Source organism: Momordica charantia (assembly GCF_013281855.1).
Source record: "Momordica charantia cultivar OHB3-1 chromosome 9 unlocalized genomic scaffold, Mcharantia_2.0 BLBB01000009.1, whole genome shotgun sequence".
NCBI classification, from domain to species: Eukaryota; Viridiplantae; Streptophyta; class Magnoliopsida; order Cucurbitales; family Cucurbitaceae; genus Momordica; species Momordica charantia.
Window position 1 is genome coordinate 16,634,598 of NW_028275167.1, and position 72,089 is coordinate 16,706,686.

General features: G+C 38.5%; 1 long non-coding RNA gene, 2 other non-coding genes and 2 pseudogenes across 3 annotated transcripts in view; all 5 read left to right on the plus strand.

Annotated features, from left to right (window-relative positions):
• The first annotated feature begins 15,306 nt into the window (after positions 1–15,306).
• LOC148209091 (small nucleolar RNA R71) lies at positions 15,307–15,413 on the plus strand. The gene has a single exon (XR_015787494.1). It is a non-coding gene; the product is annotated as a small nucleolar RNA R71 (small nucleolar RNA).
• An 8,320-nt stretch (positions 15,414–23,733) lies between these two features.
• Positions 23,734–23,840, plus strand: LOC148209092 (small nucleolar RNA R71). The gene has a single exon (XR_015787458.1). It is a non-coding gene; the product is annotated as a small nucleolar RNA R71 (small nucleolar RNA).
• Positions 23,841–31,762: 7,922 nt separating this feature from the next.
• On the plus strand, positions 31,763–34,769 carry LOC148209093 (uncharacterized; annotated as a pseudogene).
• Positions 34,770–34,812: 43 nt separating this feature from the next.
• Positions 34,813–37,735, plus strand: LOC148209094 (uncharacterized; annotated as a pseudogene).
• A 34,038-nt stretch (positions 37,736–71,773) lies between these two features.
• The window catches only part of LOC111025349 (uncharacterized), a 1,098-nt gene continuing 782 nt past the window's right edge, over positions 71,774–72,089 (plus strand). The window contains exon 1 of the long non-coding RNA XR_002603511.2: positions 71,774–72,052. This is a non-coding gene — a long non-coding RNA (uncharacterized LOC111025349). The remainder of the gene's footprint in view (positions 72,053–72,089) is intronic.

A 72,089-nucleotide genomic window follows, 5' to 3' on the forward strand; every position in this document is an offset into this window, starting at 1 on the left:
ATAGGTAGCTTGAGGTTTTGTCAAGAGATTTAGCAAAAACATGAACAACCATAGATTTCTAATTCCATTATGAACTATATATGCTAAAACATCATCCTCCTTGCATGTGTGACCCGTGGGGCTGAGGGGAAGGTGTCAAAACAGACCAAAATTCGCGTTTCATTAATAGTAGTTTCAGAAGTCCAGGCAAGCACCTGCTGCCTAGGTGTATCTTCATGCAAAACAATGTAGTTTTCATCATGTTTTAATTTTAATTGCTTAGGCATGTTTAGACTCTGACAAAGCAAATTGGATGAATCAGACATAAAGCAATGTTCTTGGTCATGCTTTTACTTTTAAGTAAAATAAAGCTCAAAAGTACATAATCGAACCTATTTTTATCCTTGTAAATAATCAAAATAAAATAGTGGTGTAATAAAGATCCAAAGTCAAGTTTCACTTTCTTTTCCAATAGGTACGTGTAAAGATGAAATTGTTTGTGATTGTACTTGTGCATGCCTGTGCCTTTCATTTAGGAGATTGTGGCAACATGATAGGAAGGTGAAGGGTAATGATTGCCTTAATATATATATTTTTTATAATAATAGAAGGAATGTCGCTTTTATTCTACTACCTCAAAAAGAAATTCAAATTGACGAAACAAAGTTTGAGGAAAGAAAAAAAGAGACAACAATCAAAGAGGCTACCAAGATCCAAGAGAAAAAGGTAAGTGCCTCTAATAAAGATAATAATGCCGAGAACCTCACAATAAGTTTGAATGAGACTAAAGATAAAATGTTTTGAATGATATACATGTTGACTCTATTTTATTTGATTGCAAGGAATTATATCTTTGTACTGAAGAGGAAAGTAGGGATCTTGACAATTGCAAAACTTTGCATGAAAGTTCTATTGATTGCAAGTTATTGTATGATATCATGTCCATTGATGAGATAAAGAGTAGTAACTTGGAAAAGGAGATTATTTCAGATATGCATGCTAAACCAAGTCTATTAGATAGCAAAGTTTTCTCATGATGATAAAATTTCTAATATTGTATCATCAATGCATGGAAGGTCAAATAATGATCCATGAGAGTTGGGAGGAAGAAGAGGGAAAGAAGAGCAAAATAGAATGGTCCAAACTATTTTGCGTTACAAGTAAAATCTTAAATGACTATTGGAGGATGATTCTTACTTTAACTACAATCATGGCCAAAAGAAAGTATAGTTGAAAACTACGAAGAGTCATTACAAGATGGATAAAAAAAATACTCGTTCTACCATGTTCGCATGGTCTCGAATCACTTTACAAGGTACGTAACTAACTTGTTTCTTTTGTGTGTAGGTGGTCATGAATAAGTAAAGCTATGGTAGAGAATCATGGAGAATAACATGTCAAGAAAGTTCTCTAGACAACGTCATGGCATATTTAACATATTGAAATCAAGAACTTTTTTTCCTTAACACATTTCGTATTGTCCGTTTCGAATCTTGTTTTAAGTTTAATGTTAAACCGACTCATTGGATTAGTCTCGTCAAGCTAATTATGGAGTGAGTTATCTTAGGATCTAGGAGTGACCATCATAGATTATAGGGTTGGTCTTAGAGTGATTTATCTTATAAGCGTACTCTTGGTTGGAATTATTAGGTAAGTTAGTCACGTTTGTGAATGTTTGCAAGGATCATAGAAAGACCTCTAGTTTTGTAAACGCGAGCAACCTTGGCGCTTATCATTTTCTTATCTTATTTAGGAAAAAAAATATTTTCTTAACTGATAATGCTCCGAAAGAGAGTTATTTGTGTCTGAATTTCATATAAGATAGCTAAAGGTAGCCTCATCTAGCCCCATATTCACTGAGTTGCGCATATATTAGAGAAGAAATTACGGTTCTCCTCTATAATGCTAGCGCTTATATAAATGATCTAATTTTGACCATTTTGATGCAGCTTTGATGATGCTACAACATCGGGTCCAGAAAGAGACAAAAAGCAGCAAGTTAGCTGTGAAAAGACTTCTCAATGAAAATTACCACAGTAACTGGAGGTTTCACCTGGGAGTGGGAGTTAGGTCCCACAGGACTTGTTTTTGTTGCCCTAAAATTGGAGGGAAGTATAAAGGCCACAAGAAGAGAAGCCTCCACACACACAAGACAATTCCCTTTATTCTTGAAATCAGTTAACCCTTACTTCAAAAAAACCTCTCCAATGGTTCGAGGAAGTCAAGAGGAGAAGAAGACTCAGGCAACTGTTGTCGAACAGAGACCAAGAACTCTTGATTCTTTTAAACTGTCTGTATTATTTTCATTCCTATATTTTTTGATTTCCCATATGACATTGTGTAGCTAATCATCTTGTGTAAGGGGGCAATGTTATGAACTCATTTCAGGGGCTGTAACTTTGTTGTTCTGTATCAATGGTAGTGTGTTTTGATTTGAAGTTGTTTTATTATTCTATTTTCAATGTGTTTGATCACCATGTTAAAATACCTTATTGTTATCTTTTGGAAAATGTAATAAGGAGCGAAAAACTTTATTTCAAGCTAGATTCTAGATGAGTTAGAGCGTGGTAACTTAGGAATAAGCTCCACCTAGATTGGTTATAAATTGTACATATATGTTGTTATCGTTTGTCTAAGAACCCTAATGGTAGAAAATCTGGGAGGTTTGGAATAGCATATTGTCTGTTTGACCACTGCTTTACTTAATTAATGTTGCAACATTGTTAGAGTAACCCAGGAAGAGTCACGGTTCTCTCCCCCTTGCATCCTTATTTTCATACACGGTTAATTGTGTGTTGTTCATGTTTGATAGTTTTAGCGAATCTTAAGCGTGTTTACAAGTATATTTAAACCTCCTATATCGCTGTTTATTTTAGCATATATTCAGAAGAAAAATCATTTAATAGAATACACTGATTTCTTAGATAAATATTGAGTGTTTGGGCACTTAGTCTCTGTGGATTCGAATTTTTTATTACTTGCTGCGACGATTGTGTAACGCCCCTGAATTTCCACAGTACACTCGGTGTAACTTTACCCCGCTACATGCATCGACCCTCCCCTTAACACACAATGAAAGCCAACATGGTCTAAAAAGTTTAAAAGTTCTCCAATATCAAAGAAGTCAACTCGCCCTCCGTGGGCTAACAAAACATAAAATCCTATTTATTCCATAGCCAATACTCGTAAATTGCTAAATAATCAAAAGAAAAACATTGACTCAAAAGTAATAAAATATCCAGACACATCGGACCACGCCACCAAGACCACTGTAACGCCCCGAGTCCCTCAGGTTAGTTAGTCTCGAATCAGGAGATTTTTCATTTAATATTAAATTGATTGTTAATTAAATTTATCTATATTTATCGGCTCTAAAAAAAATCCAATTAAATTAATAGTTACCGAACTCTGTATGTTGGGTCTTGTTTTAAGGGGAATGGACTCCTTTTTCTTGGGCTTGGATGGTTAGGCCTCCATTGAGGGAAATTGGTTTTAAAACAAAACAAAAGAAAAAAAATAAAAACCCTAGCCCAAGCCCCCCCCCCCCCGATTTTTCTTCTTCTTCTTTTTTTTCCAACCCAGCCGCCCCCTTTGTTTTTCGTTTTCCGACAACTCAGAACGGCGGCGCGACATTGACGTGAGCGACCCGACGGCGACCCGGCGTACCGACGGCGTCGTTTTCATCCCAGCAGACCGCGCGACCCGTTTTTGCGTGCAGGGCCGCAGCGCTCCTCTGCGAACGGCAAGTCCCACGGCGGCGCTTCTCTGAGTTCTGCAGTAAGTTCGGGTACCTAGTGACGGCGGCGCGTTTCCCCGGCGATTTGCAAACGAACCAGCGCGGCCTCCCCCTCGCGGTGGCGCACGGGGGACGGGCGGTACAGCAGCGGAACAGCGGCGACTTGCTGCTACGACCCGACGAACAACGATTCCAGCGACGGGATTTGTACGTTACAGCGGTGTTTAGGACGTTTACCGGTGACCCACTTCCGTTCGAAGCTCGATTTAGGCTACCCACACCTTGGCGAGTTAGATCTTGGTACCCACATCTATACGAAGTCGGTCTTGGGGGTAATGCGTCATTCGAACCCTTTTAGAGTTAATTTCGAAGGATAAATAGCGTACGTAACGTGCTGTATTTTTCTGTTTTGCTGTGCTTAGGGTGAGGTCAACGCAAAACTTAAGGGCGAGCTTGTGGGTAAGTAGACAAGGGGCGTGTGCGTGTGTTAATGTATGCTCGGTGGTCTCTAACGTGCTGATTTTGTGACGTTTAATGCAAATTTTGTGATGTCATTGTGCTAAATAATTTCCGTTGTGGTAGTCGATATACATGGAATGGTGTTGGGTATTTGTCGATGAAAAATGGTGAGTTTTCTGCTTTGCTAAATTGTGAGTATTGCTGTGGTAATGTTTGTTGCCTGGATATGTATGTTTTGTTCGGCGTGCTTAGCGAGCTATTATTCTTAGTAATACTTGTTAAATAATGATGTTGGATATTGAGCATGATTGAGTTGTTATTTCGTTATTAGAAAGTTGATAAAGTTATGAAAGCATGCTGAACTGTACTTGTGAGTTGAAAGATGCAGGGTTAGTGGTAAAAGAAAGTATATAGTAAGACTCGGGTGAAGGTTGGATTTTTGGAAGGAATGAAAGAGTGGGTGTCAGGGCCTCCGGTATAAATGGTCGGAGGCTGATACGTCACTAACGGAGTATCGAGGCCTCGGGTATAAATGGTCAAGGGCCAATAGATGGTGAAGTCATCGGGGCCTCATAAATGGTCGAGGGCCGATGCAGCAGGGTCAGGGCTCTGGGTATAAATGGTCAGGGGCCGACTCTACTCGAAGGAGATAGCTGTGGAAGAGTAGGATGACTATGATAAACGTAGAGGTACATGTGATGTTAGGGAGTCTAGGGGTTGGTTGTTAACGTGCTTCCTGGCTGTGGTTGTCACCAAAATGTTATGAAATGTGTTTATGTTTGAATGCATAGTGTATTGAAAAGCATGACTATGAATGTTCTAGATATAGTTGAGCATGATGTGTGTGTGTGTTGGTGAGGGCTACTTACGGAGTATATTTTTATACTCACCCCCCCTCTACAATGATTGTTTCAGGTGAAGGACTCGCGGGCGACCATGGTGATGGGACGGAGGAGACATGACGAGCGAGGACCATAGGCTGTTTAGTCACTCTTGCTTAGCTTAAGTGATTAGTCAAACATTATGCTAGAGTCAATAAATTATTTGTTTGCATTTGAATAATTGGGATATTTCCCCTTGTTGTTAGTTTCATTTCGAGATGGGTGCCTATTTTAGTTTTATTCCATGCTTCGAGTTCTGCCTAGTTTGAATAATAAACTTGCCCCGTGAGGTGGTCCACGAACGTTGTTGAATGATGTACTATGAGATTGATTTGTAGTTAATTTGATGAGAATTGGAACTTGTTTTTTTATATATTTGTTTGTATAGGGAGTGTCATGACATATTTTGGGGGTTAAGTTTAATTAGTTTGGTAGTTAACGTGACTGAGAATTGTGTGGGAAATCCTGGGTCGTTATAGCCACACCTAAACATCGCTCTACTAGAATGTCCAAAACAAAAGGAAAACTTCCATTATCCTAACAGTATAAGGAAAAATAACAAATAAAAAAATGGGGATTTGTAATGGGTAGCATATAAGTTTTCTATATTTAACAAAATAGCATGCCTTTTTTATATTTTCAGATATAGCATTTTTTTTGAAAATCCTAATTTTAAAATTTTTAGTATTCTCAAATTACCCTTTTCAGTTATCGCTTCGTTATTATATATCAAAAATTTATCACATATATATCATGAGTATATCTGACAACATTAGTATATCAGAAGTAAATCAATAGTATATCAAAAGTCAATCAGTTCTATATCAGTTGTATAATAGTAAATCATTATTTTACCTGCTTTAACCCTTTGTCTTATATTTTTTTGATCAATTAGAAATTAGTAGGTATTGGCATGCATAGAAAATGAGAAAAAAATTTGATACTTACTGAAAATGAGAATGAAAACTTGAAAGAAACGTGAATATGAACGTCAGTGGTGATTTTCGAAATTACTGTGAATGAGAAATCAATTAGAAATTAGAGGTAAATAGAAACTTAGGGTTTTTCTATATATCAATGATATATCAAGTATATATTGTACATATATCAATAGTACAGTTAAGTTTTATTTAAAGTTTTAAAGATCAAAATGAAAGCAGCAACAATGTCATTCTTAAAAGGTTTAAATATCATTCTTGGGTATCAACATGAACATCAAATCAGCAGCAAAGTCCTTCAACCAAAAACTTAAAGGTTTAAACATCAAAACGAACCAGTTGCATAAACCAAAAGTAGACTAACAATGTCATTCGTAAAATTATATAAAAGAAGAAGCATAAGTTCCAGAAGCATAAGTTCCGACAGTCTAGAAAAGCGTAAGTTTCATTCTTGTATAATCTTTAGGTAAAAGCTTGGGACATCAATCTTCGTTCTTGTTGATTGTCGTGTTTTCGGAGATACTATCTTTGAAGCTTTCCGTTTTTCCATAGACAACACTTTTGGCGTTGGTTTATGTTGCCTTTTGGGACGAACGACATCAACATTTTCGACGATGTTTTTTTTATTTCATTTTTCTTGTTTGTACCATTGCTTTTATCTAAAAAAAATTATTTTATATATTAGTATATCATAAAACATATATTAGAGGTAATATGTTCGAAATAATTGGTAGATATCATAGTTATATAAGAAGTAAATCAATTTCATATCATATGTATATCAAACATATATCACATATATATGAAGAGTATATATGTTAATCATAGTTATATAAGAAGTAAATCAATAGTACCTAAGAAGTCAATCAGTTCTATATCACATATAGTAGTAGATATCATAGTTATATTTAAAAGTAAATCAATATGTATATCAAACATATATCACATATATATGAGGTGTATATCTATCAATCATAGTTATGTCATAAGTAAATCAATAGTATATCAAAAGTCAATCAGTTCTATATCACCTATAGTAGTATATATCATAGTTATATCAGAAGTAAATCAATTTCATATCATATGTATATCAAACATATATCACATATATATCAGGAGTATATCTGTCAATCATTAGTATATCAGAAGTAATTTATTGTTGGTTTGGGCCTACAGGGTATATTTGTAATTTAGAACGTGGGCCTCCGTTTTTTTGTCAAAAAAATGTTATATTTGAAAAACTCAAATCTTGTTGCTATTTTGCTTATTTTCCTAACTTTTTTTGTCATATCTCAAGTTGCCCCTAAAAAAATCGCAGCCTAATGGTCCTTCCTCAATCGAGCCGTCTACACGTCACCACCATGGTCATAACCCGGATCCTTACCTGAAAACAATGATTGAAGATGAAGGGGGGGGGGGTTGAGTATATAAAATACTCCGTAAGTAACCCTCACTAACTACACAGCACCAGCATACTATCACACGATATTCAAAACGACATATTGACTGGAATTTCAAGAAATCAACAAGTGGTCAAGGTTGGCAACATAGAGAAGGGATGTGAATCCCGGAGTGGAAGCGGATCGTTGTTCGTGATATTTGGGAAACAAAATCAATATGCAAAGAAGAGAAATACAGAGGAAAACCAATACCTTTGAAGAACTTTTCTTCAACGGTTTCCACCTGAACAACACCACCGAGTCTTCCTTGCTATCCTCTTGGGTTTCGAGAACACGCTTGTGGGAGCGTTTCGTTTGCAATGTGAGGGAGAGTTGAAGGACAGAGCTTGATTGAGATAAAAAAACACACTGTTCTCCGTTGGGGGCCTTTTTCCTGTTGCAGAACACTTCTGCAAAAAAACTGATATAACGTGGGGATAACTCCCCACGTCATAACTGCCCCCACTCCCCTGCAATTAAGTAGGAGAGTGTTAATATTAATAATATTATTAATATTAATATTAATAATTAATATATATATATATATAATTAATTAATTAATCATATTAATTAATAAATGTTAATTAATTATTAATCTAATTAATATGTATATATATATCAAATAAATAATTAACCCTTAATTATTTATCACATAAATAGAATCATATTCTATTGCATTTCTCTCGTATAACCTATAGTTCTAATGTACATCTTATGCACATTATTTTTAACCTATAGTCTTAATATGAATCTTATTCATATTAATTTTATTTGAATCTCATTCAAATAATTTCTCTCGTAATATATAGTTTTTATTTAGAATCAACTATATATTATAATGTATCAATATACATATAATCCCTTAAGAAATTTGAACAGTTCAAATTCTTCCAAAAACTTGATCCTCATTTTACCCGTTATGAGCTAGCAAGGGGACCTAATGGACCTACATATCCGAAGCTCCAATGATACGAGATTAATCGGTCAAACTCATTGACTGAGTTAAGCAACATTCGTTAACCACGGGTCACTCCATTAAAGACCCGCAGTTGCACTCTTCTCACTGCAGAATGTTTTTGTGTCCATAGATATACGACCATTAATGACGAGTCAATCTTTCACGGGTGCTCGTAACTCAAGTTGGGTCAAATTACCGTTTTACCCTTGCGTTACATCTTACTCCTTAAATACCACTGCTCCTCTAATGAACAACCTGGTTATGGTCCGACCAATAACCGGAAGTTCCTCTCGGGCCAATGAGAGGGTGGGGCCCCTTGTTCAAGTCCCAGAGTCAGCATTTAAGGGAACACTCATCTACTCCCCTGATATATTTGATATCAGAGGTATATCAAATATATACCCAGTACATATACTGTCCCGGTTACACTAAAATAACCTCGGATGTTTAGTTTATTGGATTTTGGACAATGCAATGCTATGAATTCAACAACAAATTTATTGAATAAAACTTTATTGAATATACATTTGTTTTTACAAAATACAAACTATGAGTTTAGGGCAACACACCAAACACACACAACGAGCGTTAAACTATCACGACCCACATTTCTTAGCCCGTAGGTGTTTGACTATTCTCGTAACCCACATCTCTTAGCCCGTAGGTGTTTGACTATTCTCAAACACCTTCTAACTTCATCACCACATTTCGTTAGTATCGAGCCTTGACTTTTGTACCCAAGGTCCCGATACTTATTTACATAACTTGGTGTTCGACCCTTGACCTTTGTACCCAAGGCTTCGACGCTCATGTTCACATATCGATCTCCGACCTGTGTACCCGGAGCCTTGAAACCCATTCAAACCAAGTTGGCGTGTCAACCCCCGACCTTTGTACTTGGAACCCATCACCCAACTAGCAGTGTTGATCCAATGATTTGTTTCTTCATGCCGACCCCGACCTTCGTACCTACGGCCTCGACATTCGTCCATACTAAGACTGGCGTATCGGCCCATAACCTTTGTACCTAGAGCCTCCACCCCTAGTAGTACCATATCAGTCCCCGACCTTTGCACCCGAGGCCCTGACACTCGCGGTGTTTTCTTTCATAACATCCCACTCCACTTCTCGTCTCCAACCAAGATTTCCAGTACTAGCCTCCTAATTACACTTATTACAATGTCCTAGCACAACCCATTGTCCTACATGATTTTAACGCATAAGGATCGCATAACACAACATTTAACAACCAACATCATGCTCACATCATAAGGAAACACACACGTAATGGCTCTTGTAAGATAAATAGCAACACTCGCATACATTTTCAACATGCTTTACACAAAGTGATAAGAATAGATACAACTCGCACAGCCTTTGAACAGACCCTTTCAACAGGTAACTATAATACACATCTGACAAAAGAAAGCTAAACAATTTCATCCAACCTACTCCAACAACGTAACGCTAGCACGAATGGCAAATTTCAGAGCATTCATTCAAGTTTCCTAACTAACACATCCAGTAATCATAACGACATAAAAATATGCATTTTAGATAATCCAATAACGAAAAGACATTTCCAACAGTTCATAAACTCACACACCCGCCCCTATTACTACCAAATGGGAAAACTAATTATAACCATTTTGTTATTTCATACTAACATAAATAACAACCGTCCACATGGAAATAACAAAGCCCACTTAATGACTAATCTTAACAGCCACCCTCAAGCCAATGGTAGGCATACGAACGTTGAGCTTGCTTTTTCAGTTCTTGAAATTGAGAAGGAGACAAGGGCTTTGTGAGCATGTTAGCGATTTGAGCAGTCGAAGGTAAGTGTTATACTCGAATTTGCCCTGAAATTACCAAATCACGGACAAAATATATATCAATTTCAACATGTTTGGTTTTGGAATGCAGGACAATATTGGAGTTGAGATGAACCAAACTTAGATTGTCACACCACAGAACCGGACAAGGCAAAATCGGCATGCGAAGTTTACGGAATAGAGTTTTCAACCAAACCAACTCTGAAGCAGCAAGGGCTAGGGCACGATATTCAGCTTCTGTACTTGACCTCGATATTATTGATTGCTTTTTAGAACCCCATGAAATAGAGTTTCCTCCCAAATAAATACAAAATCCAGAAGTGGATTTTCTGTCATATGGGTCTGATGCCCAGTCTACATCTACATAGCCTTGGAGTAGTAGCTCGGTAGGTTTATATAGTAATAGGTTGTGGTCAAAGGAACCCTTAAGATATCTGAGTATTCTTTTGACTAGCTGCCAATGAGTAGTGGTAGAAGCATGCATGAACTGACATGCTTCGTTTACTGAATAGAAAATTTCTGGTCTAGTTAGGGTTACATATTGTAGGGCACCTACTACAATGCGGTATAAGAAAGGATTCGACAATAAATACACTTGCTTTGCAGAAAATATCAAACCACTAGTCATAGGGGTAGTAATGGCATTGGCTTCAAGTGTTTTAGCCTTTTGTAACAGGCCTGTAATATATTTAGATTGAGAAAGAAAGAGAATTGTGGAATTGGGATAGGATACCTCAATTCCTAAAAAATAGTTGAGTTTACCCAAATCCTTTACAGAAAATTTATTGTGGAATGTATAAATGATGTTTTCAATGGCTGAGGAAGAGTTGCGGTAATTATTATGTCATCAACATAGATCAAAATATAGCAGGCCTGGCCTTTTTAACTTTGTAGAATAAGGAAGGATCAGCTTTAGATGCAATGAATCCCAGAGTGTTTAGAAAAGTAGTGAGTCTTTCAAACCACGTCCTAGAGGCTTGTTTTAGGCCATATAAGGCTTTTCGAAGTTTGCATACTAGATGCTTAGAACTTGGAGATATAAAACCTGTTGGTTGATCCATTAGGACAGTCTCATGTAGAAGCCCATGTAAGAAGGCGTTGTTGATGTCTGTTTAACGAAGATCCCAACCATTTTCAAGTGCCAAAGTAAAAATAACTATAATAGTAGCCAGTTTGACAATAGGGCTGAAAGTTTCAGAATAATCAATGTCTACTGTCTGATGAAACCCCTTGGCCACTAGGCGAGCTTTATAGTGTGATATAGAGCTATATGTATTCCGTTTAATCCTGAAAACCCACTTGCACCCCACAACTTTCTAGATGGCCCTCAAACACCTTAGCCGTGAGTGCCTTTGTAAAAGGATCAGCAATATTGTGCTCTGTAGCGATCTTCGTGACAATCACATTTCCTCGTTGCACTATCTTTCGTATAAGGTGGTACTTCCTTTCAATGTGTTTGCCTCTCTTATGGCTTCGAGGTTCTTTAGAATTTGCCACAGCACCACTGTTATCACAATAAAGTGTGATGGGCAAGTTCATGTTTGGAACGACGTCCAAATCTGTCAAGAACTTTCGAAGCCAAACCGCCTCTTTTGCTGCTTCACAAGCCGCAACATATTCAGCCTCCAAGGTGGAGTCTGCGATGCATCGTTGTTTGATGCTTCGTCAAATTACCGCTCATCCGTTAAGAGTGAATACTGACCCCGACGTGGATTTTCTTGAATCCTTGTCTGTTTGGAAGTCAGAGTCAGTGTATCCTGTAAGGATCAAATCCTTAGCGCCATACACGAGCTTGTAGTCCCTCGTTCTCCTAAGATACTTTAGGATTCCCTTAACAGCAGTCCAGTGATCATATCCTGGGTTGGATTGGTACCTACTGACTATCCCTACCGCATAGCAAATGTCAGGCCTAGTGCACAGCATAGCGTACATCAGGCTGCCCACTGCAGAAGCATAGGGTATACGTCTCATATCCTCAACTTCTTGAGGTGTCTTAGGACACTGCTCCTTAGACAGATGAATTCCATGGCTGAAGGGTAATAAACCTTTCTTGGAATTCTGCATCGAATATCAAGCAAGCATCTTGTCGATATAAGTTGCTTGAGACAGAGCTAACGTTCTGTTCTTGCGATCCTTTAGAATTTGGATGCCAAGAACATACTGAGCTTCTCCCAAATCCTTCATTTGGAACTCAGTCGCTAACCACTTCTTTATGTCAGTGAGGTATCCTACATCATTCCCAATGAGTAGGATAACATCCACGTACAACACTAAGAAGGCTACGGTGTTGTTGACGATCTTCTTGTATACACAAGGCTCATCAACGTTTTGGTTAAAACCATAAAATTTGATCACAGTATCGAACCTTATGTTCCAAGATCGAGATGCTTGTTTGAGTCCATATATGGATCGTTTAAGCTTGCAAACCTTTTGCTCTTGACCTTGTTCTATGAACCCTTCGGGTTGAGATGAGCTCATTCTCCTCGTTGGCCACCACGGTTATACCCCCTTTCTTTGGTACACACTGTACTGGGCTTACCCAACTGCTGTCGGATATTATGTATATAACACCGGCGTCAAGCCATTTAAGAATTTCTTTCCTTACAACCTCTTTCATCTTCGGGTTCAACCGCCTTTGACTCTCAATAGAGTTCTTAGCATCTTCTTCCAATAAGATTTTGTGCATCCAAAAGGTCGGGCTTATCCCTCGGATATCTGCTATCGTCCATCCAATGGTCTTTTTGTGCTTCTCCAAAATCTGCAATAAAGAATATTCATTAGTAGATGATAACTTGGAAGCTATAATAACTGGTAAAGTGAGGTTATCCCTAGATACGCATATTTCAATTGCGACGGCAATGGCTTCTACTCCAAAGTGGGTGGTTCCACTATGGATGGAAGTAACGACTTGCATTCTTCTTTTTGTATTCTTTCAACAGGATTAGTCACATCTTCTGGTCCTTATGCTATCTTATCAAGCTCTTCTTCAATCTCTGTAACTAACAAGTCATAAAACTCATCAAACATAACAGGATTCAAGCTAGTTATAGCAGAGCACTCTTCAAAGTCTCCTGGTAGTTTCATGGCGTCTAGAACGTTAAATTTAACTTCTTCATTAATTACCCTCATTGTAATTTCTCCCTTTCTCACATTAAAAACTGTATCCCCAGTGGCTAGAAATGGTCTTCCTAAAATAATGGGAACGTCTAAGTCTGCCTAGCAATCTAGAATGATAAAGTCCGCAGGGAAAATGAATTTGTCCACCTGGACTAAAACATCTTCTATCTTTCCCTCAGGTCTTATGATAGATCTATGTGCTAGTTGGAGGATAACCGTAGTAGGTCTAGCTTCTCCTATGCCTAAAGATTTGAAAACTGATAATGGCATAAGATTAATGCTAGCGCCTAGATCACATAATGCCCTACCTAAGTTTTTATGTAACGCCCCGAGTCCCTCACGTTAGTTAGTCCTGAATCGGGAGATATTTTTTTTTTCCTTGTTGTTAGTTCCCTTTCGGGATTGGAGCCCATTTGAGTTTTATTCCATTTATTTAGATTAATATAGATTGAATAATAAACTTGCCTCGTGGAATGGATTACGAATGTTGTTGATTGTTATTCTTTGAGATTGAATTATCGATAAATTGATGAGGATTGAAACTTCATTTTATATGTTTGTTTGCATTAGAAAGTTAATTTAATTAGTTGGGTAGTAAATGTGACCTAGAGGTGTGCGGAAAAGTCTGGGTCGTTACATTTTCCCTCCTATAGAACATGGAATGGTAAAACTGCCAGGATTGTTACATTTCATGGGTAGCGGGCTGCCTACAGCTTCACTACTACATTTTGTCATGGCTACCAGTTCATGCTCTCCTATCTTTTTCTTCCTAGAAACTACATCTTTCATAAACTTAGCATAATTTGGCATCTGTTCTAGAGCATCTACTAATGGTATATTTATACGCAATTGTTTTAAAATATCTAAAAATTTTCTAAACTGGGAATCATTATTTTTCTTAACTAATCTTTGTGGAAACGGGGGAGTAGGGGTAAAAGAAGGTTTTACCTGTGGAGGAACACTCGGGGTGTCCTCATTACCTTTTCTAATATTTTCTTTTTCTGGTGTTGTTGGATTCTCTGGTATCTTTACAGTTGGTTCAGTGGACGGAATCTGTTGTTGGCATTGTTGGTCCATCATATGCCAGTCCACTCCTAAGGGTGCCAGCTTTGCACTGTTCTTTCCCTTCTCGTTTTGGTAATTCATTATGGCCTGGAAAAGAACCTTGTGGTCTATTCTTCAATTCATTGGCGAGCTGCCCCAATTGGGTCTCGAAATTCCTCATTGATGCCGCTTGGGATTGTATCACTGCGTCGGTTCGGGCCATGTACTCCTTCATCATATTCTCAAGATTTGAGTTGTTATTTTGAACTGGTGAAGTCTGTGTTCTCTGATTGTACTGCGGTTGCGGTGGCGGGATGTATTGCTGTGTAGGTGGAACATAGGGCTGCTTGTTCTGCTGGCTCTGCCCTTGATTAAAACCGCTCGAACCTCCTTGACCTCCCCATGAGAAATTAGGGTGGTGCCTCCAACCTGGGTTGTAGGTGTTCGAATATGGGTTAAAGTTCCTATTGTTCCCATGTCCTACATAAAAAACGGAAGCAGGGTTATGTGGACAATTATCATAAATATGGTTTTCACTGCAAAACAAAGATGTGTGATCGTTGACTTGGCAAACAGGGGCAGGAGTGCAATAATCCGACTGCACAGGTTGTATCGGCGTGGCTAATAGATTTTTTATTCCCAACGCCATCTCTTTCAGCCTCTGGTTCATTGTAACCATCTCTTTTTGCATCGAGGTCGCAATGTCCAGAGCCAAAACTCCAGCTGGATCTTGCTTCTTTGGTGCTACCCTAGATCTTTGCGAACACCATAGTTCGTTGCGTGAAGCTAAGTCATTTAGGATATCGACTATCTCGTTGAATGTCTTCTTTGTAAAAGCTCCGTTGGCAGCATTGTTTAGCATCATCTTAGTAGGATGATCTAAACCTCTAAAGAAATGTTCTATCTGGATGCATGCCGGCAAGCCATGGTTCGGACATTTCCTGATTAGTTCTTTAAATATTTCCCACGCCTCGTGAACAGGTTCACGATCATACTGTCTAAAGGAGATGATCTCCTCTCTGATATCAACGTGGCGAGTAGGTGGGAAGAATTTTGTTAAGAACTTCTCCACTAACGACCCCCATGTGGTGATGGATCCCGATGGAAATCCATTGAGCCATGCTCTAGCTTGGTCCTTCAAAGAAAATGGAAAAAGTGTTAGTCTCAGAGCATCGTCTGTTATACCAGGTAATCGAAATGCATTTGCAGTTTGAATGAATGATTTCAGATGATCATGTGGATCCTCATGTTCCTGCCCTCCAAAATGTCCAATTGTCTGCAACATTTGGAACATCATTGGTTTAAGCTCAAAGTTTGCGTGGGCTGGAATAGGGTTGACTGACTGGGATGTTATGCTGAACGCACGCACTAAGCGTGGTAACAATTATATAGATGCAAGCGCACACCTGTCAGAGTAATATAAAATGGATGGAGTATCCAAGTATCGATCCTCAAGGACTTCTAAACAATTTCCAAACTCTGAAGTTTTAAAGAATAGTGAATGTTGAAATGAGTGATTCTTGTAAATGGGAAGTGGTCACAAATAATGGTTTGGATTTGGGATTTGGACTTATAATAATAAAACCTAGCCCGAATTACTTCAAGTTAGCCAACAAAGAATCAAGGACATGCTAAGGATAATATGCATTTTACTTTAGAAACTAACGACTACGCTTCTCACTTTACTTATGTCTAAGCAAGTTCAAAGTCCTAAGACATTCCCTAATATGTCTATTATGAGATATATCTTAGTTTTAGGATGGAAATAGTCGCAACCTCGGGTTAAGGTCCTATGTCTAGGCTACTTAAGCGGAACCCTTATGTCTAAGGCGCTCCTCTCCTCGGTTTAACCACTCAACAATGCAAATAAGCAACCTTTTCAGTATTGACTTGTTAAGACTTACAGTGGCCTTCTCTAAATCCTAACTTTTTGGGAAAACATGTTGAGCAATGAATGGAAAGTAAAAACACTACTTCTTAGCAACCCTTTTTAGACATAAAAGGCTAACTATCCATAACCGGGCTAGAGACGGGAATTTAGAAAGACATATTGAAGAAAATACAGCAAGTAAAATGGTTGAATGTGGAATGCATGTGTGAAAAACAAAAGTTAACTAACGGAGAGTTTTTATCGGGATTGAGAGCTTCGCCCTTCTCTTTCAAGCAAGGGGGAGTGTCACGTGCTCTTTCCTCCAAAAACACAACTCTCTTAACTAAAAATAAAGTAAAGACAAAGAGAAGATAAGCAAAGTGCCAGATTTTTATATATTTGAATAAGTAGAAAATAACTAAGTACAAATGGAAACAAAACAAAGCTCAATAAAAGAATGTAAAGTGCTCGGAATTTAAAAACCAAAAGCAACTAATGAAAGCAACTCAAAAGTACTTAGAAAGCAACAAAGAAACACTAAAAATGATCAAGAGAAGGAAGCAAGGCTTGATGAATTTGGTGGAGAAGTTGCTGGAATTTATAGCTGTGCAGAATTGGTTAGGTAGGTCCTAAAACGATGGTGAATCACCCATTTCCAACTCCTTTGACTGACCAAATCGTGCTCAAACTGATAGTGGAACACTTCTTCTACACGTATGAATCGGTTGGAACCACCAAAACGCATTGGAAGACGCGTTTCATTAAGGGCAAAGTTGGAAGAAAACCTGTTTTTCTGCAGGCATCCCAGGCGCCTGGCGCCTCCCATGTAACTTTTTCGTCTTTTTGCTTCTTTTGATTAATTTGCACTCCCAAATGGTCCTAAAATGTCATAAATACAACATAAGCCATCCACAAACCATAGTATATGAATTTTGCATGAATTGGAACTCAAATGATCGAGAAAAATCCGAAACAAAGCCGAAACATAGTAAAAACAGCATCTAAAACCTTCTTTTTACGCATGTAAACAAGCGTAATCACACCCCCAAACTTAACTTTTTGCTTGTCCTCAAGCAAAACTTAGCAACTTTAATCAGCTTTCTAACACATGGACAAGGAAAAGCAAAAGCAACCGAGATGTTCAATCATAAATTGTCTCAGGGAAAAGATGTCAGAGCCTACCATTCTATTGCCTTTGTAAACTTAGTCACTATAAACCAAGTTTGAAATGATAAAAACTTTTTCTTTCAAAATCTTTTTTTCTCTTTCACAAACAGAAAACGTTTTCAAATACCCCTAAGGAATCTGCACACTCCCTCCTTACACTAAGACTTTTACATCTGACAGACCGGCTACTAGCCCCTGAGGTTTCCACACACTAACATCGGTTTCAACCACAGCTACTCGTAGAAAGACTTTGAACTAATAGCTAGGTCATAAAACGACGACAATGAGAAACACGAAGTCACTTATCACCATCTTTACTGCTATTTTCAAAGTCAACACCCAACCTAAAACTAAATGGGTGTCTACAGTAGGACTCGGGAATCATAAATACATTTTCTTTAACTCTCATTGTTTTTACCACTCTTTTCTTTCTAACACAAGTCTTTTCCCCACTCTTATTTTCTCTCAACAAGACTCTTTTTACTCTTTTGCAACTTTTTTCTTTCTTTCTTTCGTTTTTATTTTTTTTAGCTAAGTGCTTTTTCAACATTTTCTTTCTTTCCAACTGACTCTTTTTCAAAAGAAAATAGCATGATTTTTTAAATATAAATAACACCTTATCTTTCTGAAACAACGACTGACACAACGACTGTCCCCCCCAAACTTAAGAGAGACAGTGTCCTCACTGGGAAAAGACTTTTGCATCGGATGAAAAAGGCTTAACAGTAAAAAGGACAAGGACTTCCTATATAGGGGCAAAGAAAAAGCTTAAAGTCTGTAAATATCAAAAAGACATAAAAGAAAATGAGTTTATCACATAAACAAAGGAAATAGCTCAAAGCTTAGTCAGGCATAGAACATAAAACTCAACAATCTCTTATAATCATCATCGACATGAAATCACATGCACAGCACAGATGCTTCAAAATAGGCATGTGAAAAGCTAAACTAAGGTTAAGTGAAGGCATACTTTAAGTGATCAGAAGATAAACGATACTAATTTATTCATGCTTCAACTGAGCTCGAAACATAATCAATACAAAAAAAACATGCGTAGTAATGCTAGAATATGCAACTACGTCATTAACCAAAAGAATAAAACACAAAAAATAGCAAAGAAGGAACCTCCCCTTCATGAAGTCGGAGGTTGTGGACTAGGATCAGTGTCAATACTGGGAGATGGATGACCAAGGATAGCAACTAGCGCTGGAGGCCATGAAGGTAAAACCGCAAAATCCAATGAAGTCCGTAAGTTGTAGATATGTTGCACGACTTCTCGAACCTGAGAGTTTTCGAAATGCTGGAAAAACAGGGCAGGCGCCAGGCGCCTGCGTAATTCTTTTTTTTGTTTTTCAACATTTTTTTTCTTTCTTTTTTTGTTTCTTTTTTTTTCAACGTTTTCAAAAACATTCTCTTAATAAGAAAAACTTTATAATGAAACAAAGAGAAAATACAAGATACAAAGACTTCCTTCCTTTACTTTTGTTCTTTCAAAAACGGATAAGAAGGAAAAACATTTTTCGCAAACATTTATTGACCTGAAAGTTGAATAGAGGTTTTTCCTCTATCCACTGGTTCTCCAAAATACGGCTTAAGTCTCTACCCATTTACTTTAAAAACATTTCCTTTAGAGTCAACTAGATCCACTGCCCCATATGGGTAGACTTTAAAAATTTGAAAGGGACCAGACCATCTAGACTTAAGTTTTCCAGGGAAAAGTTTCAACCTAGAGTTGAATAACAGAACCAGATCACCTTCTTGAAGATTGTTCGGCCGAAGACGCCTATCATGCCACTGTTTAGTTTTTTCCTTAAACAACTTAGCATTCTCATAAGAAAAGTGCCTGTGTTCTTCTAATTCCAACAATTGTAACTTCCTCGCTTCACCTGCAGCCAACAAATCAAAATTTAATTTCTTAGTAGCCCAAAATGCTTTATATTCTAGCTCAAGAGGCAAATGACATGCTTTTCCAAAAACTAGCCTATAGGGGGACATGCCGAGGGGAGTCTTAAATGCTGTCCTATATGCCCAAAGTGAATCATCAAGCTTAAAAGACCAATCCCTACGGTTAAGATTTACAGTTTTTTCTAAAATGTTTTTTATCTCCCTATTAGATATTTCGGCTAACCCATTCGACTGAGGATGATATGCTGTTGCAACCCTATGACGCACATTGTATTTAGTCAGCAACTTTTGCATAGACCTATTCACAAAATGAGCCCCCCCATCGCTTATCAGACAACGCGGGGTTCCATAACGCGTAAAAATGTGCTTTTGCAGAAAACGAATGACAACTTTGGAATCATTGGTAGCAGTTGCAATGGCTTCTATCCATTTCGAAACATAATCTACTGCTAACAATATATAAAGCTTACCATTAGAAGATGGAAATGGACCCATAAAATCTATACCCCACACATCAAATATTTCAATCTCCAGGATCGGGGTTTGAGGCATTTCGTGGCGTTTAGATATATTACCTGTCCGTTGGCATTTGTCACAAACCTGGGTAAACTTATGTGCATCTTTGAACAGAGTGGGCCAAAAGAACCCACTTTGCAAAACTTTGGCTGCGGTTTTGTGTCCTGCAAAATGTCCTCCATATGGAGACATATGACAAGCGTCTAATATCGCCTCGTGCTCTTCTTCTGCGACACACCTGCGTAAGATATTGTCAGGTCCTAGCTTATATAAAAAAGGCTCATCCCAACGATAACATCGAACTTCATTTAAAAATTTCTTTACCTGTTGCTTGTTGAACTCATAAGGAACTATTCGACTTACCAAATAATTTGCTATATCGGCATACCACGGAACTGAATCAACTCGCAAGAGTTGCTCGTCAATAAACTGTTCACGTATAACAGTTCCATCATCACAGAGCGGGGATTCCAATCTAGACAGGTGATCAGCAACTTGGTTTTCAGTACCCTTCCTGTCCCTAACTTCAATATCAAACTCTTGAAGTAACAAAATCCACCGTATCAAACGTGGTTTAGCATCTTTTTTAGCAAATAAATATTTTAAAGCAGAATGGTCAGTAAAAACAATGACTTTTGTGCCTATCAAGTAAGACCTAAACTTATCAAAGGCGAACACAACTGCTAACAGTTCCTTTTCAGTAGTAGTGTAATTGAGTTGTGCACCGGTCAGAGTCTTACTAGCATAATACACAGGATGCAAGATCTTGTTTTTACGTTGTCCTAACATAGCTCCTATTGCATAATCACTAGCATCACACATGAGCTCAAAAGGTAAATCCCAATTAGGTTCGATAATTATAGGAGCTGAACTTAGAGCAACTTTCAACATTTCAAATGATTTTAAACAGTCATCATCAAAAACAAATGGTCTATCATGTTCTAACAATTGACACAAGGGTTTAGAAATTTTAGCAAAGTCTTTTATAAAGCGGCGGTAAAATCCCCCATGCCCTAAAAAACTTCTAATCCCTTTGACATTTGTAGGAGGAGGTAGCTTTGAAATGATGTCTATCTTAGCGTGGTCTACCTCTATTCCTTGCTTGGAAATTTTGTGACCCAAAACAATACCCTCTTGTACCATGAAATGACACTTCTCCCAATTTAGGACTAGGTTTGTTTGTTCACATCTCTCCAATACTCTCTCCAAATTAACTAAACATGCGTCAAAAGAATTTCCAAAAACAGAAAAGTCATCCATAAAAACTTCTAGAATATTTTCTACCATGTCAGAGAAAATGGCCATCATACACCTCTGAAAAGTCGCGGGTGCATTGCATAGTCCAAAGGGCATTCGCCTAAAAGCGAACGTACCATACGGACACGTAAATGTTGTCTTCTCCTGGTCTTCTGGAGCAATAGTAATTTGATTATAACCCGAATATCCATCTAAAAAACAATAGAAATCCTTACCTGCCAGACGGTCGAGCATCTGGTCAATAAACGGGAGAGGAAAATGGTCTTTCTTTGTTACCTTGTTGAGTTTGCGATAGTCAATGCAAACTCTCCACCCGCTCACAGTTCGGGTTGAGATGAGCTCATTCTCCTCGTTGGCCACCACGGTAATACCCCCTTTCTTTGGTACACACTGTACTGGGCTTACCCAGCTGCTGTCGGATATTGGGTATATAACACCGGCGTCAAGCCATTTGAGAATTTCTTTCCTTACAACCTCTTTCATCTTCGGGTTCAACCGCCTTTGACTCTCAATAGAGTTCTTAGCATCTTCTTCCAATAGAATTTTGTGCATGCAAAAGGCCGGGCTTATCCCTCGGATATCTGCTATCGTCCATCCAATGGCCTTTTTGTGCTTCTCCAAAATCTGCAATAAAGAATATTCATTAGTAGGTGATAAATTGGAAGCTATAATAACTGGTAAAGTGTCGTTATCCCCTAGATACGCATATTTCAAATGCGACGGCAATGGCTTCTGCTCCAACGTGGGTGGTTCCACTATGGACGGAAGTAACGACTTGCATTCTTCTTTTTGTATTTTTTCAATAGGATTAATCACATCTTCTGGTCCTTCTGCTATCTTATCAAGCTCTTCTTCAATCTCTGTAACTAACGAGTCATAAAACTCATCAAACATAATAGGATTCAAGCTATTTATAGCAGAGCACTCTTCAAAGTCTCCTGGTAATTTCATGGCGTCTAGAACGTTAAATTTAACTTCTTCATTATTTACCCTCATTGTAATTTCTCCCTTCCTTACATTAAAAACTGTATCCCCAGTGGCTAGAAATGGTCTTCCCAAAATAATGGGAACGTCTAAGTCTGCCTCGCAATCTAGAATGATAAAGTCCGCAGGGAAAATGAATTTGTCCACCTGGACTAAAACATCTTCTATCTTTCCCTCAGGTCTTATGATAGATCTATCTGCTAGTTGGAGGGTAACCGTAGTAGGTGTAGCTTCTCCTATGCCTAAAGATTTGAAAACTGATAATGGCATAAGATTAATGCTAGCGCCTAGATCACATAATGCCCTACCTAAGTTTTTTCCTCCTATGGAACATGGAATGGTAAAACTGCCAGGATCATTACATTTCATGGGTAGCGGGCTGCCTACAGCTTCACTACTGCATTTTGTCATGGCTACCAGTTCATGCTCTCCTATTTTTTTCTTCCTAGAAACTATATTTTTCAAAAACTTAGCATAATTTGGCATCTGTTCTAGAGCATCTACTAATGGTATATTTATATGCAGTTGTTTTAAAATATTTAAAAATTTTCTAAACTGGGAATCATTATTTTTCTTTACTAATCTTTGTGGAAACGGGGGAGTAGGGGTAAAAGAAGGCTGTACCTGTGGAGGAACACTCGGGGTATCCTCATTACCTTTTCTAATATTTTCTTTTTCTAGTGTTGTTGGATTTTCTGGTATCTTTACAATTGGTTCAGTGGACGGAATCTGTACATCTGTTGTTGGCATTGTTGGTCCATCATATGCCAGTCCACTCCTAAGGGTGACAGCTTTGCACTGTTCTTTCCCTTCTCGTTTTGGTAATTCAGTATGGCCTGGAAAAGAACCTTGGGGTCTATTCTTCAATTCATTGGCGAGCTGTCCCAATTGGGTCTCGAAATTCCTCATTGATGCCGCTTGGGATTGTATCACTGCGTCGGTTCGGGCCATGTACTCCTTCATCATATTCTCAAGATTTGAGTTGTTATTTTGAACTGGTGGAGTCTGTGTTCTCTGATTGTACTGCTGTTGCGGTGGTGGGATGTATTGCTGTGTAGGTGGAACATAGGGCTGCTTGTTCTGTTGGCTCTGCCCTTGATTAAAACCGCTCGAACCTCCTTGACCTCCCCATGAGAAATTAGGGTGGTGCCTCCAACCTGGGTTGTAGGTGTTCGAATATGGGTTAAAGTTCCTATTGTTCCCATGTCCTACATAAAAAACAGAAGCAGGGTTATGTGGACAATTATCATAAATATGGTTTTCACTGCAAAATGAACAAATGAGATCGTTGACTTGGCAAACAGGGGCAGGAGTGCAATAATCCGACTGCACAGGTTGTATCGGCGTGGCTAATGGATTTTTTATTCCCAATGCCATCTCTTTCAGCCTCTGGTTCATTGTAACCATCTCTTTTTGCATCGAGGTCGCAATGTCCAGAGCCAAAACTCCAGCTGGATCTTGCTTCTTTGGTGCTGCCCTAGATCTTTGCGAACACCATAGTTCGCTGTGTGAAGCTAAGTCATTTAGGATGTCAACTATCTCGTTGAATGTCTTCTTTGTAAAGGCTCCGTTGGCAGCATTGTTTAGCATCATCTTAGTAGGATGATCTAAACCTCTAAAGAAATGTTCTATCTGGATGCATGCCGGCAAGCCATGGTTCGGACATTTCCTGATTAGTTCATTAAATCTCTCCCACGCCTCGTGAACAGGTTCACGATCATACTGTCTAAAGGAGATGATCTCCTCTCTGATATCAGCGTGGCGAGTAGGTGGGAAGAATTTTGTTAAGAACTTCTCCACTAACGACCCCCATGTGGTGATGGATCCCGGTGGAAATGCATTGAGCCATGCTCTAGCTTGGTCCTTCAAAGAAAATGGAAAAAGTGTTAGTCTCAGAGCATCGTCTGTTATACCAGGTAATCGAAATGCATTTGCAATTTGAATGAATGATTTCAGATGATCATGTGGATCCTCATGTTTCTGCCCTCCAAAATGTCCAATTGTCTGCAACATTTGGAACATCATTGGTTTAAGCTCAAAGTTTGCGTGGGCTGGAATAGGGTTGACTATCCCTGAATCAAAGTTCTGAAAAGCCGTGGCGGCATATTCTCGCATTGCCACGTCTCTATTGTCCGCCATCTGGATATGGTTGAATTCATCATTTCTCATATGACCGTTAACAGCAGGTGGATCAACCGGATCACGAGGTGGAATATCTGCCATTGATGTGCTCGTACTCTCTACCTCACTTTCAGGACTAATTTCACCTTCTCTCTCTTTTTGCTTTTCTAGTTGTTTTCGAAGTCTTTGCTCCTTTCTAGTTTTTCGAAGGGTCCGCTCAATCTCAGGGTCAAGGGGTAGAAGAAAAGATCTTGTGCTCATGCACTTTAACTTACCCTTGTGAGATAAACGACCAAAAATATAGAACAAAAACGGTGGATGGAAATTACACCCAACAACAATTCACAAAAATAAAAACTAAAAGAATTTGAAAATAATTTTAAAACTAAAGTCCCCGGCAACGGCGCCAAAAACTTGACTGGGATGTTATGCTGAACGCACGCACTAAGCGTGGTAACAATTATATAGATGCAAGCGCACACCTGTCAGAGTAATATAAAATGGATGGAGTATCCAAGTATCGATCCTCAAGGACTTCTAAACAATTTCCAAACTCTGAAGTTTTAAAGAATAGTGAATGTTGAAATGAGTGATTCTTGTAAATGGGAAGTGGTCACAAATAATGGTTTGGATTTGGGATTTGGACTTATAATAATAAAACCTAGCCCGAATTACTTCAAGTTAGCCAACAAAGAATCAAGGACATGCTAAGGATAATATGCATTTTACTTTAGAAACTAACGACTACGCTTCTCACTTTACTTATGTCTAAGCAAGTTCAAAGTCCTAAGACATTCCCTAATATGTCTATTATGAGATATATCTTAGTTTTAGGATGGAAATAGTCGCAACCTCGGGTTAAGGTCCTATGTCTAGGCTACTTAAGCGGAACCCTTATGTCTAAGGCGCTCCTCTCCTCGGTTTAACCACTCAACAATGCAAATAAGCAACCTTTTCAGTATTGACTTGTTAAGACTTACAGTGGCCTTCTCTAAATCCTAACTTTTTGGGAAAACATGTTGAGCAATGAATGGAAAGTAAAAACACTACTTCTTAGCAACCCTTTTTAGACATAAAAGGCTAACTATCCATAACCGGGCTAGAGACGGGAATTTAGAAAGACATATTGAAGAAAATACAGCAAGTAAAATGGTTGAATGTGGAATGCATGTGTGAAAAACAAAAGTTAACTAACGGAGAGTTTTTATCGGGATTGAGAGCTTCGCCCTTCTCTTTCAAGCAAGGGGAGTGTCACGTGCTCTTTCCTCCAAAAACACAACTCTCTTAACTAAAAATAAAGTAAAGACAAAGAGAAGATAAGCAAAGTGCCAGATTTTTATATATTTGAATAAGTAGAAAATAACTAAGTACAAATGGAAACAAAACAAAGCTCAATAAAAGAATGTAAAGTGCTCGGAATTTAAAAACCAAAAGCAACTAATGAAAGCAACTCAAAAGTACTTAGAAAGCAACAAAGAAACACTAAAATGATCAAGAGAAGGAAGCAAGGCTTGATGAATTTGGTGGAGAAGCTGCTGGAATTTATAGCTGTGCAGAATTGGTTAGGTAGGTCCTAAAACGATGGTGAATCACCCATTTCCAACTCCTTTGACTGACCAAATCGTGCTCAAACTGATAGTGGAACACTTCTTCTACACGTATGCATCGGTTGGAACCACCAAAACGCATTGGAAGACGCGTTTCATTAAGGGCAAAGTTGGAAGAAAACCTGTTTTTCTGCAGGCTCCCATGTAGTTTTTTCCGTCTTTTTGCTTCTTTTGATTAATTTGCACTCCCAAATGGTCCTAAAATGTCATAAATACAATATAAGGCAACCACAAACCATCATATATGAATTTTGCATGAATTGGAACTCAAACGACCGAGAAAAAGTCCGAAACAAAGTTAAAACATAGTAAAAACAGCATCTAAAACCTTCTTTTTACGCATTTAAACAAGCGTAATTAGTCAGACCTTAGAGGTAAAGTTAATTCAACTGGATATGCAGGATTTCGATGTGATACTAGGCATGGATTGGTTAGCTGCTAACCGAGCTAATATTAATTGCTCAAAGAAGGAGGTTAGTTTTCGCTTGCCCTCCGGACAAAACTTTACCTTTAATGGTTAAGGTTTTGTGGAGAAACCACCAAGTGAACACCGCATTACGGCAGCACCTCGACGCCCCGACGACCATAGCAGCAACGGCCGGCGACCCACGACGTTCCAGCAATCTTAACAGCAGCAGCGGCACAATCTTCGATCCATTGCACGTTGAGACCAAACCCGAACGGTATCGACACGCTGATTCTACAGCAATAGCGACGGTTCGAGTGTCATTCGTGACAGATCGTCATTTGCGAACAGCTCCTGACGGCTTCGGGTCCAAACAACACTCCTTCATCACCTAGGCTCATGTACAGCAGTGTTCGGTAGCTGATTTGGTGCGTCCCCTCTGCTGCAACTCGTGGACAGCAGCGTTTCAGTCGCATTCGGGCTTACCCACATCCGTTCTAAGCCCGATTTAGGCTACCCACACCTTGGCGAGCTAGATCTAGGTTACCCGCACCTATACGAAGTCGATTTTGTGGTAATGAGTCATTTGAACCCTCTTAGAATTGATTTCGAAGGCCGAATAGTATATGTAACTTGCTGTTTTTTTTTATGTTTTAGTGCCTACGTGTGAGATCGACGCAAAACTTAGGGGCGCGGTTGTGAGTAAGTAGACAGGGGGCGTGTGCGTGCGTTAATGTGTGCTAGTTGGTCTCTAATGTGCTGTTTCGTGATGGTTAATATTTATTTTGATACGCTATTGTGATTGGTAACTCTCGTTTGTGTTAATCTGTATACTTGGTGTAGTGTTAAATATTCGTCGGTGATAATGGTGGAATTTTGCCGTGCTAAACTGCTGATAATTGTTGCGGGATGATGTATGTTTACAAAGGATGCACGTTAAAATAGAATTATTGTGATTATGCTTTCTTATGACGTGGGCGTGCTTGTATAGTTTATATAAATGTTCATTTATGATGTGAGCGTGCTGATCTGAGTCATATTATTTTCTTATGAGATGTGGGTGTAATAGAAGCATATTTTCGGACCCTGTTTGTAGGCTAGGGGTTGATGTGGAGTGGGTTATGAAAAGGGACGTTGGATTCTTGGGGAAAAGTGAATGGGTGAGTGTTAGGGCCTCGGGTATAAATGGTCGGGGGCTGATACGTCACTAATTGAGTATCGAGGCCTCGGGTAAAAATGGTCGAGGGTCGATGTCAGGAGTCTCTTGGAAGGAAAACTATTGGGGCCTTGGGTAAAAATGGTCAAGGGCCGATAGATGGTGAACTCATCGGGGCCTTGGGTAAAAATGGTCGAGGGCTGATGCAGTAGTGTCGGGGCTCTGGGTAAAAATGGTCAGGGGCCGACTCTACTCGCAAGAGTTGCTGTGGAAGGCTAGGATAGCTGTGATAAGCGTAGAGGTGCTTGAGATTTTAGGGAGACTCGAGATTGATAACTAATTTCTTCATGGTTGTGGTTGTCGCCGAATCTTATAGAGTGTGTCTATGGTTGATTGCATAATGTGATGAAGAGCATGACTATGAATGTTTCATGATTTTGTGTGAGCAGGATGTTTGTGTGTTGTTGGTGAGGGCTACTTACGGAGTATATTTTATATACTCACCCCCCTCAACAATTATTGTTTCAGGCGAACACTACAACAAATCTTAGTTTTAATGTCGGACGAAAAAAAATGCGGAGGAAACGATGTCGAACAAGAAAAACACGGAGGCAACCTTGTCGGACAGGCTAAAAAACACGCGGAATTTTTTATTTTAAATTTTTTTAAGTATCCATGTCGGGCTTAGCCTGCCATTGTAGTTTTAGTTTTAGTGGCTGGTCAGGCCCGCCATGAAAAGTGCCCAATTTTAACCCTAAATTAAAAATGTCACCCAAAATTTTTACCCACGAAATTTTTTTGCCTCCCCAGCTCTCTTTGCCGCGCGAACCCTCTCTACCCTCTCGTGAAACCGGCGCGAAACCTTGCTCCATTGTTGGGAGAAGGGGAGCAAACAACCACGTACAAGAGGCGCGAGCGAGACCCAACGGTGAGGAGGAAGTTCCGACGGCAGAGAGCGACAAAATCAGCAGCGGCGAGCTTCGATTCGGTGGCAGGGAGCGAATCATCTCATATCACATATAAATCTCTCCTCCTTCGCCTAAGCTCCGGCTCTCAAATCATCTCTCTCTCGACGCTGTGCTATTTACCAGACGCCCATCGGCATTGCATTTTCCGGAAGAGGTTTTCTTGAAGGTGAGCATTACCAATCTCTCTGCGTCTTCCTTAATCTCTGTTTATTGAACTCTGGAGGTTATTAGATGGATACTTTGTTGGTCGAAAGCGGTGTAGATGGAGGTTGTAGAGTTACAATCAAGTTCATATCTCTCTGTGGACTGTTCCTATCTCGTCTTTGCATTCAAACTAATAATAATTACCAACTGATTTTTATCCCAAGTTTAAGACAAACATGTGGTTTGAAGAATCGAAAGACTAAAATAGAATAAAATTGGAAAGGAACAATCAATGTGCTTTACATTGTAGAAGAAAAAGCAGTAATTAAATTTACTTCTTTAGACGACAACCCATGTGAGTATTTGATGTCCTTGAAGTTTTAAAAAGGCATGTTGATGTCTTGAAGTGTATTTAGCTTTTTATGAAAAGAAAAAAGTTGTTTTTGTGTTTCCAAAATCTCAAATATGTTCAATTATGTAATTAAACAATGTTATGGCTTGAAAAGTGCAAAAACCTGTATTTCTGTTTGTAAGTTGAAGAAGTGGGCAGTGTTTTGAAGCTTCTTTTCTCCAAATTTTCATGTAGACGTTTTTGAATTTTTGGATGGGAAAGAAATGTTTTTACCTTATAAGAAGTATTTTTCAAATTTGTTATGATGTTTGGTTATGTGTTTTTCAAACTACTGAAATGGTATGTGTTTTTAGCTAGGGTGTAGTGGGTTAAATAGGATAAGAATTTCCTTGTCTCTCGAGAACGGTGGAAGGCAAGCTTATTGAGGGGGATCAGGTTGTTGAGGGAGAGGTCGTTTCCTTTTTTTCTTTGTTGTATGGAACTCCCTTGACTTCTCAATGGTGGGTCTAGATTGGTATCCTACTTTCGACTTTGAAAGGTAAAGCTTGGAAGCCCCTTTTTCTTTGTGAGAGATTAGGAAGGTGGTTTTTGATTTTGAAGGAGACAAGTTGCAAGGCCCAAATGGTTTATCGATGGCCTTATTTTAAGAGAATCGAGAGCATATTAAAGGCGATCTTTGGAGAGTGTTTTCTGAGTTCCAGAAAAGAGGTATTATTGATGCTTCTATGAATGAAACCCTTGTGTGCTGTCCAGAAAAGGAGAAGGTTAGGAAAATGAGACTTTAGACTCATCAGTTTTGTCACAAGCCTTTATAAGATCATAGTTCAATTACACATCTTGTCAAACTACTAAAATGGTATGTGTTTTTCTATTTTCAAAACTGATGAATTAGTGTATTCTTCAAAATTTCGACTTGTTCAGTTTACACAATTTTTATTTGAAAAAATCCCATCGTGAAACAGAAAAAGGGGTCCGAACAAGGATTAGTTCCTTGTAGGTAAATTTTCTCAAGAATACGTTTAGCTCTATTTATTTAACCAGAATGGGTCTTGATTCTTTGCAAAGGTGCTTGAATTCTTCAGGAGCTGTTAGATTCTTATTCTATTTGCAAGTTGAATATCTTCATGGTGCTTACTCTTGCCCCGTTAGTCCTCCAACTCCTTGTCACTGTAACTTTAGTTCCTCTTTCAAATGGCGCTTTGCTGGGGCTTTGGCTACTCAAACTCGAGTCTATTTGATGATTAGTTCTTTGGTAATTAGGCTCAACAACTGATCTTCACATCTTGTGGCCTACTTATGTTTGAAGCATGAAAAGAAGATAATCTTTGGTGAGTGACCTTGTTTGGGTTTATATAGGACCTAAACACATGAATCTATTGACTTTCAGATTGCTCCCAGTTGTCTATGTTATCAACCATAAATTGTTGCCAAATATACTATTTAGAATATATTTGATTACCAGTATGTTTTCTATCATGAATTTGGTTACTAATAAATTCTTTATTTTATAGTTCATGGCCTCAAACTGGAGTGCCCATCACAAGTTGTTTTAGAACTACACTACTTTCACTATTAATTTTGATTTGAGGGCTTTTGTTTGATTCTTCCTTTTTAGAGTTGGGACACCGTCTTTTAGGCTTTTTTGTTTGGCTGTAACCTTTCTATGAATGAATTCCTCACCAACCTCTGAATGAAAATTTCACCAATACTCTATGGCACAAGAGATTTGAACCTCTTTAGAAACTATTGTACTATTTGTTCTTTTGACTTGTTTTCCTTTTCCTTTTCTGTTTGTTTGTATATTATTATTATTGTTGTTGTTGTTATTTAATTATTTTGAGATGGTGAAGGTGTGGATAAATCTATGATATTGATTGCGTGGGCATTTAGATCTAGGTCAAACAGAAATTGTCCTTGGTTGATGATAATTTTATTTTTTGTATCATAATCTTTTAGAATAGCTGCTAATTTTTCCCCCTGGAATTTTATTACAGGCTGTGCGTGGAGGAGGACATATAGTATTTAAGGGGATTTACGCTGGTTTGGGTGGAAATATTGCTGGTGTGTTGCCGTAAGTACCTTCTAGAGGGTATTAGTTCCAAGTATCTTCTAAGATTTTAAGCTATGAGTTATTATTATAGAATTCACATCATTGTTACGACTTACATTTTATGTTAATGATTCAGCAACCAAGATGATAATTCTTCATTTGGGAACAACAAACAATCACTTTTACTCCTTGGGCACATTTCATTTGTGTCTTTAGATTTTCATCACCACTACATATCATTTTCAGGATCATGCGAATTTCTAGTCCAATAAGTGTACTGTGGATATCAGGACTCAACGGGTGATACCGTTATGTTTTTTTTTAAATCCCTGACCAGCTATTACACCATGTCTTCAAGAATATTGAAGGTCACAGGTTTATAGTTTTCTGAAAGCAAATTGATGGAGAATATTGAAGGTCTCTGTGGGGATTTAATTAGTGATAAGTCGTGGATGACAAAAAATAGAATGTCAACCGAGTATAGTTTAGGGGTTGAGATGTTCATTGAAAATGGATTACGACATTCAAAAAGATCAAATGTCATTTGTTGCCCATGTTTAAAGTGTGTAAATGCAAAGTCTCAGCATGTGAATGTAGTAAGAGATCACTTATTTGTTTATGGTATTGATCAAAGCTATAAGACATGGATTTGGCATGGTGAATCAATATCGATTAAGAGATATCGAAAGTATGTCTACTAGTGCACAAGAAGAAGTTGAGGATGACGATTTTGATGACACAATAGGGATGTTTGAGGCTGCATATGATTACTTTGACGATAGTCCAGAAAATTTTGAGGAGCTACAAGGTAATGCGAAGAAACCATTATATCCAAATTGTGAGAACTTTACCAAAACATCTGCATCATTGAAGTTATATAATTTGAAAGCGAAATTTGGATGGAGCGATAGAAGTTTTACAGAGTTGTTAGCATTAGTTCGTGATATGTTACCAAGTCCTAATGAAATTCCAAATTCTATGTATCAAGCAAAAAAAACTTTATGTACTCTTGGGATGAAGTATGAGAAGATTCATGCTTGCCGCAAGGATTGTTGCTTGTTTAGAAAAGAACACTCAGATGCAGATGAATGCCCCATTTGCGGAATATCAAGATGGAAGCTTCGTAAAGATTCAAAGGAAGCAATGAAAAATGTTTCGGCCAAAGTCATGTGGTACTTCTCTCCAATTCCAAGATTTCAACGAATGTTTCGAAGCAAAGAAATATCAAGTTTGTTGACTTGGCATTACAAAAAAAGAGTAAGTGATGGATATATACGACATCCAGCAGACTCAATTTCGTGGAAAGAAGTAGACAAATTGTGGCCAGAGTTTGGTCTAGAGCCTAGAAACCTTCGTCTTGCTCTTTCAACAGATGGGGTCAATCCACGTGGTGAACAAAATAGTAAATATAGTTGTTGGCCAGTTATGTTGGTGACGTACAATCTACCCCCGTGGTTGTGCATGAAGCGAAAATTTCTGATGTTGACTGCATTAATATCTGGTCACAAACAACTAGGAAATGACATAGATGTTTATTTAGCTCCATTAGTTGATGATTTGAAGAAGCTGTGGAATGATGGAGTTGAATGTTTTGATACATATCAAGAACGGTGTTTTACACTTAAAGCTATTTTACTGTGGACTATTAATGATTTTCCTGCGTATGGGAATTTGTGTGGTCGTGCGGTAAAAGGATATCACACATGTCCAATTTGTGGGGAGAAAACTTCATCCATTTATTTGCCAAAAGGGAGGAAGGTGGCGTATCTCGGGCATCGTAAGTTTTTACCTCGTAATCATCCATATAGGAAGCAGAAGAAAGCATTTAATGGTAAACCAGAATTGGGATTGGCTCCTAAACCATTAAGTGGAGTAGAAATTCTTGCAAAAACAAGTGGACTCCAATATTCATTTGGTAAGAAAGGAAAAAAGGAAGGAAAAAAGGAAAAAAATGATGGAGATCTTTCAAATAGTTATTGGAAGAAGTCTATTTTTTTTTAGTTGGAGTACTTGAAGCATCTTCATGTGCGGCATTGTTTAGATGTGATGCACATTGAAAAGAATGTGTGTTCAAATCTTATTTGCACACTACTTGATATTCCAGGAAAATCAAAGGATGGATTACAAGCTCGCCTAGATTTGGTCGAATTGAATATTAGATCAGAGCTGGCCCCTTAAGTGGGAGAGAAAAAGATATTTTTACCTCCAGCATGTTATACATTATCACGAGTGGAGAAATTGAATTTGTGTAAGACACTATCAAAAACTAAAGTACCTGAAGGTTATTCATCTAACATACAGTCTCTAGTGTCGCTAGAAGAATTGAAACTTAATAACCTCAAGTCACATGACCATCACGTTCTTATGCAACAATTGTTACCGGTGGCCATTCGTGGTATTTTACCGAAATATGTTAGATATGCCATTATTCGACTATGCTTCTTCTTCAATGCTATATGTAGCAAAACAATTGATTCGTCGAAGTTAAAAGGCTTGCAAGAAGACATAGTCGTCACTTTATGTTTGTTAGAAAAGTATTTTCCACCGGGATTCTTCACAATAATGGTACACCTTGTGGTGCATCTTGTAAGAGAGGTGGAATTTTGTGGACCTGTGTATTTGAGGTGGATGTATCCTTTTGAACGATATATGAAAATAATGAAGAGTTATGTAAGAAATAGAACGCGACCGGAGGGATGCATTGGAGAAAGTTATATTGTGGAGGAGGCTGTAGAGTTTTGTTCGGAATATCTATCTGGAATTGATTCAATTGGGTTCAGGTCATCGATGAGGAAGGAGAATTCAGACATTGATAGACCATTGTCTATTGCTTCTTACAGCAAACCGAGTAAGGATCAACTAAATCAAGCTCACCTTTATGTCCTTCAAAATGTAAATGATGTGCTTCCATACGTAGGGTATGCAAATTTCATTCTCTGAGATAACTTTCTAATTAAGTGATCATCTAGATCATAACTTTGTCATTGACATATGTTATATTTGCAACAGGCAACACATGGATGTTTTGTCTAAGCTTAATCCAAGTAAGCCTAAAAACAAGAAGTGGCTTCAAGATGAGCATAATCGCACATTTAGTAGTTGGTTGCGAGAACGGGTAATCTGAATCTCTAACCATACAATTTAAGGTATACTTAAATGTCAGCTACTTATTTGAAATTGAATCGTAGGTTGCACTTGCTCTCGCGGTGCCGAATAACTCTATAACACCTTCTTTAAGATGGATTGCACATGGGCCTCGTCCAGATGTAGCCACCTATTGTGGTTACGTGGTTAATCGTTGTCATTATCATACAAAAAGACGTGATGATAGAAGAAAGGTTCAAAATAGTGGAGTTAGTATAACGGCTAATACAATGCAAGTTTCCAGTGCTAAAGACAAGAGTCCTATCATTTCAGATATGACATTTTACGGTGTAATACAAGAAATCTGGGAGCTTGACTATCATCATTTGACAGTTATCTTATTCAAATGTGATTGGGTTGAGAATAAGAATGGACTTAAAATAGATGAACTTGGTTTTACTACCGTGGATATAAATTAGACTCATTCATCTTAGCCTCTCAAGCAAAGCAAGTGTTCTTTGTGAGAGATCCTGTCAATCCTCGTTGGTCGGTGGTTTTAACATCTCCTCAACGAATAGTTGAAGATGATTTCTACGAAGATGAATTAGGAGATAATGTTGAAGATTGTGGTTATGGAGTTTTACCTAGTATGCCAAATATCGAGACATTTCATGAAAGCGATGAAACGTCATCTACGTATATTAGAAATGATTGTGAGGGTACATGGATTAATAATAGTACATTAAACACCGGTATGTCATTTAGTGATTTATTTTACTGTGTTTTTATAAGTTAATATATTAACTGTATGTTTTGTGTTTTGGTTGCAGAGCTTTTAAATGGGTGATTCTAATAGCAGTGGTGACAATGAAGTTGAGGTCAGAAAACTTGTTCGTCGAGGCCCAACAACCATGCGTGAATTGGCTAACGTAAGAAACTCTAAGGGTTCGTTGTTGACAATTCAGTATAATGACATAGGTGAACCAGTTGGCGATAATGCATCAAAAATGCAAAGCTTTATTGGAGTTTGTGTTCGACAACAAATTCCAATCATTTACAATAATTGGAAAGAAGTTCCCCAAGAACTTAAAGATAAAATTTTCGATTGTGTAAAGGTAAGAAGTTTAGAATTTTTATTAAAGTAATAAACTTTTCTAGTTTATAATTTAATTTGCAATTATTTTGTGATTTTCATTACACAGATGTTATTTGTGGTGGACCCTAGATCCAAACACAATATTCTTCAATCCGCATCGAAGAAGTTTCGAACCTTCAAGTCAATGTTAACTAAAGAATGCATTCGCCCGTTCAAAGACGACCCATCTTACTTGGAGACTCCTCCTAAAAAATATTCCCATATTGATAAAGAACATTGGGCTTCATTTGTTCGTACAAAACTAAGTGAAGAGTGGGAGGTAACTACATTCTATCAATATATTTTTAAATAGTGTAACTATTTTAGTGCTTGAATCAAATATCTTCTATTTTCTAGACACTTAGTACTGCTCAGAGAGAAAGGAGGGCGAAATGCATGTATAATCATCACATATCTCGCAAGGGATATGCAAATCTTGCAAAAGAATGAGTAAGTTACTATTTAGATTAAGTGTCTTACGATAATTAATGTGTGTGCCAGTTAATAATATATATGCCCATATAGGAATTATCAGATGATCCTTCTAATCGTGCAACTTTATGGAAAGAAGCAGGAAGAGGAAAAAATAACGAATACTTTGATGTTGCCACAAAAGAATGTGCTGCCTGAATTGTAAGTTTCTATGTTTTTCTTTTTCTATTTCAATGAGATTTAGAAAGTGTGATATTTTGTGGTTAATATGATGATAAATATTTGTGACATGATGAATTGGCTACAATACACAAGGGTGAAGATGTTTTAACTGAAGCATTAGGCACCCCCGAACATAGAGGTCGTGTGAGGGGATTAGGTGAGTTCATTTCACCATCTCTATATTTCAATGTTGCCAAAAGGAAGTCCAAACTGGGATTGCAGCCTCAAGACCAAGTCAAATTCAAGACTCAAAGCTCACAACCAAATAAATCCTCAACAAAAGTCAGTAACGTCTCAAAGAAAAAGGAGAAAGGGAAGGAAGTTGTCAATGCACCGACTAAAGTTTTTATCCCGGATGAAGAACCAATAGTGGTAACTAATCTGTTTTAGTTTTGGCACTTACTTGTTTTTGACATGACACTTAGTTTTTTTGTACATGACACTTAGCATTTTTCTATTAAATTTTCTAAGGGAAAATCGTGCCACCTAGCTATTGGATCAGTGGAGAACATTGTTGCAGTAGGCACAGTATTTGATGACGATGCTCAATGTCCAACAATTCATGGAGTGCCATTAGGTGTGGACAATGTGAGAGTCATGATAGACATTGTCATTGGTGAAGATGCTACACTACCAATTCCTGTGAAGGGTGAGATAGAGACATTAAATCAAACCATTGGTAGCTTCGTGGCATGGCCTCGTCGACTCGTAATTTTAAATGAGGAGAAAAAGGTATGTCTTGTTCTAACTTGAGTGAGGTTTTAATTTTTCATTTGTTAAATGTTTGTAATTTTGTTTGTCAAAGGTTCCTTCTCCGCGAACGTCGAAGCCGATAACACAATCATCTAAACATATTGATGTCCATATGACTATTAAACTCCTAAATAAATATGCCATGCGTACGATGAAGCACGATGATGTAATTGAATTCAATATTGGTGATCACATATTTGGAAGAGAGAAGATCATTACTTTAACACGTGACGACATCATGCAATACTGCGAGATGGTTGAAATAGGCTATATGTGTGTGCTCACATACATCTCGTAAGTATATTAAATCTATTTTATATCTAAGATTCATTAACTAAGAAGTTTAATGTTTTACAATTATATTTTTAGGTATATTTTCAATGAATGTGAGGAGGAGACATGTAAGAAGTTCTTGGTGGTTGACCGAGACAACATTGTACCACAAATAATGTCTCAAGAAACTTGTTCCATACATATAGCCAACAGGTTAGACATGAGTAACTTAGAACAAGTAGTACTCATCCCACATAATAGCGGGTAAGCTAGCAATTTAACTTCATTTTACTTATTTATAGTTTCCTTTATCCATGCATGAATGATAATATTATCATATTGTTATTAATACTTTTCACTGGAAGTTGTTTGATATACATCTCCGAGAGAATTGTGTTTATGTATTGGACTCTCTAAGAAGTAAGATTGAAGAAAATTATAAGGGAATCATAAACACGTAAGTACCATGAACTCTTATAGTTGAAATTTTTACAATTATGTTATTCTAATGTTTCAAATTATTTAGATCATTGAAAATGTGGCAAGCCAAACATTCTACTCAACAATCTCGTAGTACTACAATTTGGAAACCTGTGAAGGTAAATTTGCATAACTCATAACAATGTCGCAGTAAATCCTTTGTATAACTCATAATTTTGTTATTTTTCAAATTTTCTATATGTAGTGTCCTCGACAACCAGGTTTTATCGAGTGTCGGTACTATTTGCAAAAGTATATACGAGAAATAGTGCGGAACCCTCATACTCATATTACTGAACTTGTACGTATTATCATATACCTTTATGTGTTTATATATGATTTGTCATTATATTAGTATTATCTTTCTTTTTCCTTTTTTGTAGTTTAATACAAAAAGTGCCTATCAACAAAAAGAAATCGACGAAGTTTGAATAGAATGGACATCTTTTGTTGGACGATATGTGTAGTACCTATGAATTCATTAGTTGTGTTTATTTGATGTAAGTATTTGGTTCAGACTACATTCTGTGTAGTAATTGGTAGATTAGAAATACTTTGTCTTGTTTATAATATGTAGAAGTTTGAAGTTTGAAGTTTGAAGTTTGATATTTACTGCATAACATATTAGTTTTGGATTATTATAGAAGTATTTGACTGGATGATGCTGAAGTCTTGATTCTTATGCTGAATGTAGTTTTGTTGGAGGGACGGGCGGTCCCATTTGTTCTTGTGTGGAAGGGTGTTTATATAGAAGTGTTTGTTTTGTTTATAACCATGCTAGTTTTGAGTTATTCTAAAAGTGGAGAGGTTATGTTGAAATTTGTACTTTTGATTATTTGTGTTTTGAGTTTAAGGTTAGTTTTTGAGTTAAGTTGGAAGGAGATATATTGGTTGGTCAGTTTTGAGTTATATTATAAACTGGGGAAGTCATGATGAAATTTGTTCTTACTCTTGATTGTTTGTGTTTTTGTTAAGCTTTTATAGAATAGGTTGGGATTGAGAGATATATTGTTGGCTAGTTTTGAGTTATTCTAGAAGTGGAGAGGTTATGTTGAAATTTGTACTTTTTGATTATTTGTGTTTTGAGTCTAAGGTTAGTTCTCGAGTTGTGTTTTAGAAGATCATGATGTTGAAATTATTTTTACTTGCATATTAGTTTTTGAGTTTCAATAATATTGAGAATTATTTTGTGAGAATAGGTTGGAAGAATATATATTGGTTGGTTAGTTTTGAGTTATATTCTAAAGTGGGCAGGTCATGATGAAATTTGTACTTACTCTTGATTGTTTCTGTTTTTGTTAAGCTTTTATAGAATAGTTTGGAATTGAGAGATATATTGTTGGCTAGTTTTGAGTTATTCTAAAAGTGGAGAGGTTATGTTGAAATTTGTACTTTTTGATTATTTGTGTTTTGAGTCTAAGGTTAGTTCTTGAGTTGTGCTTTAGAAGATCATGATGTTGAAATTAGTTTTACTTGCATATTCGTTTTTGAGTTTCAATAATATTGAGATTTATTTTGTGTGAATAGGTTGGAAGGAGATATACTGGTTGGTTAGTTTTGAGTTATATTCTAAAGTGGGGAGGTCATGATGAAATTTGTACTTACTCTTGATTGTTTGTGTTTTTGTTAAGCTTTTATAGAATAGGTTGGAATTGAGAGATATATTGTTGGCTAGTTTTGAGTTATTCTAAAAGTGGAGAGGTTATGTTGAAATTTGTACTTTTTGATTATTTGTGTTTGAGTCTAAGGTTAGTTCTTGAGTTGTGTTTTAGAAGATCGATGTTGAAATTAGTTTTACTTGCATATTAGTTTTTGAGTTTTGATAATATTGATATTTATTTTGTGAGAATAGGTTGGAAAAATATATATCGGTTGGTTAGTTTTGAGTTATATTCTAAAGTGGGCAGGTCATGATGAAATTCTTACTTACTATTGATTGTTTGTGTTTTTGTTAAGCTTTTATAGCAATAGGTTGGAAGGGAGGGATATATTGTTGGCTAGTTCTGAGTTATTCTAAAAGTGGAGAGGTTATGTTGAAATTTCTACTTTTGATTATTTGTGTTTTGAGTCTAAGGTTAGTTTTTTAGTTAAGTTTTAGAATAGATATTGTTTTATAATGGATGAATGTGTTAAAAGTTTTAGTTGTATATTCAGATATTATTCATATGTGTGAAGGAAATATATATAGTTGGTTAGCCACGTCTGGGCAACGAACTATATTTTTAATTTATTTATTCACGAAATAATGACGGTCAATATCTGTCACGAAATATAGTCATTCCATGACGCACATATCGATGTAGCTACAGTGACGTACAAACAATGTCACACAAAAGATGACGTAAAAACAATGGCGTACAAACAATGACGTACAAACAATGGCGTACAAACAATGTCGAACATACAACGACGGTCAGAAAACAAGGAGAGTCATAAAGATGTCGGTCGTCACCCGTCATGGTTATTCTTTCATGACGGCACGTCCGTCATGGAAAACGCTATACATGACGGGCAATGCCCGACCTTAAAAGGGTTGTTTCATGACGGCCATGTCCGGATGGAAAGAAAATATACATGACGGGCAATGCCCGACCTTAAAACTCTCCGTCATGAAAGGGAAACAAGGACACTCGAATAGATGTCGGTTAGTGACCGACATGGTTAATAATTAATGTTGGGCAATGCCCGTCATGAAATAGCAAATTTGTTGTAGTGGAAAGATTCGTTGGCGACCATGGTGATGAGACGGAGGAGACATGACGAGCGAGGACCATAGGCTGCATAGTCATTTTTGCTTAGCTTAGGTTTAGATGGTTAAGACCTTATGGTTTGGTCAATAAACTATTCGTTCTTATTTGAATAATTGGGAGGTTCCCACTTGTTGTCTACTTTATTTCGGAATAGGTGTTTATTTTAGTTTATTTCCATTCATTGAGTTTGCCTAGTTGGAATAATAAAGTTGCCTCATGAGGTTGTCCACGGATGATGTTTGATTGATATTCTATAGAGTTGATTCATTGATAAATTGATGAGAGTTGAAGCTTTATTTGATATAATTATTTCATAGGGAGTTGTCATCCCGTGTTTGGTGTGAAGTTTAGACAGGTGGGTAGTTAACGTGACCTAGAAGTGTGTGGGAAGTTTTGGGGCGTTACATGATGTACCTCTCATATACATCAGATATACCTCTAATTTATGATATACTAAATATATTTGTAATGATATACCTATATATATCTTATCTGATATATATCTGATGTATCTCTAATGTACATTTGATGTACATCTAATGTATATCAGCGGTATACTAAATATATTTGTAACTGATATACTAAAAATAAGATATATCAAATGTTTAATTTTTAGTGGTATATCAGTTGTTTAAATTGTAGTTTATCACGTAATTTGTTGATTGATATACCAATATTATCAATAATGTTGATTGCTATATCAACTATCTAATCTATATTAATATTAATTACATACTAAATATAAGAGATATAAACTGTTTAAGTTTATAAAGTATAACAGACTTTTTAACTTATATTTTTGGACGTTTGTGGTCCATATCCATCTTTCATGCAATAATTTTAGATTTTATTTCTTTTTGTCTGCACAATTGTTTTCATTTGAATAAAATTAGTGGATATATTAGATTTATATCAACACATAGACAGCATAGTTATATCGGTAGATATCATGGTTATATCAATGGTAAATTACATACATATTAAGTATATATGACAGATGCATCAATGTTATATTAGTTGTAAATCATATAATCATATAAGAAGTTCTATTAGTAGATATCATAGTTATATCAATGGTAAATTAAAAGCATATCAAGTATATATCACACATATATAAGTGTCACATCAACATGGTAAATCAATGGTAAATTATATAATCCTATTATATAAGTAGAAATCATAGTTATATCATATGTATATCAGTCGTAAACCATATTAGAAGTTATATTGATAGATATCATAGTTATATCAAAAGTAAATTAATTGTATATCAGTATTATATTAGTGGTATATCAAAGACATATCAATTATATATTACACATATATTAGTGGTAAATCAATAAATAATAAATAATATAATCATATAAGAAGTTATATTAGTGGATATCATAGTTATATCAGTAATATATCAGATGTATATCAGTAGTGAATCAGAGGTATATCAAGTATATATTAGTGCTATATCAGTGGTATATCAGTGCTAGGAGGGTAAATTTGGCATTTTATTATTGGACCTTCGTTTTTTCTAACAATTTTACTATATTTGCAAATCTAAAATATATAAGCTAAATTTTTTTATTTCCTTCAAGTTTTTTGCCACGTTTGTAACAGCCGGTTTAAAAATATTCAAGACCAAGGTTAAATAATCTAAAATATTACAGAACATTAAGAATCTTTATCCTTGGAATTATGTTTATTTATCCTATATATTTTGGCGTAATTAAAATATTGTTGCATTGTGAGTTTTTTCATTCCTTGTATTTATTGGGTTTAAAATACGTAGAAGTTGGGGGGGCTTTTGTTGGGATCTCTAGGGGATCTTTTAGGGGAGATGAAGGAATGTCAATCCCGGAGCGGTAGCAGATTTTCGTTGCAGTTTTTCGGGATACAAAATCGAATTTCAAAGAAGAAAAATACAGAGGAAACTTTACCTTTGAAGAACGTTTCTTCAACGAGTTTCCCTCGAACACCACCACTATAGCTTCCTCGCTATCCTTTGGGTCTCGAGATCGTGCTGGTGGGAGCAATCATTTGGAACGAGAGGGAGAGATTGAGAGAATTTTTCTTTTCAGAGATCTGGGAGTTTTATTTTCTGTTCTGTAACACCTTGTTCCTCATTCTCCAACACTTGGAGAAGAAGAAGGGTGACGTGGGGTAACTCCCCACGTCACAACACTTCTCACTCCCCTGCAATTTTGCAGGGGAGTTAATATTAATAATAATATTAATCATAATATTAATATTAATATCAATATATATATATATTTATAATATATAATAATAATTAAAAAATATATATAATAATTAATATATATATAAAATTAATTAATCAAATTAATTAATATAATTAATTATTAATCCAATTAATAATTAATAAATATATACATAAATAATTAATACTTAATTGTTTATTATAAAATTAGAATCATATTCTAAAACATTACTCTTGTATAAGCTATAGTTTTAATGTACATCTTATGCACATTATTTTTAACCTATAGTTTTAATATGAATCTTATTCATATTAATTTTATTTGAATCTCATTCAAATAATATCTCTCATAATATATAGTTTTAATTTACAATTAACTATATATTATAATGTATCAATATACATATAATCCCTTAAGTAATTTGAACAATTCAAATTCTTCCAAAAACCTTATCCTCGTTTTACCCGTTATGAGCTAGCAAGGGGACCTAATGGTCCTACAGATCCGAAGCTCCAACGATGCAAGATTAATCGGTCAAACTCATGATCGAGTTAATCTAGATTCGTTAACTACGGGTCATTCCACTAAAGACCCGTAATTGCACTCTTCTCATTGCAGAATGTTTCGTGTCCATGGATATATGACCATTAATGACGAGTCAATCCTTCACGAGTGTTCGTAACTCAAGTTGGGTCAAATTACCGTTTTACCCCAGAGTTACATCTTACTCCTTAAACACCACTACTCCTCTAATGAACAACCCGGTTATGGTCTAACCAATAACCGGAAATCCCTCTCAGCCAATGAGAGGGTGGGGTCCCTTGTTCAAGTCCCGGAGTCAGCATTTAAGGGAACACTCATCTACTCCCATAAAGTCGGGGAGGAGTGAATTCCATCTTGTGAAGTTATGTTCCCAACTCCCCACTCGGTCTCGTCCCCAAAATGGTAGGAATGTTGAGTCGGCGACTCGGGCCACTCTCACCCATACATATCAAAGGACGAGCCCTCACGGGCAGGAGTCCATAACTCACTCAGGATTGAGAATGAGTTGCCTGGTCATCCTAAGAAATAGCAATCTATTAGTTAATGGTGTTACATCTAAAGATTGCCTATTTCGCGGTTCGGTCTTATACAAACTCATTGTATAGGATACCCCCACTCGAATGTCTCCACACGAACGACCTGGATCGAGTCGTCTGTAACCTTTACAGAGTGGGCCGTATCCATAGTGTTACTAAGATAAGGTACCCAACCTTATCCATATACTATAGTCCCTTTAGGTTATTCACGGGACATTATCCATTCATATATGACAGGTATATCAAATATATACCCCGTATATCAACTATATACCCAGTATATATACTGTCCCGATTACATCACAAATATATACACCATTTTGTTGGATGTTTAGTTTATTGGATTTGGATAATGCAAAGCTATGATTTAACAACAAATTTATTGAATAAAACTTTATTAAATAGACATTTGTTTTTACAAAATACAAACTACGAGTTTAGGGCAACACACCCAACAAACTCCCACTTGAACTAAACTCGAATGGGGTGTACATTACCATAAAGCAAAGAGAAAATACAATAAACTAGGGCATACACTATACCCAATTACATTTCTCCCACTTGCCCTAGACTAACTGTACAAAGCTCGTAAACCTAGACTTTTTAAATGGCGCTCAAACACTTTAGCCGTGACTGCCTTTGTAAAAGGATCAGCAATATTGTGCTCTGTAGCGATCTTCGTGACAATCACATCTCCTCGCTGCAGTATTCCCGTATAAGGTGGTACTTCCTTTCGATGTGTTTGCCTCTCTTATGGCTTCGAGGTTCCTTAGAATTTGCCACAGCACCACTGTTATCACAATAAAGTGTGATGGGTAAGTTCATGTTTGGAACGACGTCCAAATCTGTCAAGAACTTTCTAAGTCAAACCGCCTCTTTTGCTACTTCACAAGCTACAACATACTCAGCCTCCATCGTGGAGTCTGCGATGCATCATTGTTTGATGCTTCGCCAAACTACCGCTCCTCCGTTAAGAGTGAATACTGACCCCGACGTGGATTTCCTTGAATCCTTGTATGTTTAGAAGTCAGAGTCAGTGTATCCTGTAAGGATCAAATCCTTAGCGCTATACACGAGCTTGTAGTCCCTCGTTCTCCTAAGATACTTGAGGATTCCCTTAACAGCAGTCCAGTGATCATATCCTGGGTTGGATTGGTACCTACTGACCATCCCTACCGCAAAGCAAATGTCAGGCCTCGTGCACAGCATAGCGTACATCAGGCTGCCCACTGTTGAAGCATAGGGTATCCGTCTTATATCCTCAACTTCTTGAGGTGTCTTAGGACATTGTTCCTTAGACAGATGAATTCCATGTCTGAAGGGTAACAAACCTTTCTTGGAATTCTGCATCGAATATCGAACAAGCATTTTGTCGATATAAGTTGCTTGAGACAGGGCTGACGTTCTGTTCTTGCTATCCCTTAGAATTTGGATGGCAAGAACATACTGAGCTTCTCCCAAATCTTTCATTTGGAACTCAGTCGCTAGCCACTTCTTTATGTCAGTGAGGTATCCTACATCATTCCCAATGAGTAGGATATCATCCACATACAACACTAAGAAGGCTACGGTGTTGTTGACGATCTTCTTGTATACACAAAGCTCATCAACGTTTTGGTCAAAACCATAAGATTTGATCGCAGTATCGAACCTTATGTTCCAAGATCGAGATGCTTGTTTGAGTCCATATATAGACCGTTTAAGCTTGCAAACTTTTTCATCCTGACCTTGTTCTATGAACCCTTCGGGTTGAGACATATAAATACTTTCTTCAAGATTGCCATTCAGAAAAGCAGTCTTGACGTCCATTTGCCATATCTCATAGTCATAATATGTGGCAATAGACAAAAGTATTCTAATAGACTTAAGCATAGCTATAGGAGACAAGGTTTCTTCATAGTCCACTCCTTCCCTTTGTGTGTAGCCTTTTGCCACAAGTCTCGCCTTATAGGTCTGTACCTTTCCTTCGGCGTCTCATTTTCGCTTGTAGATCCATTTGCACCCTATGGGGTTTACCCCGTCATATTGATCTACAAGTTCCCAAACGGAATTGAAGTACATCGACTCCATTTCCAGGTCCATTGTTTTGACCCATTTGTCCTTGTCAGTATCTTCCATTGCCTTCTTATAGGTCAATGGATCCTCGACGCCGTTATCAGGTATGACAACTTGAATTTCAGTTAAACCCACATAGCGGTCAGGTTGTGACACAATCCTCCCACTACATCGAGGCACCCTCAACACTTGAGGTGGATGTGACTGACGCGATGTGCTGGCTTCATCAACAACTCTTGTTGTAGAGCCAGTTTGATCAACAACTTTTGTTGACGTGTTTGTAGCCTCTTCGGAAATCTCGTTAATTACTACTTTACTTCGTGGTTTATTATCTCAAACATGGCCTTCTTCTAAGAAAGTAGCATTTGTTGATACAAACACTCTGTTTTCTTTATGATGGAATAAGAGACCACCTCTCGTCTCTTTAGGGTAACCTGTGAATAGGCATACTTTTGAACGAGGTTCCAGTTTCTTCGAGTTAGTCATGAGCACGTTTGTCGGGCATCCCCAAATGCGAAAGTGACGTAAACTAGGTTTACGATCCTTCCACAGCTCAAAGGGTGTTTTAGAAACACTCTTTGATGGAACTACGTTCAAAATATAAACTGCAGTCTCCACTGCATAACCCCAAAACGAGTTAGGCAACTGAGCATAGCTCATCATTGATCGAACCATGTCCAACAAGGTTCTGTTTCTCCTTTATGATACACCGTTTTGTTGAGGTGTACCAGGGGTTGAGAGTTGGGACGTGATTCCATGTTCTATCATATAGTCTTGGAATCTCAAGTCCATATACTCTCCACCCTGATCTGATCGAAGTGTTTTAATGGTTTTACCAAATTGATTTTCAACTTCAGTCTTGTACTCCTTGAACTTTTCAAGGGCTTCAGACTTATGTTACATTAGGTATAAATAACCATACCTTGAATAATCATCGATAAAAGAGATGAAGTATTCATACCCTCCTCGAGCTCTAACATTCATCGGACCACAAAGGTCTGAACGTATACGTTCTAAGGGTTCTTTGGCTCTATAACCTTTTCCAGTAAAAGGTCTTTTAGTCATCTTGGCTTCAAGACAATACTCAGATGGTGGTAAAGAATCATCTTCTAACTTACTTAGAATGTCATTCTTAACCAACCTCCCAATCCTATTGAAATTAATGTGACCTAATCTTAAGTGCCAAAGATAGGTACCTTCCTTTTGAGAAACTTTTCGCCTTTTATTTTGAGTTCTAGCATTTTTTAACAACTCGGTATTTAAAACTGCTTTCGTTATGGTTGGTCTTAGCACATACAAGTTGTTTTCAAGTAAAGCTGAACAAATATTAACACCTAATGTAACACACGGGGAGAATCTTGTATTCCAATCCTAAAAATTATCAGTGAATTACCCACATGTGAGTGGAAGACTGGACGTAGCCCTTAGTGGTGAACCAATATAATTTGTTGTGTTATTTATCTTGTGTTTTTCATTTTTCTTCTTATTTGCATTTTGTGATTGTTTTTGAATATTTTCGTGAAAGCGGAAATTATGTAGGGACACTAATTTCCCAATAATTGGTATTAGAGCGTAGGTTGTAGAATAATCATGGGAGACAAATATCATACACACCAATACTATGAAGGGGTTATGAAGTTCACTCGAGAAAATTTCAATTTTTGGATGATGCAGGTAAAGGATATTCTTACGTGCAAAAAGATACACGAGACTTTAAGGGATAGACCAGCGGATATGACAAACAAGGCTTGGAATGAGATGGACGAGCATGCCGTTGCAAACATCAGAATGTTTTTATCTATGGGGTATGCAGTCTGGTGGTGAAAGAGACGACAACGAACAAACTAATGCAGGCTTTACAAGACAAGTATGAGAAACCTTCTACCAGCACTAAAATACTTCTATAGACGAAGTATGAACATCCACGTGGAGGAGGAACCTCGGTGAATTCCAATATTAATGAGCTCATGAACATATTGAACAAGCTAGAAGGGATAGGCATAAAGATCGATGATGAAGTGAAGGCCATGAGACTGCTTATATCTTTGCCTTACAGTTGGAAGATGATGAAGACCGCGGTGTCGAATTCGGTGGGAGATAAGAGTCTGAAATTTTAAGCCGTTTGTGATGCTACCTTATCTGATGAAGCCTGGACGAAATTAGGGAAAATGTCGGCATCTACTTCAGGGGCAGAAAATAGAGTTCAATAAGCTTTAGTAGTTCAGAACAAGTGGAAGACCAAGATGAATTACACAGGGAAGCAACAATAGAAACAATAGAGAAATAACAGGGCTAGTGGGAGTTCCAGTGGGGAAGTGGAGTATTATTACTGCCACCATAAGAGACACATTAAGAGTTTTTTTCTGGAAGTTCAAAGAAGAGTTTGATAAGGGGAACAATACTGCATTTGTTTCAACAGAAGAAGAACAATTTGTAGATGTTCTAGATTGCATTGAGAGGAACACACATTCGTAGACCATTCATCGGAGTGGGTAGTGTACACTATAGCATCAGTGCATGTTACTTAAGATAGAAGTTGATTTTCATCCTTTGTTGTAGGTGATTATGGCTTAGTGAAGATGTGGAATAAGAGTGTCTCCAAGGTGAGAGGAATTGGAGATGTTTATTTGAAGACAGGCGAATGGGCTGAGTTGGTATTGCGATATGTCAGGTATATTCCTAGCTTCCGATTGAACTTGCTATCTGTTGAGAGACTAGTCGATGATGGCTACAGCTGTGAGTTTGTTGGGGGTTGATGGAAGTTCGAGAGGGAATCTGTGGTAGTGGCTACATGCCACAAGAAATCTTTTGTTTATGTGTGAGAGTTTGAGGTTGCTAGCGGATCTGAGAGAAAGATGATGCACAGGGCTGGAGATGGTTCAGGGCAAGACTTGAAAGAATCAGCAGCATTGACAATTAGGACAAATTAGGAGAATCGGCTGTCAGTTCAAATACAACAGTTGGAAAGTATAGGAATGGGTAAGGAGAACAACTCAATGAGGTGTTCAACAAGTATTCGGTTTCAAGCCCCAGGTGTTAGACTGAATAGCGAGTTGATGAGGTCGCATAGGCGAGAAAGTGCATTGAGGGAGAAGATAACAGTTGGTACTGAAGTCCAGGGTAATGTCTCTAGAAAGGAACCAGTTGGAACTCTGACCCAAGTCATCAAGGAAACGTTTCTTCAGAGGTCGTTGGGTTCGATTGAGAAAGGAAGCGACGGGACCACTTAAATCGAGTACTGGGAATACGTGGCTGTGTCTCTAACGTATGCGATACGACACCACGTAGTATTGCTCCGTCTTGGGGCAATCACAGATAGAGCTTGGGGAGGGCCGAGTAGTATGGATCAGTTCGTTGACAGAACAATTCAAATTATGTCTTGACAGAGGGTGTTAAGATGATGGGGCACTGTTGTTGCAGTGGGAGACGAAATTGTTATTTTGTCTCCAAGTGGGAAATTGTTGGGATTATGGATACAAAATAAAATAATAAAAGAAAAAAATGAGTGAAAGTGCTTGGGTCATAAAACATAAAGCCCATTTAAAGGTTTAGCTTTTGTTTAAAAACACAAAACTTTTGTTACGTAGCCGTAAATCAATATTGATCCCACCCGTGAAGAAGAAAAAGTGGGTGTTAGGCCAAATTTTTGGATGGTCGCACAAAATTAAAGGAGCATCCATTTTCAGAGATTTTTGTGGCGTTTCAGAGGAAACGACTCGAGGTTGTTGGCAGCAGAAGGTCAGACCGAGATTAATTTATTTGTGGTAATTAGATCTTGTTCCATTGTGAGTTTTTCATTCTTCTTCCTAAGTATTAATTGAGTTTAAAATACTTAGAAGCTAGAAGCCTTTTGTTGGGACCTACCGGGAATAGTTTTTGAGAGAGAATTGTATTCCAATCATAACAATTATTAGTGAATTATCCACATTTGAGTGAAAGACTGGATGTAGTCTTAGTTGTCAGTATAATATGTTGGGTCATTTATCTTGTACTTGACCGTTTTATCGCGAGTATCTAAATTAAAAAAGAAAAAAAAAACCACGTGTTTAGGTTCACGTGATAAAATATTTCTAATAAACTTTCGAATGGTCTTCAACTTTTCAGTTTTCTATTGTGAACTCTACCAATTTATAAATTACGCATGCTTTGTTGATTTCGAGCAAATCAGACTTTAATTTAATACAGACATGGAGCACTATTTGTCAAACATCGAATGCTTGGTCGGCTTAATATACTATAGATATTATCAAAGTCAGAAAAGAAAAAGATAGAGAAGCTTATTGTTGTTACTTATTAATAATATATAAATATGTACTCCTTATTCCATTTAGGTATATTTCATACTTTTTTGAGAGAAAAGTAAGCCAACTATATATTCCACTTGCCCATTGTGACATCAAAACAACACTTGCTCTATCTAATGCACAAACAAACAAATTCCTTTTGCGAAAGAATTCAAGGGACAAAATGAGGAGAATATTGCTAATTTTTTTTTAACATCCGTGAGTATTCGGACCAGTTTATATGTACATAGACATATGTCACGGAAAAGTCATCTGATGTTATAATATGTTGGGCCAAAAAACACATAGGAATTAACTGTCTCTTATTGATTACTAATAATTTTGTTGACAAGTTGGAGAGAGGAAGATATACAATATCATTGTTGTCACTGTGGGTTTAGTTTTAGTTCATTTTGGTCCCTTCCATTTTAAAAGGTTCATTTTTATCATTTACTTTTCAACTGTAGTTCATTTTAGTTATTTGTACTTTCAAAATATTCACTTTGGTCCATGCACCCTAAAAAAGTTATCGTTTTATGGTCTCAACTACTCACAAAAATTAAAATATATATTATACAAAAGGACCAAAACCCTTCAATATAAAATAATGATTACATTTTAATAAATATATTGAGTGTAATGGTCGGTTGAAATTGCGATAGAAAAATTAGATTAAAAATAAAATTAAACAACTCACTTTTTAAGAGTACAAAGAACTAAAATTAACATTTTTATAATATATGGACTAAAATGAACATTTTGATGGTACAGATACCAAAATAGTATTTAATATATATATATATATATTTTTTGCGTGACTACATTAATCTTTATACCTAGATGTACTATTTGAGTTTGTTTTTTAGAACAGTTTCTAAGGTTAATTTTATTTAATTTTGTGTTTGGTGAAAAGAAGTTTAATAATTAATTATAACGGCAGTTTAAATGATGAAAAAAAATTACTTAACAAAATTAGTAAAATAACAATCATATTTAGTTTTTCCAAATATAGCACCTTATTTTTTCTAGAGATGGAGGTCCATTTTCAAAATGACAGCTTTACACAGAGGATATATATTTATAATATATATTAGATATGTACTATCTGTAATATATATGTAATATGTCTGACTACTGATATATGTATGTGATACTAAAATGAGTATTTGTACAATATGAATGTGATGTATTACTAATATGAGTATCTGATATACTTGATATATGTATGTGATATACATTATTTGATATAGCATTGATATAAATGTATGTGTAGTATGTATTTGATATAACATTTGATATACTACTGATATAAATGTAAGATATACTACTGATATACTGCTAATACGAGTATCCGATATACTACTGATACAAGTGTCTGATTTACAAACGAAGGAGAAACGAAGAAATTTTACCTGCGAGATATGGAAAAATAAAAAAAGGTAAAATTGGAATAATTAAACATTCCAAAATCATAATTATAATTTTGTGCTATATTTGAAAATTCTTTAAAACGGGTGACATATTTTGAAATACATCAAACACTTTTGATACCCACATAATTTCCCTTAATTATATTAGTACGGTTTTTTCTTTTATTTTTAGAACTTCTTTTGAAAGTATTTTTAGTCAAAGCTATCACTTGAACAAAAACTATTTTTCCACATAATTAGTTTTAGACGAGTTTTGAAAGAAAGAAAAGAAGAAAAAGGTGTATTTACTTGAGTGCAGAAGTTTGTAACCATGTTGGGAAGACTAATATATTGTGTGTTTCTTCTGTAAGTACTTGAAAGGGCTTTTTAAGTATTTATAGAAATTTCAAGATCAATTTTCAAGCACTTCCCAAAGACAAAGATACGAGCAGACCATAATCTGTGAAAACTGTCAATATTTATAGAGTTTCATCTCAAACCCAATTATAAAAATGAGAAAAGTAGCTCACTTTCCAAGTTGGATCCTTAACATGGGCCTCAAGAGGGTGTAATCTTGGTCATTCTATTCGTGGACCAGATGCTTGTTTGTGTTTTTGAGCTATGTTGTCCTATCAATATTTATAGGGTTTTTGATCTCAAAACTCCTTAACATAATGAGAAAAGTGGCATACTTCCAATGTGAGATCCTTAATATGTCCCTTAAGATGATGACTCTTTTGAGTTTAACAAACAACCTTTCTCCAGAATAAGATTAGTGTGTGTTCTTTTGTACCTGATTAACAATAAGTTTGACCTGAAACAAGGTTTAAAATTTAACATTATAAATTGGGCAGGCAGTAGAAAAGGTGCTTATGGTCCCCAAGCACGGCCCGTTACAAAAAGCTAAGAATGCGATGGAAGAAATTGAGCCAAGAATTGAATAAACTTTTGGTCTAAACTTTTGCAAAAGTTCAGAGCGTCTAAATACGTGGTTTAGAACATCTTTGGTTTGAGGATTTCCATCTGTTTATGCAAGAATGTGCTCAACAGTGTGTTCCTGATCGTAGCTCGAACTCGGCCTCCGGACTGACCTGGACACTTGGGCGGACCTGCACAAAAAGGTGAGCACTCCGACGATCAAGTCAGTATAGGTCGGATTCCAAGTTTAGTTCGAAGCCAGAAATCATCGTACCTGATCGGGGAGTGAGGTCCTCTACTTATGGGCGGTAGTCCCGCTAATCTCGCGACGGTTACATTCGGTAATCTCGGGGCCGTCGGTTACACCCGGTAATCTCGGGACCGACGGTTACGCCCGATAATCACGCCGCAGACAGTTGCTCACATCGGCCCCTACCGAGCTCCCCGGTAGGTCAGACCTGGGCCAGGTTCACCTCGGCCCTCATACTTAGCATTTGTCGACGTTAGTGGCGGCCATCTCGGCTATCCGAGCTGGGCACGACTCATGAGCCATCTTGGAGCACCAATAGGGGTCCTCCACGTGTCCAGGGTATTCCTTTCCCCAAACACCATCCATATTAATTTAAATTATATCGAAAAGTGTAGTTGACATGCATCCAATGATCATCCAAAGCGAAGGAAACTATAAGAAAAAATAATGAGAGTTCCACACCCACTACTCCACGCTCTGTAATTTACATGAACTATTTTCGTTCATGACTTACTACATATGGGAAAGTTATCGAAATCAAAATCTATATTTTATTTAATCAAAACAATTTTTTTTTAATTCAAGAATGATTATGATATTACACTATGTTCTTACACAGCTTTGTCTGTCCAAACAATAATGCTTATCCCTCCTGCTAGGTAGGCAGCATTCCGATTCCAAAGTTAGCGGCTGTCCGAGAAGGTAAATAATTATTTCACAAGGGATTCCAACATACCTACGTAACAGATTACCTAGCGTTCTTGACGTGAAACAATATAAATTGTAGATAATAAAAAACACTTCCACTTAAAGGAGGATATCTAACTGTGTCAATACCTAAAACCCGAAATTAAATAGCACAATCTCAAGGATACTATTAGATGAAGGATTACCTTGATGATTGTCGACTAAGAGGTAAGAAGAACGAGTTAGCTACTCAAGGTTCAACACTCCACGACAAGGTTTATCAGACCTAACTTGAATGTTCTCGGTATTCCATCCAACCTAGACAGAAATTTTTTTAAATGTTTGAACTCGTGGTCATCACACTAAAACAATCAAATTCATGCTAAAATTGAAACTCTATCGTATTGTTCAGAATATTAAATCACTAATCTCAAAAAGAAACTAAAATACTAGACCACCCCAATTAAAGTGACAACCAATGTAAAATATCTAAAAATAATAAATCGAAGTACAAAATTTTCCAAATAATAAAGGCTTAAATACAAAAATAACAAAAATAAAAATAGTAAAAATCTATTGACATAAAGTTCCGTGATCACCTTCTTTTTTTTTTTATCTTCATTTGCCACTATGAAAAGGTTTTCTTTTCATCTTTACCCTCTTTATCTAGGTTGATTGTGCTCACTACTCTTTGGATGTGAGTCTCGAAGGCAAGTTGTAGCTACTTGGCTCTTGAATGGGTAATTCGTCCTGGAGGTAATTCTAAAACATCTTTGTTCGTATTATCTTCTTATATGTGAGCGGTGCTTAATCAGTTGATAAGGGAGGTTGACGTCCTCCCCACCAAATATGGATTTAGCCAGACTGGCGGTCAAGGCTAACTAAGTAAGGCGCATGTGGTCCAGTTCATTTCTTGGCCGTCAAATACGTTGCCGCTCGCTCCCACCCTCAACAAAGGAAAAGATTACAGAAAAATATCGCAAACCAAATAAGCATGAATTAAAATTTCAAATTTGTTGACAGATACTTTTGGCTGAGGGCCACGTGGTACCTGGACGAGCAGTCCGCCCTGGGATCCACTAGACCTGAAACCAAAGTACTCGACGTTGGTACAGTGTCTCGCCTAATACACTCCGACGATTAAGTTCGTAATTAAAATATCAGTAGGAAAAGACACTTCAACTGTTAGTGATAGGTTTTTCACTTACTTGGTGAGGGTGGTGGTCCTTCATTTGCCTCAAAGTGTCGATCAGGAAGGATGACGGTTGGAGGTTGCAGCGACGTTGCACACTATACGACCAGGCAGAGGGAAACGTGGTTCCGATAGCAGCAAGGTGGCTCTGCCACCTGTGCCTTATGGGCATGTTGCCTAGGACCGTGGGATGTGCCTGTCGTACCAACAACGTGCGTTGCTTGTTGTGTCCGTGTACGAGACGTAACTGTTTACGGTTCTTTGTCCACTCCAAACGGACACGTTTCCTACTCGATGACATCTTCCAACAGCAATCCTATTCAGGTGGACACTCCCTTGGAAGACTACCTTGCTTTCCTAGAAGGACATCCTCTCGATGGAAATGAGGATTACCTCCTCTCTAATGCGGAGGATACTTCTTCAGAGGAGGAGGATTACCTTCTATCCAATGGCGTGTATCCTTTAGAAAGTGAGGAAGGCGAACCTTCAAACGCGACGACTGACTTTCCTTTGGACCTTATGCAACTGAGTAAGAATGAACTGGTTGAGTGAGTTTGCAACCTTGTACGGGATCTCCGCAAGATGCGGGAGGAGTTAATTGACGCTGAGAACGAACGTCGCTTTGTTGTGGAGACGGTCCGACGGGTTCTCTGGGGGACGAAGCAGACGGAGCACGCTTACTAATCTTTTTTCTATAGGGTGAGGCGCCTGGAACGGATGATCCTACGAAATGCCCCTGAGCGCTGATCGGATGCTGCGCAATCTCTGTTTTTCTTCCTTTTTTTGCATGTGTTGTGGTGCCGATGCCGCCTTTTCTTTTGTAATGGGATACAGGGGCCCCGTAGTCCCCTGCTTTTTATCAAAGAAATTTGCTCCCACTTTCTTTCTTTACTTTACTTGCAGTTTTAGGCTCTTGTGCGGAATGACGCTCCTACCTTGGGGACCTTTCTATCTACTATAAAAACGGAGAGGGGGAAGGGAGTCTTTTTACTTCCTTTCACTTTCTTCCTTGCAGACGCCACTTCTTCTTTCTGGCCATGAAGATTTTTCCAAGCCACCCTGCCCTTAAGAAGCGCATGTGTCACCTCCTCTTGATTCGGTCTCACTTTCGCGATCGTAAGTTCCCGAACTCCGAGCGCGTGCGCGCGGTTGCCAACAAATTGGCCCGCCCTATGCGGCTGGGTTTCAAGAAAATGAAGTCCGCTCTTCGCGAGATGGAGCTTCGAGCTTTTCTCTTTGAAAGGAGCTCTGATTTCCCATAGATTTGGGATTTCGAAAGTGTCTGCATCTTATTTTTTTCTATGTACTTTTGAATATCGCCAAGGGCGACGCATGTAACTTGTACTGCCGATTAAATGAATAAAGCTGAAACTTTGTCCATGCTCTTTCGCCTTCTAATTCTTCGCAATTTTTCTTCCCTATTTCTTCTTGTTTTGTCCTGCCACGCGCTGCTGAACTTCTCACGCGTGTCTTGGGCGCCACACGTGGGAGTCACGTGCTTTCAACAGGTGTGCTGCTTGGGGTTCATTCACGTGTAGTAGATTGGCGTTCCTTCATAGGGACACATGGTGCGAGGGTATGAATTGGCTCGCACGATGCTTTACCGTTGGGATATTAATTTGTTCGTATGAATTTTTCATTTCCCAAGGCCACGCTTCGTTAATGCCTCTGTAATTAACACCTTCAATGCGCCTCATGGTCTTCCTTCTTGGGTTGGTGATGACGCTTTTATAAAGCCAATCAGTTACTTGTTTAGTCTCTGATGACATTCCTCGTGATAGTGATGACTTTCCCCTTAGTGAAGACAAATTAGCCTCCGAGGTCATAAGACTGTGTCGTGCGCTTGCTGATATGGAGAGTTTTGCTCATAGTCAGGCGAACTAGGCTAACTTCTTCTATAGGGTCAATTCTATCCTCGACATGGAGAAGGCAGAACTGGAGGCGGAGATCGATGCTCTTCGTGCTGCTAATCGAACTCTTCGTGATCGTGCAGCTGCCATAGGACACGCCTTATCCGCCAGCCCTCACAATCGCCATAGGAAAAGTCGCCAACGCCGACCTGCTCGAAGGGCTCGAAGGGCACTCCCTCAATGAGGAAACTTCTTCTATATAAACAGTTGTCCATGGGAAGGTCTACTCGTGTGGTAGTTGTTCGGGCACCGTCATAGAGTAGTGTTTTAAGTTTCTATCTTTAGTGACTTTTGTACTCGTACTTCTTTTACGGTAGGCGCTATGGGGCTTTGTTGCTTGTTTTTGTTTGATAACAGTAGAGGGTTGCTCTTGATGGGTTGTTAATGAAAATGGCGTTCCTTTTCTTTATGTTGATTTACTTAGCTCAACCTAAATCGTAGGGAGTTGTGGTTATACGGACTTTCTCCCCCGGCCCAAGTGCATTTTTTCCATTTGGAGAAGCGAGGTCTGGGTCTTACGGCACCACACAAACTTAAAACAATAGTAACGAAAAGATTCCCATTTTATTTAATAACAGGAGGAGTCACCTACATGCTAGATGTTCACTAATTCCCTCATGGACAGTACACACGTAAGCGTTCGGCGTTCAATAGGTGGTGAAGGGGCTTGCCGTCCAGGTCCTCCAACGTATAAGTTCCTGGTCGGATTATGCCAATAACACGATATGGAACCTCCCAGTTTGAGTCGAGTGCTCCATCCGAACATTCTTTCTTGTTTAGCATTAGTTTCCTCAGCACCAATGTTCCGACCTCGAATCTACATTTAACTCGTGAGTTGTAGTACCTAGCAACCCAGCATTGGTGTTGGGCTACTTGCAGGCGAGCGGTTTCCCTATCCTCTCCTCATCCAGGTTTTTATCTAAGGCTTGAATTCTTAGTGGGGGAACTTCCATTTCTACGGGTCAATTAGGTCGATCCCCCACTAGGCAAAGGGCCAGGGGGCTGTTAGGTTCGTCAGCTACTCGACACGTAGACGCATTACGACGGTAGTTCGCTGGCATCTGTCGAAATGTCGTACGAACTTCCTGGAGAGTTTATTCATCATTGGCCAATAATATCCTTGTCGTAAGATCTTGTTCGCAAGTGCTCAACCGGCCAGGTGGTCCCCATAGTCTCCCTCATAAACTACGATAAGGATGTAGTCAGCCTCAGTCGGTCTTACGCATCTGAGAACTGGCAATGAGTACCCCCTTTTCTACAGGATCCCATCCCTGAGTAGGTAGCGAGCGCCATGTCTTCGGAGCATTCGAGCGGCTACTTGATCTTCTGGCAGTTTACCAATTTCCAAATATTCTCTAACTGGATCTCTCCAATCCGGGGTATCTGGTTGGTCGGTGTCCATTATCTCTACTTCGAATAGGTTCGATTCGTCCAATATTTTGACCAAGACCGTTCGAGGCAGGTCAATCTCGTAAGATGATGTCAGACTAGCTACAGCGTCTGTGTTGCATTTTTCGAGCCAGGGACCTGCTCGATTGTGTTTGTCTCGAAGGCGTTCAACAGCACCCGCACCTTTTTGAGGTGCATAGCTATTCGGTCATCTTTGGCTTGGTATTGTTGATCAATCTGGTTGACCATTAGCTGGGAGTCGCTTATGACGCTAAGGTGTGTGCCCTATTCACTGGGCCAGCCTTAGCTCGACGAGCAGCGCCTCGTATTCGACCTCGTTATTGGAGGTCCAAAATTTGAAGCGGAGGGTATACTTGTGGCGGCTCCCATCTTGGCTCATTAGTAGGATCCCAACTCCGCAACCCTAGTCGTTTGCTAATCCATCCATGTATAAGGTCCATCGACCAGGATTGTGTTTGGGTTTGGGTTAATTATGCGATGAAATCCACTGTGACATGACCCTTCACTGATACTCATGGCGCATAATGTATACTGTACTCGCTCAGCTGGACAACCCATTTCATGATTCATCCTGAAGCCTCAAGTCTTTGGAATATCTGTCGGAGTGGCTAGTCGGTTGGGACCACGACTCGGTGAGCCTGGAAGTATGGTAGCAACTTCCCCGTCAATGTGACTAGAGCCAGAGCCAGCTTCTCGATCTGGGACTAATGGGTTTCTACCCCGATCATGGCCTTGCTAGTGTAGTACACGGGGTGGTGCTTTCTAGCTTCCTCTTTTACTAGTGCCGAGCTGACAACACTCCCTGAAACAACTAGGTAGAGGTATAGTCCGTCCTCCATGTTCCGCTTGGCCAGAAGAGGAGCAAACGCAAGATATTGTTTCAGGTCTAGGAAGGCCCTTTTGTATTCATCGGTCCATTCAAACTTTCCTTCCTTTCATAGTGTTTTGATGAAGGGCAGGTACTTGTCGGTTGACCGTGACAGGAACCGGTTAAACGCTACGATTTTCGGTTCACGCTATGGAGTCGTTTCAAATTGGTCAAGGTGGACATACTCAGGATGACTTGGATCTTTTATAGATTAGCTTCAATTCCTCGTTGGTGCACTATGAAACCGAGAAACTTCCCCGACCTTATGCCAAAAGCACACTTATCCGAGTTGAACCTCATGTCGTGATGGTGCATGACTTGGAAGGCCTCGGAGAGGTCAACCTTTTGTTGCTCGGCAGTCCGGCTCTTGACCAGAATGTCGTCAACATACACTTCCATGTTCCTTCCGATCTACTGGGCAAACATCTTTGTCACCATCCTTTGGAAGGTTGTTCAGTTGTTTTTCAACCCGAAGGTATCATAACAGCCCCTACTCGGTAATGAAGAAGGTGTGCTCCAGGTCGGTCGGATGCATCTTGATCTGGTTGTATCCCGAATAGGCATCCATATACGTCAATAGCTCATGCCCCGTTGTGGCGTGTACCAGCTGGTCGATTGGAGCCAAGTGAAAGTTGTCCTTGGGGCAGGCTTTATTTAGATTGGTGAAGTCCATGCATATCTGCCACTTCCCATTGATTTTGTTGACTAGCACGATGTTGGACAACCAATTAGGGTAGTGGACTTTCCGAATAAAGTAAACCTTTAATTGTCTGGCCATTTATTCTACTGTAGCTGCATGGCGCGCAGCATCTATGGTTCGCTTCTTTTGTTTCACCGGCTTCGCACCTGGTTCCATTTTTAGCCTATGTATGGCTCCCGAGGGGTCGATGTAGGGGATGTATTCGTGAGACTAGGTGAATATGTCGGCATTTTTATTCAGGAACTCGACCAGACACTTCTTCTCGTTGCTCGATAGCGTAGCTCCCACGTTGCTGGTTTTTCCTGGCCCCATGACGGGCACAACCTCCAACTCTTCGACCGACGGAATGCCCTTTTCTTGTTCGGTGATCGTGTCAAGGGCATTCGTGTTTAGGGCTTCCTTGAGAGCCGTCCCGGTCGACGAGGAGTTGGGTTTGAGTTCGGCTACCGGAGCGTGGATGGCACCCACCACTTTTGATTCCTTCATAGTGGTGGCGTAACACTCCCACAAGGCTCGTTGTTGTCTGTACAGTGCCCTCATCCCGTTGGGTGTTCGAAATTTCATCGTCTAGGGATAAATGGACGGAATAGCCGTGAAGTGGTGTATCACTAGTCTCCCTAGGATGCCATTGTAGGACAGGGGACCATCTATTACCACGAATTCCTCTATCCAAGTGACAATCTCCTTTCTCTATCCCCAAGTTATAGGTAGTTCCCTCACGATGGACTCATTCGTCAGAGAAACCAACTAGGGGCGACACACACCTTTTGAGATTCGTGACATCCCACCTGAACGTGCATAGTATCGCAAAGGGCAGGACGTTTGTCGAGCTCCCTCCATCCACCAGCAACAGATGCATGGGTACATGGTCGATCCCTACAACGACCACAAGAGTGTCGTTGCATGGCTGGAGCTGGGCATTCGCCTCCTCAAATGAGAAGGTCACTACTGGTCCGTGGTCGGCCTATTTTATGGCTAGGACCTCTGACGTTTCGGGTTTCCCACGGGCCTGTCAAGCTAGAGCCTTCCACTTATTACCGGATTCTCCCCCCGTCTGTCCTACACTGATGGTGATGGTAGTCGGTGGGCGATCGTAATTTTTTGGAGATCTAGGTTTCGATTGTGCCTTGCCTCCATTATACTTTCATCTACAGCGCCCCGGTTCCAAGCCTTCACCAATGAACTCCTTCAGGTATCCCCTTTGGACCAGGGACTTTACCTGATCCTTGAGGACTTTACACTCGTGAAGGGATGTGAATCCTGGAGCAGAAGCGGATTTTGTTGCTGTTTTTCGGGATACAAAATTGAATTTCAAAGAAGAAAAATACAGAGGAAAATTTACCTTTAAAAAACGTTTCTTCAACGAGTTTCCCTCGAACACCACCACTATGTCTTCCTCGCTATCCTCTTGGGTCTCGGGATCGTGCTGGTGGGAGCAATCCTTTGGAACGAGAGGGAGAGATTGAGAGAATTTCTCTTTTGAGAGAGATTTGGGAGTTCTGTTCTGTGAAAACCTTCTGTCTAATTGTCCAACATTTGGAGAAGAAGAAGAAGGGTGACGTGGGTGACTGGCGTTCTGCTGAACGCACGTACTAAGCGTGGTAACAATTCTATAGATGCAAGCGCACACCTGTCAGAGTAATATAAAATGGATGGAGTATCCAAGTATCGATCCTCAAGGACTTCTAAATAATTTCGAAACTAAAAATTTAATGAATAGTGAACGTTGAAATGAGTGATTCTTGTAAAATGGGAAGTGGTCACAAAAAATGGTTTTGGATTTGGGATTTGGTCTTATAATGGTAAAACCTAGCCCGAATTACTTCAAGTTAGCCAACAAAGAATCAAGGATACACTAAGGACGATATGCATTTTACTTTAGGAACCAACGACTACGCTTTTCACTTGACTTATGTCTCAGCAAGTTCAAAGTCCTAAGACATTCCCTAATATGTCTATTATGAGAGATATCTTAGTTTTACGATAGAAATAGTCACAACCTCGGGTTAAGGTCCTATGTCTACGCTACTTAACCGGAACCCTTACGTCTAAGGCGCTCCTCTCCTCGGTTTAACCACTCAACAATGCAAATAAGCAACCTTTTCAGTATTGACTTGTTAAGACTTACAGTGGTCTTCTCTAAATTTTAACTTCTTTGGGAAAACATGTTGAGGAATGAGTGGAAAGCAAAAACACTACTTCTTAGCAACCCTTTTTAGAAATAAAAGGCTAACTATCCATAACCGGGCTAGAGACGGGAATTTAGAAAGACATATTGAAGAAAATACAACAAGTAAAATGGTTGAAATTGGAATGCATGTGTGAAAAACAAAAGTTAACTAACGGAGAGTTTTGCTCGGGATTGAGAGCTTCGCCCTTCTCTTTCAAGCAAGGGGGAGTGTCACGTGCTCTTTCCTCAAAAAACACAACTCTCTTAACTAAAAATAAAGTAAAGGCAAAGGGAAGATAAGCAAAGTGCTGGATTTTTATATATTTGAATAAGTAGAAAATAACTAAGTACAAACGGAAACAAAACAAAGCTCAATAAAGGAATGTAAAGTGCTCGGGATTTAAAAACTAAAAGCAGCTAATGAAAGCAACTCAAAAGTACTTAGAAAGCAACAAAGAAACGCTAAAAATGATCAAGAGAAGGAAGCAAGGCTTGATGCATTTGGTGGAGAAGCTGCTGGAATTTATAGCTGTGCAGAATTGGTTAGGTAGGTCCTAAAACGCTGGTGGATCACCCATTTCCAACTCCTTTGACTGACTAAATCGTGCTCAAACTGATAGTGGAACACTTCTTCTACACTTATGCATCGGTTGGAACCACCAAAACGCATTGGAAGACACATTTCATTAAGGGCAAAGTTGGAAGAAAAACAGTTTTCTGCAGCCTTCCCAGGCGCCTGACGCCTCCCATGAGGATGTTTCCGACTTTTTGCTTCTTTTGATTAATTTGCACTCCCAAATGGTCCTAAAATGTCATAAATACAATATAAGCCAACCACAAACCATCATATATGAATTTTGCATGAATTGGAACTCAAACGACCGAGAAAAAGTCCGAAACAAAGTTAAAACATAGTAAAAACAGCATCTAAAACCTTCTTTTTACGCATGTAAACAAGCGTAATCAGTGGGGTAATTCCCCACGTCACAAAATACCCCACATGACAAAACCTCCCATTCCCCTGCGATTTTGCACGGGAGTTAATATTAATAATAATATTAATATTAAAATTAATATATATATATATAATATAATATATAATAATAATTAAAAAATATATATAATAATTAATATATATATATAATTAATTAATCAAATTAATTAATATAATTTATTATTAATCCAATTAATAATTAATAAGTATATATATATATACATAAATAATTAACACTTAATTATTTATTATAAAATTAGAATCATATTCTAAAACATTTCTCTCGTATAACCTATAGTTTTAATGTACATCTTATACACATTATTTTTAACCTATAGTTTTAATATGAATCTCATTCATATTAATTTTATTTGAATCTCATTCAAATAATATCTCTCATAATGTATAGTTTTAATTTACAATTAACTATATATATTATAATGTATCAATATACATATAATCCCTTAAGTAATTTGAACAATTCAAATTCTTCCAAAAATTTGATCCTCGTTTTACCTGTTATGAGCTAGCAAGGGGACCTAATGGACCTACAGATCCGAAGCTCCAACGATGCAAGATTAATCGGTCAAACTCATTGACCGTGTTAATCTAGATTCGTTAACTACGGGTCATTCCACTAAAGACCCGCAGTTGCACTCTTCTCACTGCATAATGTTTTCGTGTCCATTGATATACAACCATTAATGACGAGTCAATCCTTCACGAGTGTTCGTAACTCAAGTTGGGTCAAATTACCGTTTTACTCCTGAGTTACATCTTACTCGTTAAACACCACTGCTCCTCTAATGAACAACCCGGTTATGGTCCAACCAATAACTGGAAGTCCGTCTCGGCCAATGAGAGGGTGGGGCCCCTTGTTCAAGTCTCGGAGTCAACATTTAAGGGAACACTCACCTACTTCCCTAAAGTCGGGGAGGAGTGAATTCCATCTTGTGAAGTTATGTTCCCAGCTCCCCACTCGGTCTCGTCCCCAAAATGGTAGGAATGTTGAGTCGGCGACTCGGGCCACTCTCACCCATACATATCAATGGACGAGCCCTCACGGGCAGGAGTCCATAACTCACTCAGGATTGAGAATGAGTTGCCTGGTCATCCTAAGAAATAGCAATCTATTAGTTTACGGTGTTACATCTAAAGATTGCATATTTCGCGGTCCGGTCTAATACAAACTCATTGTATAGGATACCCCCACTCGCATGTCTCCACACGAACGACCTGGATCGAGTCGTCTGTAACCTTTACAGAGTGGGCCGTATCCATAGTGTTGCCAGGATAAGGTACCCAGCCTTATCCATATACTATAGACCCTTCAGGTTATTCACGGGACATTATCAATTCATATATCAGGGGTATATCAAATATATACCCCGTATATCAACTATATACCCAGTATATATACTTTCCCGATTACATCATAAATAACCTTGGATGTTTAGTTTATTGGATTTTGGACAATGCAAAACTATGATTCAACAACAAATTTATTGAATAAAACTTTATTAAATAGATATTTGTTTTTACAAAATACAAACTACGAGTTTAGGGCAACACACCCAACAAACTCCCACTTGAACTAAACTCGAGTGGGGTGTTTATTATCATAGAGCAAAGGAAAAATACAATAAACTAGGGCATACACTATACCCAATTACATTTCTTCCACTTGTCCTAGAGTAACTGTACAAAGCTCGTAAACCTAGACTTTCTAGATGGCCCTCAAATACTTTAGTCGTGAGTGCCTTTGTAAAAGGATCAGCAATATTGTGCTCTGTAGCGATCTTCGTGACAATCACATCTCCTCGCTGCACTATCTCCCGTATAAGGTGGTACTTTTTTTCGATGTGTTTGCCTCTCTTATGGCTTCGAGGTTCTTTAGAATTTGCCACAGCACCACTGTTATCACAATAAAGTGTGATGGGCAAGTTCATGTTTGGAACGACGTCCAAATCTGTCAACAACTTTCTAAGCCAAACCACCTCTTTTGCTGCTTCACAAGCTGTAACATACTCAGCCTCCATCGTGGAGTCGGCGATGCATCCTTGTTTGATGCTTCGCCAAACTACCGCTCCTCCGTTAAGAGTGAATACTGACCCCGACGTGGATTTCCTTGAATCCTTGTCTGTTTGGAAGTCAGAGTCAGCGTATCCTGTAAGGATCAAATCCTTAGCGCCATACACGAGCTTGTAGTCCCTCGTTCTCCTAAGATACTTGAGGATTCCCTTAACAGCAGTCCAGTGATCATATCCTGGGTTGGATTGGTACCTACTGACCATCCCTACCGCAAAGCAAATGTCAGTCCTCGTGCACAGCATAGCGTACATCAGGCTGTCCACTGCTGAAGCATATGGTATACATCTCATATCTTCAACTTCTTGAGGTGTCTTAAGACATTGTTCCTTAGACAGATGAATTTCATGCCTGAAGGGTAACAAACCTTTCTTGGAATTCTGCATCGAATATCGAACAAGCATCTTGTCGATATAAGTTGCTTGAGACAGGGCTGACGTTCTGTTCTTGCTATTCCTTAGAATTTGGATGGCAAGAACATACTGAGCTTCTCCCAAATCTTTCATTTGGAACTCAGTTGCTCTGTAACGCCCCGCGTTACTCAGGTTAGCTTGCCTCAAGTTCCGGGAATTTTTTTTTATATAACAAATTAGATTTTATTTATTTAGTCTTTTATTTATTTCATTTTATTTTATTTTATTTGATTCATCAGTTATCTTTATTTAATTTAAGTGTGGCATCTCGGCTAGTGTGTATTGTTACAGAATTAGTGGCGAGTTAGTAGCGTGTAGTTATTTATCAAGTTATGATTTAGTACGGATTTCCGCTATGTGCCACTTGTTTTGGGCCATTGGGCCATTTACGAAATTATATTATTGACTTGTTTTAAAAGAGGGGTTCGGTAAGTGGGCCTTAAACAAAAGGAAAATGATCCAAGCCCAAAGGAGCTAAAGTTGTAAAACAAAGAAAAAACCCTAGCCCTTATTCTTCCTCTTCCTCCTTTTCCCTCTCTTGTTGAAGCCGCCGACCACCCCCCCCCCACTTGGGTTCCTCTTCTCCGGTGAGCAACTCTGTTCAGGCGACGCGACGGCAGCGGCGACATCGGAGCAGCAAGTGCAGCGTCGGGCTCGGGCAGCAGCAGGCGGCGTCGGGCAGTGCAGCGGCAGCGCCGGAATAGCGGGCGGCATCGTACAGCGCAGCAGTAGCGTCGGGCATCGGGCAGCAGCTGGCGCGAGCGTCGAGCAGCAGCAGGTGGCGGCGCGTGGTCTCGGGCAGCAGCAGGTGCGGCGGGGCGGCGCGTGGTGGCTGTTCACGGTGTTTCCCTCGATCCGACAAACTCCAACGACTCGAATAGCTTAGATCCGGGAAGCCCGGTAATTTTCTTTGACCCACCCTTGTTCGAAGTTAGATTTGGATTACCCACACCTAAACGAAATCGATTTGGAATACCCACACCTAAGCGAAATTGTTTTGTAGTAACGGACATTAAATAGAAGCCGTTGGAGGTCATTTTGGGCGTTCTCGCTGCTGTAAAAACGTGGACAGCAGTGTTTTGGGTGGTATCCGGTGATTAACCTCATCCGTTTGAAGCCCGATTTGCGCTACCCACCCCTTTGCAAGCTAGATCTATTTTACCCACACCTACACGAAGTCGTTTTGCGGTAATCAGACCCGTTGAACCCTCTTAGAGTTGTTTTCGAAAGCTGAACAGTATATTTATGTTGCTGTATTTTTCTGTCTTTGTGCGTAGGTGTGAGTTCGACGCAAACTTAAGGACGTGGTTGTGTAAGTAGCACCAGGGGGCGTGTGCGTGTGTTATTTAGCGTTAACGGAATGGTTTTGATGCTGTTTTTCTTGTTAAAATAATTTAATTGAGCATGTAGGGATTGTTAGTTTGATTGTTGCCGTCTTTCTATTATTGAATACTTCTGAGGAAACATGCTTCCTGTTTCTATTTGTTGTAGGTGACTAGTAGGTTCTGGATGGTTGTAGTTAGAAGTAACTGGCTCATGACGTTTTGCAAATGTGATGTAAATGAAATGCTCGCTTGTTAAACTGATAATTTAGTTTATATTGTTCTGGTTGTGAGTTGTGGATGTATTTTGTTTATTACGAGGAAAAGCATGCTTGCGAACGGTGCAGTGATTTAGAATGTGGGAAACTTACCTGTAGGTGGGCATGGGTGGGTTAGTGAAGGGTGAAGGGCAAAGGGACGGGTTGATAGTTCGTTATCTATGGGTTCTGACCTGAAAATTTCATATAAATCGCTAGGAGGTTCAAAGCCTTGAGTAGTGGTCTTGGGAATAAATGACAAGGCCGAGCGTCAAATTTCTGTAAATGGGTATTGGGGTCTTGGGGATAAATGTCAAAGACCAATACGTTGGGAAGTCATCGGTACCTTGGGAATAAACGGCAAGGACCGGTGCACAGTTCAGGCCTTGGGAATAAATGGCAAGGCCGAACGTGAAGCTTCTGTAAAGGAGTATTGAGGCCTTGGAGATAAATATCAAGGGTCAATGCGACTCGATGAGTTAGGCTTGAGGGATAAAAGTAGAGTGGTGTTTGCGAAGTAGTGGTGCTTGGCCTTGGGAATAAATGGCAAGGTCGAACATCAAGTACTGGAGAAGGAGGAGGTACGGTGACTTGGGAATAAATGTCAAGAGCCGTCATGCCTCGAGAAGTTAAGCGGGGAGTAATACAGGGGGGTGTAGAGGAAGGTTTAGTACCATGAGACAAGGGCTAGTGAATCATGGGTTGTGGTCTTGGTAGTTCCGACGCAAGGTTGTTGCAAATAAATGCCTAGTTATTGTTTGCTATCTCTCACTGCTTATTTGATTGCCTTGCTATCGTTTTAATCTTTATGTCGTGACTGTGAGCATGATTTTTGGTGTTAGTTAGGAAATGCTACTTACGGAGTACCTTATGTACTCATCTTTTTTTTTTACCCTTATATGTTTTCAGGTGCGAACAGGGTCGACCGCGGTGATGACGTGGAGAGGGCTTGACCGAGGAAGGATCACTAGCTTAGTTAGTGAGGATAGAGGGAAGGGTCGTTGGGTACGAGTAGCATTGAGATTTATGTTATCGCTAGGGGTGAACCGCGGAGGAAATTTTGTATTCTTTAGAACTACTTTGTTTGTTATGGATGTTGTTGGTAAACGCGTCACTATTGTCGTTGGAGTTTAGGTGTACGGTTGTTTTCATTTATTTAAGAAGTTTTGCCACTGAGGCGAATATGAGATGTTGATGTTTTTAAATTGCCCACGGAGGGTGAAGTCCTGACAGTTTATGACATTTATATTTCCGATAGAACGTATGAGAGTCGAAGCTTTATTTCATTTAAATTATTTTCCCAAGGAGTTGCTTATCTCGTGTTTAGAGTTAAGGTTAGCCAGGTGAATTGTTTAGCGTTGCCTAGGATATTATATAAAATCCTGGGGCGTTACAGTTGGTATCAGAGCCAAAACGTTCCTGTAGACTGAGTTAGAAACTAGCATACGTAGGAGTAGTGATCTCGGTCGACCTCCTCGTCATCACCAGGTACGCTTCATGCGGTCCTTGAGAGCTTATACATTTTCCATGATTTACTTGTGCGCTGAAATTTTTCTCACCAGTTTTTGTTGCTACTCTGTTTCGCTAGACATAGAGTGCTTATTAAGCGTACCAAATAGAATGTGGTGGACCTTTTACTATTATGGGAGTTTCGACTGCCACTTTTCCTATTAGTCTATGCGTGGAGTATCGTGCTAACGTCTTATCAAAATTTTGTGCCGTTCTTCCAAACAATGCCTCCCCGTCGTAGTATGAGATTGCGAGCTGACGCCGACCCCGCTCCCGGAAGTGAGAACGGAGCAGATCCACCGCCCCCTCCTGCTGGGAATCAGGCAGGAGTAGTCCCTCCATTTCCTCCAGCAGCCGCTCGAGAGCGGGCAGATCCTCTAGTTCCCCCAGCAGTTCCTCAGGTGAACCCCCAATTGGCATTGCTTGTGGAGGCCCTGCAAACAGTGATCAGTAACGCCGCAGGGGTGGGCGGGGTCCAAGCTCCGCCACCTCAACCCCTTCATACACCCCAGAGCGAGGCTCGCTTCATCAAGGATTTCAAGCACTCGGACCACCCCCAAGAAGATGAAGAAGATAAAGGAGGGGACCTAGAGTTCCTTGTTTTAATTTTCATTTAATTTCCCTTTTCTTTTGTTTTGTTTAAAAACTAAAAGCCCAATCCCTTACTCTTAAAGGAGGTCCAAGTAAATAACACAATGACCCAAAACAATAAGCCCAATAATTATACTTTAGAAATCAAATAAAACCCACAACAAACCGAAATAAAATAGTTAACTGAAACTCTAAAACCCAAGAATAATAATCCAAAGAAAAAGTAGAATTTAGGAAAAAAAATCCTAAAAACCGTGAATTTAAGATTTAACTAAAAATCTCCTACACAGGTCGAGAACTTAAATTATCTTAATCCAATGAAATTAAACTTAATTCTAATTTAGCCAAAAATTAGAATTTACAAATTATAAAATCCCAGAATTAAAGTTATAAGTTTAGGGAAAAATCCAAAGACACTATTTATCTCTTAAAATAAACAAGTTAGAGAATGCAGGGCGTTACAAAATCGTTTGATTAAGGCATTCCACAGAGAGGTTGATAAATAACTTAGTGCATAATTAAAGGAAAACACACATAAACATAAAAGAAGTAATTTCGATTGAATTTGAATAAAGAATAACGTTGTACAAAGTGTTCTAGCTTGGCCCTCTTCTCTTTCGAGGACGAAGGGAGTGTAAACTCGCTTAAGAATGTTTAAAGAATGAAATAAATTAAGAATAGAAGTACAAACTCTAATTAAAGGTAATACGTAAGTAAAAGAGTGAAAATACAAGAAACAAACAACTAAAATGTAAATCTAAAGCCTATGAACGAAATCTCTAGCTAAGAACAGAAGAAAAGAAGATGAAAACGAATTGAGAATGGATGCTTTGCTGCTAGGAGAGTTGCTTCCTTTTATAGGCCCTCAAGGTGGTTGAACTACCTTCCATTTTAAGTGGACAAAGGTTGACATTCATTCAACAAACCTTCTTTGACTTGGACTCGCGGTTTTGGGTCGATTCGAACATGTTGGAAATGACTCTTTTGCCATTCATTAAGTGAAACGCACGTTTTGACCATGTTGACCAAAAATGCGCCAGACGTAATTCCTGCAAAAAAAAATTCTCTATGATTTTCTTCGAACTTGTACCGCATTTTTCTCACATTTTTCCTAATGTACCATATATTGCAAATTATCCAAAAATGTTCTATGCATGTTCTACATTAAGAATATGTAATCCTTTTTAGCTAATAATGATGGGAAAGGGTCAAATTCGTGGTCAAACAGGTCTACCGATCCACATTTCTACAGTAAAAAGTCAACCCTAACAGTGGACAAGCATTGCAAAAGCAAGAATATCATCTCTACCAGGTGAAATGAACGACCTACTATAAAGGAGGCCAATGTTGAAGGTGTAAAATATCACTGCCATATGTAGAACATTTACTTGATGATAGCCTGATGGTTCGAGTGTTGGGTGTGTCGCCCTAAACTCGTAGTTTGTAATTATATAAAACCAAATATATATTCAGTACAGTTATGGATTCATATTCTGATTGAATTTATAGCATTGCATTCTCCAAATCCAATAAACTAAACATTCAAGGTTATTATCATGTAACCAAGACAGTGTATATAATGGGTATATATTTGATATACCTTCGGTATACATGTGGATAATGTCTCGGGAATAACCTAAAGCGTCTATAGTATATGGATAAGACTGAGTACCTTATCTTGGCAACACTATGGATGCGGCTCGCTTTGTAAATGTTACAGACAACCCGATCCATGTCGTTCGTGTGGAGACATGCGAGTGGGGGTATCCTATACAGTGAGTTTGTATAAGACCGGATTGGGAAATATTCATGTTGGGTTTTATGTCCTAAAACTCATAGTTTGAAAATGACAGATATACTTTTATCATTCAATAAAGTTGTTATTGAAGGTTTTAATCAATAAGTAGTTATTGATCCAATAAAATGTTCTTACTATATCTAAATCCAATAAAATAAAGGATCCTAGACTGTTACCTGAGACTCAATCTCTATGTAAGAGACATAAATATGAATCAAGTTTGAGTTAACAGTCTAAATGGTCTATAGTATAGGAATAAGGTTGGGCGCCTTATTCTGGGGACACTATGGATGCGGCCCACTTTGTAGCTAGTACAAACGATGTGATCCGAATTCGTTCATGTGAAGACATGCGAGTGGGGGTGTCCCGTGCAAAGAGTTTGCATAAGACCGGACCATGAGATAGTCACTTTTACTTTATAACACCGTTTACTGTTTGAAACTGACTATCTCAACTTTGATGGCCTAGGTAACTCGATCTTAATCCTGAGTTAACTATGAACTTCTGTTTACTCGGGATTATCCTTAGATCTGCATGGGTGAGAGCAGCTCAACAGCGCTGGCTCAATAAGCCTCTCATTTCAGGGGTAAGACCCGGTAGATAGCTAGGGACATAGGGTGCAAGAAGGAATTCACTTCTACCCAAATTTGGGATAGTAGAGAGGTTGTTCTCTTAAGGGCTGAATCAAGGTCTTGAACAATTGGCACCACCCTCATCAAAAGGTTTGAGAGGATTTTTTGATTTGATAGTTGGACTACAAATCATTGTTCATCAGAGGATTAGTGGGACTTAAGGAACAAGAGGTAATTACAGGGGTAAAGCGGTATTTTGACCCAGCTGTAATTGCGAACAACCTGTGAAGGGTCGACTTACCGATCATGGTTATATAAAAATGGACATAATATATCTACAGTGAGGAGACTGCAGCTACGGGCTTTAGTGGAGTGATCGCGTAGTTAACGATTGTTGGTTAACTAGGTTAAAGAGTTTAACCGGTTAATCTCGGATCGTTGGAGCTCATGATCTGTAGGTCCATAAGGTCCCCTGGCTAGCTCATATAGGAATAAACTTGGAATAATTTGAAGGAATAATTCAAATCGTACGAATTAGGTTAATCATATGAGATATGATTAAGTAATTGATATATGATATCAATTTGAGAAATTTGGACAAAATATTTAAATAGGATTTAAATATTAAAATTATGAATGCGGATTCATAATCGGAGGCATGGATTTCATCAAACATTTGATTTTGGAAAAAGTCAAATAGTTGACTTTGACCAGAGAAAGTCAAAGGTTGACTAAAGTAGATTAAAATAATGTTTTTAACCAAGTTGGTGGAAAATTCCACTAACTTGTTGAGTGGAACATTTAAATAATCTCAAAAATCCACTTTTTGACACTTAGCCATGCATGCATAAGTGGAATGTGTGTTGTAAGTTTTTTGTGAACTTAAACATGCATTTTGACACTTAGCCATGCCATGCATGAGTGAAATGTGTGTTGTAAGCTTTTGGTGAACTTAGACATGCATTTTGACACTTAGCCATGCCATGCATGAGTGGAATGTGTGTTGTAAGCTTTTGGTGAACTTAGACATGCATTTTGACACTTAGTCATGCCATGCGTGAGTGGAATATGTGTTGTAAGCTTTGGTGAACTTTGACATGCAAGAGTTGTATGTAATTTGCCTATTTAAGAAAGTTTTTGTTCAAACATCAAAATCTCTTGGAACCTTTGGCCATTTGATGTGTTTTCAAAAAGCTTACATAACTCCTTTTAGCTCCACTTTTCTCTAATTTTTTCCTTCTCTAAAAAGAGTCCCACCACTCTATTCCAAGCCTTGAGAATAGCTAGGAAGATCTCTTGGTGGTCCTTCATTGGAGCTATTTGAAGATTTTTGAAAAGCTACAAAGGTTTGTATTTTTCTCTACTTATGTCTAAGCATCATAA